Genomic DNA, 72,089 nt, shown 5'->3' with positions numbered 1-72,089 from the left:
AAGCAACGGTACGACAGTACTGCCAGACCCCTTTCTCATTTGAAAATGGGTAGTTATGTTGATGTTCAAGATCACAACACAAAACTTTGGAATCGTCCAGGTGTTGTTGTTGGCATTGGAGCCAGGCAAGATTATCTCATAAAGTTGGGCAGTGGACGTATTCTGTGGAGAAACCGGAAGTTCCTGAGACCACATCGACCTTTTCTACCAATATATGGATCAAGCATTGATGCAACTAATACTCCCAATAAACCAAAGGATGAGGAGAGGTCGCAAGATAATTCTACTGCTGAGGTTATTGAACAACCAGTTTCGCCTACACCAGCTCCACGTCGTAGTTTGCGCCATAAGAAAGAACCTGATCGTCTACGAGTAAAATGGAACAAAAATACATATGAATAAGAAGGATCTTCAGACGCTAGGAGTTATATATTACCCTAGACGTCTTAGGGGGAGGTGTGTGATATACCTCCAAATGTCTGTATTTATTTTGTTTACTAGTTATGTAATGGGTTGTTCGGAAATTATATTGTAATGGTAGTTGGTGTCTAATGTAAATAAACAAGTGAGAGTTTTGTAAATACCTTTCTTCTGTATGTATGTAACAAATATTGTTAGTCTCTGTTTAGCCATCAATTTGTATAGTAACCTCTTATTAAAGAGACCTATCATTGTTCGTGTTTCTTTGCCAGCCTATAAGAGATTAAACAGTCCCCAGACGTCTCCACGATCCCTGGCATTCCTGCTGTCAAACTGTACGTGCCCTCTTCTCCGTCATCGTCGTCGTCGTCGTCTTCTCCACCATCATCCTCAGAGGGGGCTATTTCCAGGGGAACCAGGTAGCTAACAGCTCGCAGTGACTCGACACCCTCGAACAACACTTTGGCCTAACGCACGACTCCTTCGTCGTCAGGATACGTCTCCACAACACGTCCAAGATGCCACGTAGCTCTTTTTTTATTCTCTTGTTTTACCAGCACGACGTCTCCAGGGTGCAGCTTGGAGGGTTCCTCAGACCGACAGTCGTGCCGGGCTCTCAAGGCACTCAAGTATTCCCTTCTCCACCTCTCTCGGAAGGCTTTCAAAGAGTCTGTCAGTTTTAGGTAGCGATCACATAGCCTCCAAGAGGTGAAGGTCGCGTTGAGGTGGTCGTCTGGCAAGATCGGTGCCATGAGGTGGACTGGGTGTCCTCTTAGCAAATGGGAGGGGGTGAGGACTTCATCCTCGCACTTGTCGCCGCTGTACATAAGCGGCCGATTATTCACCACTGCTTCTGCTTCTTTCACAAGGGTTAGTACGTGGGCGTCCGGTAAGTACTTCTTTCCAAGGGCTATCTGGAGGGTCCGTTTCGTTACCCCTATCAGACGCTCGAAGAACCCACCTTTCCAAGGTGCACGGGGCGTCTGAAATCGCCACTTTATGCCCGTTTTCCTCAAGAACTGCTGGACTTCATCTTCTTCGTAGAGTCCCTGAAGGAGGTGGCTGGCAGTTTTGAAAGTCTGATGGTTATCAGACATGATGAACCGCGGGGCACCGTGGGTGGCGCTAAACCACCTTAGGGCTAATATAAATTCTTCCGCTTCCAGGGAGGGGCAGAAATCAAGGTACACGGCTCTGCTAGCCATGCATGTCACGATCAGTATGTAGCCCGGCCGCGTTTCTGTCCGTATGGCTGCTGTGTGGTCCACTCCGACTGCTGTAAAGGGTTTTGTGAGAGTGATCCTCTCCTTCGGTAGAGGGGTTGGTGGTGGCTGTTTCAGCAGAGGTTGGAAGGCCTTTAAACATTCTGGACATTGTCGCACGGTTCGCTTCGCAATGAAACGTAAACCCATTTCTGTCGAAAGATACCCATTAGTGTAATCACCCCACAATGCAAGTGCAAACAGTGTAAATAACTTAAATAAATCCTGACTACTATGAGATTCGGGGCCTCTGTAACACGGTTTTTTGGACTTTGCTCCTTATCAAAGCATCGGATGTAGCTGAAAGTTGACATATGTATATTTTACAACCACACACAAATTTTGTCAGCATTATCAATAATCTAAACCCGATAGTTTTAATTTTTATAGAGTAAAAATGATCTAGCTGACACCATGGCCAGTGATAACGAGCCAAGAGTCGAAAACATTCATTACGTAAGCAATGTAAACACCTTTGGACAAAATTTTGCCCCGCCCATCCACCAGACACCTATTCAACTTCTTCCATCAGCTCTGAAACCCATAACAGTCAAGAATGGCTAACAGGATTTGGAATTGCCCCCGTGGTTGCAAAACTGCATTTGTCTTACGACTTGCAACTTTATACAGTCAAGAGAAAGCCCGTGGCCATATTTACTATAGCCTGAATAGGTAATTATTCAGTTTCTAGTTTAAATCCAATGTTTATGGTCTGATTTGTATTTGGCTTAACATGATTATAATACTTGTAATGTCATTCAGGCTTTTGAACATTTCCATTAACTATTCACTATGCCACCAAGAGAGAGAGAAAGAGAGAGATTGTATGTAAAGTCTTTATATAACTATTTTTGTTAAAATAAGATTTTTGTGCTAAAAATCTCCATCAGACCAACGGATCATCCGATATCATTTTTTTTTTCTTCTTTTTAGGCCGTATGACCGTGTTGGCTATGTTTTGGGCATGACTGCATTTTGTAAATAAATCATGAATAGTTTTAGGAGTTTTATTTGTACATCTAACGGGAATTTATAGAAGTAAAGTGAACATAATTAATTTATCCTTTAAAATAATTACTACATGTAGCCAAACAAATAGTAGTAAAGATGATAATGCAATGAAGGAATGATACCATACTTTATCTTTAGCTTCAACATCGGCAATAACATACCCAGTTGCCATAATTTGTCAACTTAATGAAATAACCTATCATCTAAAGTTAAACTTAATTTCTGAGGAGGCCATGGCTTATTGCACAGTGAAAAAATATGACAAAGACTTTATGAATGGCGGAACGATACATAAATGTGGGTGGGGTATCTGTGCTAGCGTAGTAATACTACTGTAGCAGTAGTGCCACAACAGTAGTATACATGAATTAAACGTTTAGGCCAACTGCTGGGATCCTTGAGGATCATTTAGCACTTCTTACAACTACTCGAGAATTGAGTTTTTATAGCCAGAATTTAAATTTTATAATCCAACAATGCCCATGATAGCCTTCAGTGTTATCCTGAATTATAACGAGGCCAAAGTGGGTGGAGCCTAATGAAGTCATCATTCTGACAATAAGTATTGGTGAAGGTTTAAAGCCTAAATACGGTACCGGCTTTTTTTTTTTCAGTAAATAGGTAGGTAGATAGACAATAAATAAAAATTGCTTGACATTGTATATAGCCGTTATCAAATCAAGCTTGTCTACTACGTTTTTGAAAATTACCAACTATTCCCTACACCTTGTCAATCTGATTGTGACCTATAAAGTAGACTGTAATTTCTTAGGAAACTTATTTTGGGAGTTAGACTAATAATCAAAGTGTTTTTGTATTTATCAACATATTTTGTTGGTTTGTTCATTATGGCAATTATCAGTGGAGAGGTTTCAGAGTTTATAAAGATGTACTGCTTTGCTTTTATTTAAACTTTTGTGTCATTGTTGGCAGAGGCATAGCCTTCGTTACGTATGGCCAATCATCGATCAAGAAAGAGGGAAGAAATGCCGTCATAGGTTACGTAACGAGTGTGTTCGAAACCTTTTCTCTGAGTAAGTTGGCCCGTCTTCAAAAAACGTCACTTTTACATTATAAGTACCAAATCTATTCAACCTACATAATGCAGAATATAGTCAAAATTTATGTGTAGATATAATGTGCATTCTGAATAAGCGTTATATTTATGAAATTCATAGATAAAAATTTATTGCGAAAAAACCGTGTTACAGAGGCCCTGAATCTCATAGTAAATGCCCTTTGGCTGGCAAGAGAAGTAACTGATTAGTTTCCTCTTCTTGGGGCACTCGTCCTCTAATGCAAATAAGACTATCTATTAAGACTAGAATTCAATTGTCTGACAAAATTAGCAACTTCTCGAGTGGGTCTGACTCCGCCCTCTAAGTAAGCATAAACTGTAGGCAAATAATGTTTTTGTTCTAGTTGGACAACAATACTGAATGGACCCGTTCTATTTTCGTAAACCTTTTGATTACTTCAACAACCCTCAACAAGAATTGGAATTCTACTTCCCTTTGCAGAATTTCCCATATCTCTCCTGGGGGGGCCAAAATTCATTTCCTCCCTTAGTTCCTGCACGCCGCGACTGTTGTTTTTCCCTGGGTTGGATCTTCCTCCTTACAAGGAACAGGCTTTCCCGTGGTCCTCAGGAATTCTGGACCGTTCCTCCAAAGGGAGTTATCTAGCAGTTGTTGCGTCGTTGCACCTCTGGACAGGATATCAGTAGGGTTCTGTTTACTGGGGACATGTATCAAACTGAATCGACAAACCTGCTGAAGAAAAACAATCTCCGCCACTCGGTTAGATATAAAGACGTTTTTGTGGTCCTTGGCCTCGGGAGATGCTACCCATGCCAACGTGACCTTACTGTCTGTCCATATGACTATCTCTCGTGGTTCTATCAGCTCTTTGAGGGTCTTTGCTAATCTGCTGCCTAACAACAATGCTAGCAGTTCTAGCTTGGGAATCGTCAATTTGTTCATTCCCTTCGGAGTGATCATCATTTTACTAGATATTAAGTTTACCTGATTGCAGTCGTCCCTGGTATATGCCACTGCGCCGTATGCCTTACTGCTGGCATCGGTGAATACATGGAGTTCTAAACCTTTCCTACCTATTGTTCTCGGAAAAGTGATTTCGCTCACCGCTTTCAAATCACTCAACAACTCACTCGCTTCTCTAGCCTTTTCTCCTTTCAACACATCATCCCAACCCACGTCATCCTCCCATAGTTGTTGGAGGAAAAGTTTTCCTCTTACAAACAATGGGCTTATCAAACCTATCGGATCGTAAATTGAGACCTACAGGGAAAGTACGCTACGCTTCGTAGGCACCCATCCCTCCCCCAACTCACAGATTCTCTTGCTTTCTTTCACACAAATTCTGTCTACGTCTCGGGCCCATCGCAACCCAAGCACGTTCACACTCATAGGCTCTCTCCACTCTTTCTCGCTATCAAAGGTCAAGTGATTGGACGCCCACCCTTCTAAAGGCATACCCGCCCCTGTTAAGATGTTATTAACAGACTCATGCTCTTGCCTCATACTCTCCAGATTTTCGAAAGTGGCCAGATAATTATCCACATAAAAAGACTTCACCAAATCTGGCCTACCATCCCCTTTGAAATGATAATTTAACACTTGTTGTAACAAAAAATGGACTTGCCGTGATGCCGAACACCACGACTCTAAAGGCGAAGGTAAGCACTCGACCTGCTGCCTCGCGCCACAGAAATCGTGTGTATTTGGCATCACGAGGATTCAAAAAGACACGATGGAAGGCTTTGCTGATGTCAGCTAACATAGCATATTTGTTCAACCTAAACCTTATGATTAAATGATACGCTAATTCTACTAAATTGGGGCCAGGCAAGAGGCATTCATTCAAGGACTTACCACCTTTCGATTTCGCGGAAGCATTGAACACAATTGTAAGGGGGGTGGTGCGACTATCTTTCCTGATTCCATAGTGTGGCATATAATAACCTTCCACGTTGGGTTCTTTCACTTCAGATATAAAACCCGCTTCAATACATTTATCTATCACTCCCTGGTATTGATCAAAATATTCCCTATCCTTCCTGAATTTAGTTTGCAACGACTCTAAGTGAGCTACAGCGTTTCTATAGTTCGTATCTGGCCTAGCATCCTGATATCCCTCAGGTTTTTTCACAACACTTTGCGACACCTTTCGCACGGCTTCCACCTGGCGAACAGTGTATTGCTCAGATGGGGCGATGCCAACACGGTCCAAACACCACCATTCATCTACATCAAACTGATATGGTTCGTTCATGATTTTCCACACTAAGCGTTCTTACCTGTTCAACCTTCTCCCCTTGAAATAGCCACTGCGGTACCTTCCCATATGGGGACATACCATTATGAGTCAGGAAAAGATTGATCCCATCCACTTTCTCTACGCCTATAATAAAATAGCTAAAATAATCAGCCCCTACTAATATGTGTACATTTTTCATTGTATCGGACTGGTTTGCTGAATCGGCTAACGTGCCTCCCTTGCTCAACAGAGGCTGTCTGACTTTTACATAACCAGAGTTATGTATTGGGACGTCTACATTTTCGTGTGCCACTAGCTTCATTCGCACAGTTCTTTTTCCCATCTCAACCCTACAACTCCCTACATTGTACTGTCCACTTATTTCCGCGGAGCCGGAGGGAGCTCTATTCAATGACACTCGTCCTATCACCGGTAGGCCTAATTGACTCGCGATTTTCGCTGATATGAAGCTCCTTTGGCTCCCGGAGTCGAGGAATAGGCGGACTCGCTTGCTACCTTGTTTCTGATATATTTCTGCCATCACGGTTGGCAAGAGGGTACATGGGAGGTCTACGTCAGATTTCTGTGCAATCTTTGCGCTTTTGCATGGTTTAGATTCTACTTTAACCTTGGATGGACGGGGGGCAGTTTTGTGCTGTGTAGGCGTCGCATTTACTACGGGGCGGGACATTGTTGATTCACTATTGCTACTATTGGGGTTAGATTGCAGTCGTCTTCCCGCATTGTAATCATCGCAAATTGTGGTGTGGTGGTTGGCATTACAAATTTTGCAAGAACTTGGGACGGGACATTTATCACTACGATGACCTGACTTTGTACAATTAAAGCAAAGGCCCCTTTTAAGCAAAATGCGACGTCTGGCAGCTATGTCAGTTACTTGGTGACATCCGTGAGGCGGGTGCCGTTCGCTACAAAATGGGCAAGAATTGTTGTGGACAGGTTTGGATTTCGGTCTTACACTGTTGTCTGTTCTTTTATCATATTCAAGTTTGTCGCCTCTTTGCAACGTATCATCTTTGAGCATTCTTATAATAAAGTCTATTGCGTCAAAGAACTCATCTAACATATAATCACATTTTCTTAAATGCTCGACCATTTTCCTACAGAGCTTTCCCTGTGATAATTTTTGATTTATGAGACTCATGACCATGCCTTGGAATATATCGTCTTTACTCAACCTTTTAATTTGTTCAATTATGATTGTTAACTCGAAACGGAACCTTTTGAGCTCTACGGGGTTTAGTGACGGCACAAATAACGGATTTTGAGAGAAGCGAAAAATCTATTTTTGGGTGAGATAGCCATGGCGTCCTGATGGAAGGTTCCTTATTGGTAGCTTCCTTGGGTATATTACTACTAAGATATTCCCAGAGAATTTAACCACAGGTTATCACAGAATTCTAACTTCTAGAGCGAGTATCCTAAAGGTTTCCCTTTAAGACATCGTATATCAACAGGGGACGCATGTATTAACGCTCCACATAGCTATCTGCACCCCATACAGAGTTAACACTTCGATATGGAGGGGCGGAGAATAGCTGGGGAGACGTTCAACAGCTATACTCGTCCGCGGCTACTTTTGGTACTCGAAACGTAAACAAATGGGCGCCATTGCTAAATGACGTCACGATTTTTGCATGTCCTTCTTCATTCACCTTCATGGACAGGGCTTAGCAGCCTACACGATTTCTACCTGCAAATCGGCCTTGACTAGACCACTAATCCCGTTGCCTGACCCACTTCAGATTCAGCAAGTGCAGAAATTGACTGTCTCAGCTTCATTAGTGAAAACCCAGAACCTTCATCTCATGATTTTCTCGCCTTAGCGGTCAAGAAACGGTTTGGGATTTCTAGGGACAGTATCAACTCCCTAGAAGAATACAAGTCAAAGTCAACAAGAAGACAATATGAGTCTTCCTAGAAGAAATGGGTGGCCTTTGTCAAGGCGAAGAAACCTAAGGAGATTTCTACGGACTTCTGTTTGTCCTTCTTCATTCATCTTCATGAACAAGGTTTAGCAGCCAATATGATACTACATGTAAATCCGCCCTGGCCACACCAATACTTTATGCCTTCCAGGTAGACTTTTCCAACGAAATCTTCTACAAGATCCCTAAAGCCTGCGCAAAACTTCGGGCCGCAGCTCCTCCTAAGCCCATTTCATGGTCTTTGGACAAAGTTCTTCATTTAGTATCAACCCTCAATAATGAGGATTGCTCGCTCAAAGACTTGACTCAGAAGGTGATATTCTTATTTGCACTAGCCTCGGGAGCCAGAGTTAGCAAAATAGTGGCCCTCTCGAGGGATGATGGCCACATTCAGTTCACAGACAATGGAAAACTGAACCTCTTTCCGGACCCGACGTTTCTCGCCAAGAACGAGCTGCCCACTAAAAGGTGGGGTCCCTGGAGAATCTGCCCTCTGAAGGAAGAAGCATCCCTCTCCCCAGTGGAATGCCTAAAGGTCTATCTTCGTAGAACTTCAGACTTTAAGGGAGGTCAGCTTTTCAGGGGAGAGACTTCCGGTTCAATGTTATCCTTGAAAAAGATTAGGGCGAAAATCACCTACTTCATTCGCAGAGCGGATCCAGACAGTACACCCGCAGGTCATGATCCGAGGAAGGTTGCCTCGTCTCTGAATTTCTTCCAAATGATGTCGTTTGAAAGTCTTCGTGCTTATATTGGATGGAAGTCCTCGAGGGTCTTCTTCAAGCACTACGCGAAGCAATTACAAGAAATTAAATTTCATGTGGTGGCGGCGGGCAGTGTGATAAAACCTGCTGCTTGATTACTGCGAAGAACAGTGCACTATTAGGGACCTATAGTGAAGGGTGTACACGATAGACTCGTAAGACATATCGTGTTGAATTTTGTGTTAAAGTGATAACACTATAGACTGTTCTCCCTACACAGGTGACATTAAGCATAATAAACTGACACAAGTGTTTCTAGTAACAACAGATTGAATAGCAAAACTTCATATTTCCCTTGAGTGGCTAATGTTTTCCCTTTCAGGCAAACCCTTTTTATCCTCTTATTACTATTTTTGGGCTCAAGCCATGTCGTCCTGATGGAAGGTTCCTTCAGTAGCTTCCTAGGGTATATTTAACTATAGTGGATATTCCCAGAGAATTAAACTAAAGGTTATCACAGAATTCTAACTTCTGGTGCGAGTACCCTAAAGGTTTCCCTCTAGGATATCGTATATCAACAGGGGACGCATGTATTAACACGCCACATAGCTATCTGCACCCCATATAGAGTTAACACTTCAATATGGAAAGGTGGCTGAGTAACTGAGGAGCCGTTCCAAAGTTACTCTCATCCGTGGTTACTTTTGGTACTCGAGACATAAACAAACGGGCGCCACTGCTAAATGACGTCATGTCCGTCCTAATCCTTTCGCTTGTAGCTCCTATGCTTAGTCGGATTTTTCCCAAGTGTCTTACTTATCTGCTTACATCACCGTTATGACTCAATCTCCAGCCTCGTCCTCTTCTGGAAAGATGAGTACCAGATCCTAGTTTTGTTTAAATAAGCTCTGATCGTAAAGTAACTTCTACTTTTCGTAATATTTGGTGTTTTGTGGCGGAGCTGTGCCAGAACCAGACGCGCCATTTACGGCGCCGCTGTTCATATTGCATACTTTTTTGGGCTCAAGCCATGACGTCCTGATGGAAGGTTCCTTCAGTAGCTTCCTTGGGTATATTTAACTACAGTGGATATTCCCAGAGAATTAAACTAAAGGTTATCACAGAATTCTAACTTCTGGTGAGAGTACCCTAAAGGTTTCCCTCTAGGATATCGTATATCAACAGGGGACGCATGTATTAACACGCCACATAGCTATCTGCACCCCCATATAGAGTTAACACTTCAATATGGAAAGGTGGCTGAGTAACTGAGGAGCCGTTCTACAGTTACACTCATCCGTGGCTGCTTTTGGTACTCGAGACGTAAACAAACAGGCGCCATTGCTAAATGACGTCACGTCCATCCTCATCCTTTCGCCTGTAGCTTCTTTGCTAAGTCGAATTTTTCCAAGTGCTTACTTTATCAGCTTACATCGCCGTTATGTCGCTACCTTCAGCCTCGCCTTCTTCTGGAAAGTTAAGTACCAGGTCCCAGTATTGTTTAAATAAGCTCTAGCCGTAAAGTAACTTCTACTTTTCATAAAATATTGTGTTTTGTGGCAGAGCTGAGCCGATACCGGACGCGCCATTTTATGGCGCCACTGTTCATGTTGCATGCTTTTTTTAGTTAGCCAGAACAGCCCTCTCCGGTCATTTAACTAATTAATATTATTAGTTATTTAGTGTTCATAGCTAGGGAATCTTTATATCGTGTTTTAGCGCTCATCAGACTCGGTCGCTGTTCGACCGCATACTAGATCGCTAGCTTAGCCCCTAGGCTGGACAGCCTAGTGCTTGTTTTCATGCATGATATATACCAGTGTTCCTAAGTTAAGTTATGATGATTGTGGCATTATTAAACATACTATTTACTGTGATGTAAGTGTTTTCGCCTTCGGGGACCATTTAAGGGACAGTGTTGATTGTGTATCATTCACTCCTAACCTAATGTAGGAACCCTTATATGCTCCCTATTCCCCCTGCCTGCGGGCATTCCCTCTGGGTAGTCTTGCTTTCCCTTCTATATAGAGGAATCTTGTCTACAACCAGAGTATTTATCGCTTCTCTGCCTACCCTAAGGGAATGACCCTCCCTTAGGGTCGTGCCTGAGAGATTAGGAAGGGCCCTGCCCTTCCTCAGTTGCACCTGGTTGGGTTACTCCTTCCTCCCTGCAACTAGCGATGTGTCTTTCAAGCTTTCCTAGCCTAGGAGTTAGTCTTCCTACTCTAGGTTAAGCTCTGGGGGTTGACTCTGCCTTATTATAGTTTGAGACGGTACATTAGTACCGTTCTCGATCTGGGCTACCTATCCTATGTTAGGGAGCGTTCTCCCTTACCTTGGTGGCCGTTCTCATGCAGAGTCTCCTCTTTGGAAAGACCTATTCTTCTCCCTCCCCACCTATCCCTTTGGTGTAGGCTTGCCTACACACCTCTGTCCTTAGCCCTACAACTCCCCCCTTGGGTGGAGTGGTAGGGCTAACTTGCTTCTCCTGCTGAGCTGGCCGCTCTGGTACACATACCCTTCATAGCGTTCTATGGGGGTGGTTGCCGGCGGGGGATTCCCCCCTCTTTGAGTGCCCTCTATCCCTCCCTTGGGTTACCACAGGCACCCAGCCACCTACCGGCTCCCTGCCGCCAGATGTTAGGAGTATCCACTCCTATCATGAGTGCACTCTCTCCGGAGGGATGCCGGAGGGGTATAGGATCTTACCCCTTCCATCCCTCCTTACCTTTCTCTCTTTCTATCCTGGTGCCGGTCCCTTGCCGTCTCTACTGCTGGCGATAACCGCCACTACCTCAGGTGACATTCTTTCATAAGATGCCTCCCCCCCTTTAAGACGTCAGCCTTCCGTGTGCCGGAGGCTGCCGCCTTCCGTCGGCTTACCGCCGACGTCCCCCCCTTCGTTTTACCTAGTAACAGCCGGCCGACTTTCGGAGCCGGCCTCCCGCATACCGGCATTGATTGCCGGCAATCTAGGTATACGACCATATACATATCTATCTTATTAATTGATCCTAGGTTCACCATGCCGTCAGCCTTCGGCTGCCGGAGCCGCCGCCCCCTGCCAACGACCCGCCGCTGTGCCGGCGGTCGCCACTATGGTATTATCCTTATAGATACTCAGTGTGTCTGTCTTGATGCCTTCCACCCTGCAGGACCGGCCTCCGGTGTCCCGTCGGTCTGCCGGCACCCTCATGAGACGTTAAGGGACATGCACCCCTTCCATAACTTCCGGCAACATGCCGACAATCAAAATACTGCACCCAGATGGCTTGGCCACTTGCATATAGGTATTGTCTTACCATCCAAGATTGTGGCTATGCTGTTTGTTTGCACATTACAATATTCCAGCATACTCTGTGTATCTTAGTGCAGTCGATTGCCGGAACCTATATTTAATAAGGGGTTTATCCTATACCCCTTCTCCCCCAGGGATCTGAGTGGTCTCAGACCCTACTACACTCTGCGGGCAATTTCTGTTAGAAGCCTAGCTTGGCTCATCCATATGGATTTCCCTCATTGTGACCTTCGGACACAAAGGAATTGTCTACAGATAAGGTTACGGTAACAGACGGGGCGGGATTCACAAGTATGTGTCTATCTACTTCCTTTCCCACTCATTAATCTGGAGCATTAAAATGCTTTATAATTAAATTAATTTTCATTTTAGATTAAGATATCTTAATTTTAGAGTAATGTAAGTCATTCTTATGCCTTCCATGTACTCATGATCTCTTTCTTTTACAGGAGGAGTATATGAAGTGTGAGAGCAACTTCTGCGGGGTGAAGCGCCCGGACTTCTACTGGCACAAGGCGTGCTGGACCCACGCCTCTGCGCCGCCAAGAAATGCGACTTGAAGTATGGGGACCCGCAGAATTGTACAGTCTGCAAAAGTCTTCTTGTCGAGGCGTTCGACGATCCTCTGTCTGCGGGTGCAAGGGACATGTCTAGGGAGAAGCTATGCAAATGGGTGCGTGGCTTCCAGAAGAACGCCATTGGACCGTATCTTCCCAACGAAGACTTGAGGGCCTTGCTTTTCCCAAAATCATCGAAAGACTCAGTGGTCCCCCGTGATCAAATCGCCACCGTCCGGATCGTGGTGGAACCTGACGTCGTCATGGCTCAGTCCATGCGTGAGTGCCATCTTGATTCCGACAACGTGGAACGTATGTCGGAAGTGTCGGAAGAGACGGAGAAGAACCTCATGGGCGAGGAACTCGACTATGAGGAAGATCAGGTGGAATACCCTGATTCGGAGACCGACGTCGCTCCTGCTCCCCCAGCAACTCCTGCACCGACCGAGGAACCTGTTCCTTCGACTTCTGCCACCCCGGACCCTCTTCCATCGGCCACTCAAGAGGTCTTCAAGATGCTTGAAGCCCTCATGGAAAAGAAGCTACGAGAAACTCAGGAACAATTCCGGACGACTCTCGTCAGCTTCAAGCAACCGAAAAGGATTTCGGTTAAGGACCTCCCCACCTGCTCGGAAACTAACCCATGGCGATACACCGAGCATATGCCAATTACAACTGGCAAGATTTACATTAGTGAAAGGGTTGGCTCTATCTTGCTGGAGGAAGTGGAGTTCTTCCCAAATTTCGAGGCTTATCCGGACTGTTACGTCCGGCTCAGGTCCGAACCAGCCTCAAAGGAGGAGACCGAACTGAAGGAGGTTATTGTGTTCGATCTCGCAAAGGACCAAGCTATGTTAGCTCAGGCGGTGAAGAGTAGGAGTTTCACCAACTCCAAGATGCCGGCGCTTAGTAAAAAGGATCCAACCTTCGTTGCGCCAAATGCTGCGACCTTCCCCTTCATCGAAATGGCCTTCAGAGCTGTCTTAAAGGCAGTGGAGGAAGGGAAACCTTGCCCTGCACTGGAGGAGTGCAGACCCTTCTCCATTACTCTTCCCCCCCTCCCCCCGATGATAGGCACTGGAAAGACATCCAGTCAACCTTCACGGTGGGGAAACTAGAGCCTGACGTAGCCGGTCGTCAATTTAATAAGGACCTCCCAAGACTGAACGATCACCTCCTTCGTAGGGAACAGGATACGAAGGAGAGACTTGCCGCGTTGCCATCCCACCAGGTACAGCTTGAGCTCATGGCCGGGGATACTAGAGTCCCGGACTTTTATATGGTCCTAGCCAAGTCGCACTTGGCGACTGTAACCAAGGACCTATATACCTTCACTAGGGCTCGCAGAGCCTGTCGTGAATTCGTGTTTGTTAACGCGACAGTGGAACACGAACCCCGGAGGCTGATTTCCTCCAATATCTGGGGCAAGTATCTCTTCCCATCTTCCTTGGTGAAAGAGATTGCGGACAAAGCTGCCACGGAGAATAGGAACCTTCTCCATAAGTGGGGCATGTCCCGAAAGAGGGAGTCCTCTCAGGATGATGGCCCTCAGCCTGAAAGGAAGACTTCGAAGCCGAAACCCCAGCAACATCAACAGGGACGATAGTTTCCGGGTCCCGCTACTCCCCAAGTGGCTACGCAGCCGCAACAGACCTTTCAGTTGGTCACCCAACCGGTGGTGTCGCAGTCACCGGTCTTCACCCCAGCATATGAGCAACACTCCGCTACCTTTCGTCCCAGAGGTAGGGGCTCAGGCAGAGGCTCCAGCAGAGATTCTTCTCGCCGTCCCTCCAAAGGCAGAGGAGGAAGGGGAGCTAGCATCCGAGGTGGCAAACCCTCGGGACACCAGAAGCAATGAAGTGCTTCCGGTTGGAGGAAGACTCCGCCAATTCCAGGATCATTGGACCTTCGATCCTTGGGCACACAGCATCGTCAAGAAAGGACTGGGCTGGAGCTGGACTCAACCACCCCCACCGTTCCAGCAATTCTTCCAACAGTCAACCCTCCTCCTGGAAGAATATGTCCTAGAACTCTTGAACAAGAAGGTGATCAAGAGGGTAAAGTCAACCAGGTTCCAAGGGAGACTATTTTGTGTTCCCAAGAAAGACTCAGACAAACTCAGAGTCATTCTAGACTTGTCCCCTCTCAACAAGTTCATTGCGAACAACGAATTCAAGATGCTGACTCTGCCTACTGGCACTGGCACATTCCAATGAATCACTGCGCTTCCTCCTACCTAGGATTTCGACTCCAAAGGAAAAGTTATGCCTTCAGGGCCATGCCCTTCGGGCTCAACGTGGCTCCATGAATCTTCACCAAGCTGGTAGACGCAATTGTCCAACAGCTACGTCTTCAGGGCGTCCAAGTGATGGCTTACCTAGACGGCTGGCTAGTCTGGTCGACATCGCCCGAAGATTGTCTGAGAGCCTGCAAAAAAGTCACTCAGTTCCTAGAGCATCTGGGCTTCAAGATAAACGCTGAGAAATCTCGCCCCTCTTCAGCTCAGAAGTTCCAATGGTTGGGAATCCATTGGGATCTTCAGTCACACCGCTTTTCCATTCCACCAAAGAATAGGAAGGAAATAGCAGGGTCTGTTAGAAGGCTTCTAAAATCCAAATGGACCTCAAGACGCCAACAGGAACAAGTTCTCGGCTCTCTACAGTTCACCTCAGTGACAAACCCAGTGCTTCGCGCACAGCTAAAGAATGCCGCGGGAGGCTGTAGACGATTCGCATCCATTGCTCAAAGAGACCTCAAGAGACGGCTCCAAAACAGACTTCGCTTACTTTTAAAGCCGTGGTCAGAAGCAAAGGCCCTGAAAAGGTCCATTCCTCTTCAACACCCGCCTCCATCGATCAACATTAACACAAACGCTTCTCTGGAGGGTTGGGGAGGTCACTCCCACCAACAGCAGGTTCAAGGAACATGTTCTCTCCTCTTCAAGACGTTTCACATCAACATCTTGGAGGCCATGGCAGTTCTTCTCACCCTGAAGAAACTCTCCACGCCTCCCTCGATTCACATCCGTCTGACTCTAGACAACTCGGTGGTAGTCAGATGTCTCAATCGTCAGGGCTGGAGATCGCCCCAGATAAATCAGGTGCTTCTCCCTATCTTTTGTTTGGCAGAAAAGAAGAAATGGCACCTGTCTGCCGTTCACCTACAAGGATTCCGCAACGTGACAGCGGACGCTCTATCGAGGACAAGCCCAATAGAGTCGGAATGGTCTCTAGACGCAAGGTCATTCTCCTTCATCTCTCACCAAATCCCAGAACTTCAGATCGATCTCTTCGCGACGAGCGACAACAATCAACTTCCTCGATATGTGGCCCCGTACGAGGACCCCAAGGCAGAAGCAGTGGATGCTATGTCACTGGATTGGAACAGATGGTCCAGGATATACCTGTTCCCCCCTCCCAACCGTCTGCTGAAAGTCCTCTCCAAACTGAGAACCTTCAAAGGGACAGCGGCCCTAGTGGCTCCCAAGTGGCCCCGGAGCAATTGGTACCCTCTGGTCCTGGAGCTGCAGCCCACGCTGATCCCCCTACCGGGCACAGTTCTCTCTCAACAAGTACAGAAGTCAACTGTCTTCACTTCATCACTGAAAGTCAGGGACCTTCATCTCATGATTTTCTCTCCTTAGCCGCAAAGAAAAGGTTTGGAATCTCGAAGAAAAGCTTAGACTTCCTCGAGGAATACAAGACTGAATCTACAAGACGGCAATACGAATCTTCCTGGAGAAAGTTGGTCTCTTTCGTCAAGGCAAAAAATCCTACGTAAATCATCATTGATTTTTGCATGTCCTTCTTCATTCACCTTCATGGACAAGGCTTAGCGGCCAACACGATTTCCACCTGCAAATCGACTTTGACTAGACCACTCCTCTACGCCTTCCAGATTGATTTGTCCAGTGATATCTTCAATAAACTGCCAAAGGCTTGCGCTAGACTACGCCCAGCACCTCCACCAAAACCTATCTCCTGGTCCCTGGAAAAGGTGCTCCATTTTGCCTCTAACCTGGACAACGATTCGTGCCCTCTGTAAGACTTGACTCAAAAAGTTATCTTCCTTTTTGCTCTCGCCTCGGGAGCCCGAGTCAGTGAAATAGTGGCATTATCAAGAGAAGAGGGTCATATTCTGTTCGCAGATACAGGAGAACTTACCCTCTTCCCTAATCCGACGTTTCTCGCAAAGAATGAACTACCCACCAAGAGATGGGGCCCTTGGAGAATCTGCCCCCTGAAGGAAGATGTCTCTCTATGCCCAGTGGAGAGTCTTAAGGTCTATCTTCGAAGAACTTCAGACTTCGGTGGAGGACAACTCTTCAAAGAAGAAACATCGGGTAGCGACCTGTCACTGAAATAACTAAGAGCGAAAATCACCTACTTCATTCGCAGAGCGGATCCTGACAGTACACCCGCAGGTCATGATCCTAGAAAAGTCGCGTCTTCTCTGAACTTCTTCCAGAGTAGGATTTCGAAAGCCTCCTATCCTTCACAGGCTGGAAATCACAGCGCGTTTTCTTCAAGCACTATGCAAAACAAGTGCACGAAGTTAAGCATTTCGTGGTAGCCGCAGGTAGTGTTATGAAACCTGCTGTTTGACTCTGCATAGAATAGTGAGTTACTTAGGACTTTATCTCTACGGGTGCCTGTGTTGACCCTTTTGTGATACATAGTGATTTAATGGACACTTAGTGTTTCTAATAGACTGTTCTTACCAAGGTGAAATGTCATAGACTTTACATGAGTGCCACATGCCCTAGGGCATGATGTGTTTTCTTTGAAAAAGACTGACGTTCCTCCGCAACTTATGTTTCTAAAAAGCAAAATTTCTTTTCAGATTAAAGATTGAAGTCTTTATTTTCTATGTACATTATTCTTTTATTATTGTAAATAAACTATATTCATTATTGTAATTACTACCATAATGATCTGCAATCTTTGAAATAAAATGCCTATATTATTCCATGTGCGTCTCTCTCCGCTCCTATTCTTTATTAAAAAATATACGATTGTTATAGTTTCATTTACCCCTTTTTTCTCTAGATAATGAGAAGAATAATATATGTAATTATGTTATATGCTCACTCATGCCTTGATAATATTCCTATTCGAATATTAACCTTTGTCCTGCCTCCTAGACAAGAGTGATCTCTCCTCCAGGGAGAGTAGTAAATGTTATTTACTTAACTATTCTTGATAATATTCCTACCTGAATATTAACCTTAGTCTTGTCTACGAGTCTGGCATGAACTCTCCGCAGGGTGAGTAGCTCTTCAATGATTGCTTCGAGATGTTCCTATTGTCCACCAGGACTTCCCTGCCAGGGGGGCAGAAAGCTAGTTCATCATAGAATCTCTGGTAAGGACATGTTCTATACTTCTGTTCGAAGCCCTTGGCACTTGCATAAAAATGGGAAAAATTCCACGATACATTAATTCTCTGGTACACTTCCATCAGGAAGTCATGGCTTGAGCCCAAAAAACGGATTTTGAGCGAAGTGAAAAATCTATTTTTTGGGCTCAAGCCATGACGTCCTGATGGAAGGTTCCTTCAGTGGCTTCCTAGGGTATATTTAACTACAGGGATATTCCCAGAGAATTAAACTAAAGGTTATCACAGAATTCTAACTTCTGGTGCGAGTACCCTAAAGGTTTCCCTCTAGGATATTGTATATCAACAGGGGATGCATGTATTAACACGCCACATAGCTATCTGCACCCCATATAGAGTTAAAACTTCGATATGAAAGGTAGGGAATAACTGGGGAGCCGTTCCAAAGTTACACTCGTCCGTGGCTACTTTTGGTACTCGAAACGTAAACAAATGGGCGCCATTGCTAAATGACGTCACGTCCGTCCTCATCCTGTAGCTCCTTGCTTTGATCGGATTTTCCTTGAGTGCGTTTTTCATCTGCTTACATCGCCGTTATGTCACTACCTTCAGCCTCGCCTTCTTCTGGAAAGTTGAGTACCAGGTCCCAGTATTGTTTAAATAAGCTCTAGCCGTAAAGTAACTTCTACTTTTCGTAAAATATTGAGTTTTGTGGCAGAGTTGTGCCGATCCCGTACGCGCCATTTTATGGCGTCGCTGTTCATATCGCATGCTTTATTTAATTAGCCAGAACAGCCTTCTCTGGTCACTTAACTAATTAATATTATTAGTTATTTAGTCTTCATAGCTAGGAATTACTTATATCATGTTTTAGCGCTCATCAGACTCGGTCGCCGTTCGACCGCATACTAGATCGCTAGCTTAGCCCCTAGGCTGGATAGCCTAGTGCTTGTTTTCATGCATGATATATACCAGTGTTCCTAGGTTAAGTTATAAAGATTGTGGCATTATTAAACATACTATTAACTGTGATGTAAGTGTTTTCGCCTTCGGGTACCATATAGGGGACCGGGTTGATTGCGTATCTTTCCACCATAACCTAATGTAGGAACCCCTATATGCTCCCTAATCCCCCTGCCTGCGGAATCTTGTCTACAAACAGAGTATTTATCGCTTCTCTGTCTACCTTAAGGGAATGATCCTCCCTTAGGGTCGTGACCGAGAAATAAGGAACGGCTCTGCCCTTCCTCAGTTGCACCTCCCTCCCTGCAACTTGCGATGTGTCTTTCAGCTTACCTAGCCTAGGAATTAGCCCTCCTTCTCTAGGTTAAGCTCTGGTGGTTGACTCTGCTCTATTATAGTTTGAGACGGTACTCCTGTACCATTCTCATTCTGGGTTACCTAACCTAGGTTAGGGAGCATTCTCCCTCTCCTTGGTGGCCGTTATCATACAGAGTCTCCCCTATAGAAAGACCCCTCATCTTCTCCCTCCCCACCTATCCCTTTGGTGTAGGCTTGCCTATACACATCTGTCCTTAGTCCTACAACTCCTCCCTTGGGTGGAGTGGTAGGGCTAACTTGTTCTCCTGCTGAGCTGGCCGCTCTGGTACACATAACCTTCATAGCGTTCTATGGGGGTAGATGCTGGCAGCGGTCCGGCTGGCGGGGGTATCCCCCTTCTTGAGTGCCTTTTGACCCTCCCTTGGGTTACCCCAGGCTCCCGGCCGACTGCTGGCTCCCTGCCGCCGGATGCTAGGAGTATCTATTCCTATCATGAGTGCACTCTCTCCGGAGGGATGCCGAAGGGGTATGAGATCTTACCCCTTCCATCCCTCCCTACCTTTCTCTCCGTCTATCCTGGTGCCGGTCCCTTGCCGCCTCCACCGCCGGCGATACCGCCTTTACCTCTGGTGACACTCTTTCATAAGATGCCCTCCCCCCTCTAAGATGTCAGCCTTCCGTGTGCCGGAGGCTGCCGCCTTCCGTCGACATACAGCCGACGTCCCACCCCTCATTTTACCTAGTAACAGCTGGCCAACCTTTGGTGCCGGCCACCGGCGTGCCAGCATTGATTTCCGGCGGTCTAGGTATACAACCATATACATATCCATCTTATGAATTTATCCAAGCTCACCAGGCCGTCAGCCTTCAGCTGCCGGAGCAGCCGCCTCCTGCCGACTACCCGCCGCTGTGCCGGCGGTCGCCACAATGGTATTATCTTTTAGATACTCAATGTGTCTGTCTTGATGCCTCCCACCCTGCAGGACCGGCCTCCGGCGTTCCGTCGGTCTGCCGGCACCCCCTGGAGATGTTAAAGGACATGCACCCCTTCTCATACCTGCCGACAGCATGCCGACAGCCTACATTCTGCAGCCAGATGGCTTAGCCACTTCCATGTATAGGTATTTTCTTACCATCTAAAATTGTGGCTATGCTGTCTGCTTGCACATTACAATATTCCAGCATACTCTGTGTGTTTTAGTGCAGCCGATTGCCGGGACCTATATCTAATAAGGGGTTCTTCTATTCCCCTTCTACCCAGGGATCTGAGTGGTCTCAGTCCCTGCTACACCTCGCGGGCAATTTCTGTTAGAGGCTTAGCTTCTACCCACCATGGCTTATCCATATGGATTTCCGTTTTGTGACCTTCGGCCACAAAAGAAATTGCCTACAGATAAGGTTACGGTAACCGACTGGGCGGGATTCACAAGTATGTGTCTATCTACTTCCTTTCCCGCTCACTACTCTCAGGCATTATAATACCTTATTAATTATTTTAATGCTTTAGAAATTTAGATTAAGTTATCTTAATTTTAGAGTAATGTAAGTCATTCTTATGCCTTCCATGTACTCATGATCTCTTTCTTTTACAGGAGGAGTTTATGAAGTGCGAAAGCAACTACTGTGGAGTGAAGCGCCCGGACTTCTACGGGCGCAAGGCGTGCCACACCCACGCCCCCTGCGCCGCCATTAGAGACGACCTGAAGTATGGGGACCCGCAGAACTGTACAGTCTGCAAGAGTCGTTTGGCCGAGGCGTTCGACGACCCTCCTTCAGCGGAGGCAAGGGACAACGCTCGAGAGAAGCTATGCAAGTGGGTGTGTGGCTTCCAGAAGAACGCCACCGGACCGTATCTCGCCAGCGAAGATTTGAGGGCCTTGCTTTTCCCAAAGGCATCCAAAGACTCTGTGATCCCCAGTGATCAGATCCCCACCGTCCAGCTCGTGATGGAACCTGATATTGTCATGGCCCAGTACATGCATGAGTGCCACTTGGATTCCGATAACGTGGAACGTATGTCGGAAGTGCCAGAAGAGACGAAGAAAAACCTCATGGGCGAGGAACTTGACTATGAGGAAGATCAGGTGGAATATCCTGATTCGGAGACCGAGGTCGCTTCCGCTCTTACTCCCGCAGCGACTCCTGCACCGTCCAACGAACCTGTTCCTTCAACTTCCGCCACCCCGGACCCTCTTCCATCGGGAACTCAAGAGGTCTTCAAGATGCTGGAAGCCCTCATGGAAAGAAAGCTACGAGAGACCCAGGAGCAATTCCGGTCTACTCTAGTTAACTTTAAACAACCGAAACGGATTTCGGTTAAGGACCTCCCCACTTGGTCGGAAACTAACCCATGGAGATATGCCGAGCATATGCCAATCACGACTGGTAAGATCTTCATCAGTGAGAAGGTTGGCTCTATCTTGTTGGAAGAAGTGGAATTCTTCTTGAACTTCGAGGCTTATCCAGACTGTTTTGTCTGGCTCAGGTCTGAACCAGCCTCAAAGGAGGAGACCGAACTGAAGGAGGTTATCGTGTTCAATCTCGCGAAGGCCCAGGCTATGCTAGCCCAGGCGGTGAAGAGTAGGGGTTTCACCTACTCCAGGATGCCGGCGCTCAGTAAGAAGTACCGAACCTTCGTTGCGCCGAATGCTGCGACTTTCCCCTTCATCAAAAAGGCCTTCACATCGGTCTTAAAGGCAGTGGAGGAAGGGAAACCTTGCCCTGCACTGGAGGAGTGCAGACCCTTCTCCCTTACCGTTCCTCCCGATGATAGGCACTGGAAAGACGTCCAGTCAACCTTCACTTTGGAGAAGTTAGAGCCTGACGTAGCCGGTCGTCGATTCAATGAGGACCTCCCAAGGCTAAATGATCACCTCCTTCGTAGGGATCAGGATACGAAGGAGAGGCTTGCCGCATCGCTGTCCCTCCAGGTACAGCTAGAACTTATGGCCGGGGATACTAGAGTCCCGGACTTTTACATGGTCCTAGCCAAAACACACTTGGCAACGGTAACTAAGGACCTGTATAGCTTCACTAAGGCTCGCAGAGCCTGTCGTGAATTCGTGTTCGCCAACGCGACGGTGAAACACGAACCCCGGAGGCTGATTTCCTTCAATATCTGGGGTAAATATCTCTTTCCCTCCTCCTTGGTGAAAGAGATTGCAGACAAGGCCACCATGGAGAATAGGAACCTTCTCCACAAGTGGGGCATGTCGAGAAAAAGGAAATCCTCTCAGGACGATGGCCCTCAACCTAAGAGGAAATCTCAGAAACCAAAACCCCAGCAACGTCAACAGAGACGGCAGTTTCCGGGTTCCGCTACTCCCAAAGTGGCCACACAGCCACAGCAGACCTTTCAGTTGGTGCCCCAACCGGTGGTGTCGCAGTCACCGGTCTTTACCCCTGCGTTTGAGCAACATGCTACTACCTTTCATCCCAGAGGTAGGGGCTCAAGCAGAGGTTCCGGCAGAGATTCGTCTCGCCGCCCCTAAAGAGGCAGAGGAGGAAGGGGAGCTAGCGGCCGAGGTAGCAAACCCTCGGGACACCAGAAGCAATGAAGTGCTTCTGGTTGGAGGAAGACTCCGCCAATTCCAGGATCGTTGGACCTTCAATCCCTGGGCACACAGCATCGTCAAGAAGGGACTAGGCTGGAGCTGGATGCAACCACCCGCAGCCTTCTAGCAATTCTTGCAACAGTCAACACCCCTTCCTGGAAGAATATGTCTTAGAACTTTTGAACAAGAAGGTGATAAGGAGGGTAAAGTCAACCAGGTTCCAAGGGAGACTATTTTGCGTTCCCAAGAAGGACTCCGACAAACTCGGAGTCATTCTAGACTTATCCCCCTCTCAACTAGTTCATTGCGAACAACAAGTTCAAGATGCTGACTCTGCAACAAATAAGGACCCTTCTTCCTCAAAGGGCCTATACGGTCTCTATAGACCTGGCGGATGCCTACTGGCACATTCCAATGAACCACCACGCTTCCTCCTACCTAGGATTTCGACTCCAAAGGAAAAGTTACGCCTTCAGGGCCATGCCCTTCGGGCTCAACGTGGCTCCATGGATCTTCACCAAACTGGCAGACGCCATCGTCCAACAACTCCGCCTTCAGGGCGTCCAAGTGATGGCCTACCTAGACGACTGGCTAGTCTGGGCGACATCGCCCGAAGATTGTGTAAGAGTCTGCAACAAAGTCACCTAGTTCCTAGAGCATCTGGGATTCAAAATAAACGCCGAGAAATCTCGCCTCTCTCCAGCTCAGAAGTTCCAATGGTTTGGAATCCATTGGGATCTTCAGTCACACCGCCTTTCCATCCCACAGAAGAAAAGGAAGGAAATAGCAGGGTCTGTCAAAAGACTTCTGAAATCCAAACGGATCTCAAGACGACAGCAGGAACAAGTTCTAGGCTCTCTACAGTTCGCCTCTGTGACAAACCCAGTGCTTCGCGCACAGCTAAAGGATGCTGAGGGAGTCTGGAGACGTTTCGCATCCATCGCTCGAAGAGACCTCAAGAGACGGCTTCCAAACAGACTTCGCTTACTATTGAAGCCGTGGTCGGAAGCAAAGGCCCTGAAAAGGTCCATCCCTCTTCAACACCAGCCTCCATCGATCAACATCCACACGGACGCTTCACTGGAGGGTTGGGGAGGTCACTCCCACCAACGACAGGTTCAGGGAACATGGTCTCCTCTATTCAAGACATTTCACATCAACATCTTAGAGGCCATGGCGGATCTTCTCACCCTGAAGAAACTCTCTCCGCCTCCCTCGATCCACATCCGTCTGACTCTGGACAACTCGGTGGTAGTCAGATGTCTCAATCGTCAGGGCTCGAGATCGCCCTAGATAAATCAGGTACTTCTTCCGATCTTTTGTCTGGCAGAAAAGAAGAAATGGCACCTGTCTGCAGTTCACCTACAAGGATTCCGCATCGTGACGGCGGACGCGTCAGAATGGTCTCTAGACGCAAGATCATTCTCCTTCAGCTCTCACCAAGTCCTAGAACTTCAGATCAATCTCTTCGCAACGAGTGACAACAATCAACTTCCTTGATATGTGGCCCTGTACGAGGACCCCAAGGCAGAAGCAGTGGATGCCATGTCACTGGATTGGAACAGATGGTCCAGGATATACCTGTTCCCTCCCCCCAACCTTCTGCTGAAAGTCCTCTCCAAACTGAGAACCTTCAAAGGGACAGCGGCCCTAGTGGCTCCCAAGTGGCCCCGGAGCAATTGGTACCCTCTGATCCTGGAGCTGCAGCCCACGCTGATCTCCCTACTGGGCCCAGTTCTCTCCCAACATGTACAGAAGTCGACTGTTTTCGCTTCATCACTGAAAGTCAGGGACCTTCATCTCATGATTTTCTCTCCTTAGCCGCAGAGAAAAGGTTTGGAAACTCGAAGAAAAGTCTAGACTTCCTCGAGGAATACAAGACTGAATCCACACGACGGCAATACGAATCTTCCTGTAGAAAGTGGGTCTCGTTCGTCAAAGCAAAAAATCCTACAGAAATCACCATTGATTTTTGCAGGTCCTTCATTCACCTTCATGGACAAGGCTTAGCAGCCAATACGATTTCCACCTGCAAATCGGCTTTGACTTGACCACTACTGTACGCCTTCCAGATTGATCTGTCCAGCGATATCTTCAATAAACTACCAAAGGCATGCGCTAGACTACGCCCAGCACCTCCACCAAAACCTATCTCCTGGTCCCTGGACAAGGTGCTCCATTTTGCCTCTAACCTGGACAACGATTCGTGCTCTCTAAAAGACTTGACTCAAAAAGTTGTCTTCCTTTTTGCTCTCGCCTCGGGAGCTCGAGTCAGTGAAATAGTGGCATTGTCAAGAGAAGAAGGTCATATCCTGTTCGCAGATACAAGAGAACTTACCCTCTTCCCTGATCCGACGTTTCTCTCAAAGAATGAACTACCCACCAAGAGATGGGGCCCTTGGAGAATCTGCCCCCTGAAGGAAGATGTCTCTCTATGCCCAGTGGAGAGTCTTAAGGTCTATCTTCGAAGAACTTCAGAATTCGTTGGAGGACAACTCTTCGAAGGAGAAACATCGGGTAGTGACTTGTCACTGAAACAACTAAGAGCGAAAATCACCTATTTCATTTGCAGAGCGGATCCTGACAGTACACCCGCAGGTCATGATCCTAGAAAAGTCGCGTCTTCTCTGAACTTCTTTCAGAGCATGGATCTCGAAAGCCTCAAGAGATTCACAGGGTGGAAATCGTTGCGCGTTTTCTTCAAGCACTACGCGAAGCAAGTGCATGAAGTTAAACATTTCGTGGTAGCCGCAGGTAGTGTTATGAAACCTGCCGTTTAACTCTGCATAGAACAGTGAGTTACTTGGGACTTTAACTCTACGGGTGCCTGTGTTGACCCTCTTGTGATACATAGTGATTTCATGGACACTTAGTGTTTCTAATAGACTGTTCTTACCAAGGTGAAATGTCATAGGCTTCACATGAGTGCCACAAGCTCTAGGACATTGATATGTTTTTTCCTTTTGAAAAAGACTGACGTTCCTCTGGAACTTGTGTTTCTAAAAGTGAAATTTCTTTCAGATTCAAGATTGAAGTCTTTTATTTTCTATGACATTATTCTTTATTCTTGTAAATTAACTTTACACTTATTATTGCAATTGTTATCACAATAATCTGCAATCTATGAAATAAAATGTCTATTTTATTATATGTGCGTCTCTCTCCGCTCCTATTATTTATTATGAAATATATGATTGTCATAATTTCATTTAACCCCTTCCTTTTGAAAGAGAAGAATAATATAAATATACTTGTATTATATACTCACTCATGCTGTGGTAATATTCCTACCTGAATACTTACCTTCGTCCTGCCTTCGAGACAAGATTGATCTCTCCTCCAAGGAGCGTAGTAATTATTTATCACTTACCTATGCTTGATAATATTCCTACCCGAATATTAACCTTATTTCTTGTCTCCGAGTCCTGCACGAACTCTCCGCAGGGTGAATAGCCCTTCAATGATCGCTTCGAGACATTGGTATGGTCCACCAGGACTTCTCTGCCAGGGGGGCAGGAGGCTGGATCCCCACGGAAACTCTAGCAAGGACATGTTACATACCTCTATTCGAAGCCCTTGGCACTTGCATAAAAAAGGGAAAATTTCCACGATACATTCATTTTCTGGTACACTTCCATCAGGACGTCATGGCTTGAGCCCAAAAAACGGTTTATGAGCGAAGCGAAAAATCTATTTTTGGGTGAGATAGCCATGATGTCCTGATGGACCCTCCCGTCTATTCTAGTCCAGCCTTTCAGGCCCCGCCCTGTCCTGCTGTATCATGGAGATTAGCAAGAAGCTGGCCTCAGGATGAGGACGGACGTGACGTCATTTAGCAATGGCGCCCGTTCGTTTACGTTTCGAGTACCAAAAGCAGCCACGGACGAGTGTAACTGTGGAACGGCTCCCCCTGTTATTCTCCACCTTTCATATCGAAGTGTTAACTCTATATGGGGTGCAGATAGCTATGTGGCGTGTTAATACATGCGTCCCCTGTTGATATACGATATCCTAGAGCGAAACCTTTAGGGTACTCGCACCAGAAGTTAGAATTCTGTGATAACCTTTAGTTTAATTCTCTGGGAATATCCCTGTAATTAAATATACCCTAGGAAGCTACTGAAGGAACCTTCCATCAGGACGTCATGGCTATCTCACTCAAAAATAGATTTTTCGCTTCGCTCAAAATCCGTTTTTGGGTGAGATAGCCATGAGGTCCTGATGGACTCTTCCGTCTATTCTAGTTCAGCCTTTCAGGCCCCGCCCTGACCTGCTGTATCATGGAGATTAGCAGAAGCTGAGCTCAGGATGAGGACGGACGTGACGTCATTTAGCAATGGCGCCCGTTTGTTTACGTCTCGAGTACCAAAAGCAGCCACGGATGAGTGTAACTGTGGAACGGCTCCTCAGTTACTCAGCCACCTTTCCATACCGAAGTATTAACTCTATATGGGGTGCAGATAGCTATGTGGCGTGTTAATACATGCATCCCCTGTTGATATACGATATCCTAGAGCAAAACCTTTAGGGTACTCGCACCAGAAGTTAGAATTCTGTGATAACCTTTAGTTTAATTCTCTGGGAATATCCACTGTATTTAAATATACCCAAGGAAGCTACTGAAGGAACCTTCCATCAGGACGTCATGGCTATCTCACCCAAAAATAGGTTTTTCGCTTCGCTCAAAATCCGTTTATTTAGTTAGCCAGAACACCCTCTTCCGGTCCCTTAACTGATTAATATTATTAGTTATTTAGTCTTCATAGCTAGGATGTAAATATAAGTGGGTTTGCGCTCGTTAGGCACGGTCTTTGGCCGACCCCATACCAGATCGCTAGCCTAGCCCCTAGGTTTGACAGCCTAGTGCTCATATTACTTCTTGATATAATAGTGTTCCTAAATTAAATAATGAAGATTTTCGCATTGTTAAACATACTAGTTACTGTGATGTAAGTGTTTTCGTCTTCGGGGACCATACAAGGGACTGTGTTGGTTCGTGTACCACCCTCTCCTAACCTATGTAGGAACCCTTGTATGCTTCCTATCCCCCTTACCTTTGGGTAATTCCCTCTGGGTTGCCTTGCTTCTCCCTTATTCTATATTGGGGAGAATCTTTCTTCACCCAGAGTATTATCGCTTTATGGGCTTAGGCCATGTCGTCCTGATGGAATTTCCTTCATTAGTAGCTTCCTAAGTAAATGTGACTACAGTGATATATCCCAGAGAATTTACCGAAGGTATCCAGAATTCTAACTCCTGGAGCGAGTATCTCTTAAATTTCTTCAAGGGATATCGCGTAAGGACGTAACTTGACACATCTCATAGCTATTTACACACCAAATAGCCTTTCACTTTGAGAGGAAAAGTAACAAGAAAATAAGAGTCTTTCAAGAGGTAAAACCGTTTGACTCTCCTAAAGTACTGTCAATAGTTCGGCCATCCGCCGCATCACGGCGCCACTAAACCATTCTTTCGTTCGTAGCTTTGCTGACCAGTTTTTCCCTGTGTTATCTCCCTATTTTCGAAGCTTTTCTGTTTGAATTATGGATTCCCCAGCTTCATCAGCTTCTGGAAAGTTAAGTAATATCTTTGAATTGTGTAAATGTAAGCTCTTGCCAGTTTTACTTTTCGATTGATGTCGTAATTAACGTAACAAGAGCTACTGCCAGCCGGATGGCGTCATGACGATATCGTTCTTTTGTTCATTTAGGTAGCAAGAACGATATTCCCGGCATCTTTGCTTTAATAACTTTAGCTATTTAGTATTTTAGCTAGGGATTTTTATATTATGTCATTGTTGTTGTGAATTTGGCGATAATTTCGAGCCTCACGAGTGCTAGGCTTCTAGCCTAGGCACTTTCACACTTCACGCGTTATATAACCTTCCTGGTAAAGTTGTATTGAAGCTCGGACAATATTTTATACAATTAATTAAGATATTACTATTTTCTTTTCTTCCATTATAGTATATCTGTGAAGCTCTTGAGGCTTTCGAAATCCATGCTTTGGAAAAAATTCAGAGATGATGCGACTTTTCTAGGATCGTGACCTGCGGGTGTACTGTCAGGATCCGCTCTGCGAATGAAGTAGGTGATTTTCGCTCTTAGTTGTTTCACTGACAGGTCGCTACCCGATGTTTCTCCTTTGAAGAGTTGGCCTCCACCAAAGTCTGAAGTTCTCTGAAGATACACCTTGAGGCTCTCTACCGGACATAGAGAGGCATCTTCTTTCAGGGGGCAGATTCTCCAGGGGCCCCATCTCTTGGTGGGTAATTCATTTTTCGCGTGAAACGTCGGATCGGGGAAGAGGGTAAGGTCTCCTGAGTCTCTAAACAGGATATGACCCTCTTCTCTTGATAATGCCACTATTTCCTGACTTGGGCTCATGAGGCAAGAGCAAAAAGAAATATAACTTTTTGAGTCAGATCCTTGAGAGGGCACGAATCATTGTCCAAGTTGGAGGCAAAATGGAGCACCTTGTCCAGGGACCAGGAGATAGGTTTTCGCGGAGGTGCTGGGCATAGACGAACGCATGCCTTTGGCAGTTTATTGAAGATATCGCTGGACAGATCAATCTGGAAGGCGTAGAGTAGTGGTCTAGTCAAAGCCGATTTGCAGGTGGAAATCGTGTTGGCTGCTAAGCCCTATCCATGAAGGTGAATGAAGAAGGACATGCAAAAATCAATGGTGATTTCCGTAGGATTTTTTGCTTCGACGAAAGAGACACACTTTCTCCAGGAAGATTCCTATTGCCGTCGTGTGGATTCGGTCTTGTATTCCTCGAGGAAGTCTAGACTTTTCTTCGAGATCCCAAACCTTTTCTTCGCGGCTAGGGAGAGAAAATCATGAGATGAAGGTCCCTGACTTTCAGTGATGAAGCGAAGACAGTCGACTTCTGTACTTGCTGGGAGAGAACTGGGCCCGGGAGAGAGATCAGCGTGGGCTGCAGCTCCAGGACCAGGGGGTACCAATTGCTCCGGGGCCACTTGGGAGCCACTAGGGCCGCTGTCCCTTTGAAGGTTCTCAGTTTGGAGAGGACTTTCAGCAGAAGGTTGGTGGGAGGGAACAGGTAGATCCTGGACCATCTGTTCCAATCCAGTGACATGGCATCCACTGCTTCTGCCTTGGGGTCCTCGTATGGGGCCACATAAGAGGAAGTTGATTGTTGTCGCTCGTTGCGAAGAGATCGATCTGAAAATCCGGGACTTGGTGAGAGATGAAGGAGAACGATCTTGCATCTAGAGACCATTCCGACTTTATCGGGCTTGTCCTTGATAGAGCGTCCGCCGTCACGTTGCGGAATCCTTGTAGGTGAACTGCAGACAGGTGCCATTTCTTCTTCTCTGCCAGGCGGAAGATTGGGAGAAGCACCTGATTTATCTGGGGCGATCTCAAGCGCTGACGATTGAGACATCTGACTACCACCGAGTTGTCCAGAGGTCAGACGAATGTGGATCGAGGGAGGTGGAGAGAGTTTCTTCAGGGTGAGAAGGACCGCCATGGCCTCTAAGATGTTGATGTGAAACGTCTTGAATATGGGACACCATGTACCTTGATCCTGTTGTTGGTGGGAGTGACCTCCCCAACCCTCCAGCGAAGCGTCCGTGTGGATGTTGAGTGATGGAGGTGGATGTTGAAGAGGAATGGACCTTTTCAGGGCTTTTGCTTCCGACCACGGCTTTAAGAGTAAGCGAAGTCTGTTTGGGAGCCGTCTCTTGAGGTCTCTTCGAGCGATATATGCAGAACGTCTCCAGACTCCCGCGGCATCCTTTAGCTGTGCAACCAGCACTGGGTTTGTCACTGAGGCGAACCGTAGAGAGCCTAGAACTTGTTCCTGCTGACGTCTTGAGATCCTCTTGGATTTCAGCAGTTTTTTGACAGACCCCGCTATTTCTTTCTTTTTCTTCTGGGGAATGGAAAGGCGGTTTGACTGAAGATTCCACTGGATTCCTAACCATTGGAACTTCTGAGCTGGAGAGGCGATATTTCTTGGTGTTTATCTTGAATCCCAGGTGTTCTAGAAACTGCGTGACCTTGTTGCAGGATCTTAGACAATCTTCGGGCGATGTCGCCCAGACCAGCCAATCGTCGAGGTAGGCCATCACCTGGACGCCGCGGAGGCGGAGTTGTTGAACGATGCCGTCTGTCAGCTTGGTGAAGATCCGTGGGGCCACGTTGAGCCCGAAGGGCATGGCCCTGAAAGCGTAGCTTTTCCTTTGGAGTCGAAATCCTAGGTAGGAGGAAGCGTGGTGGTTCATTGGAATGTGCCAGTAGGCATCTGCCAGGTCTATTGAGAACCTGGAGGCAGAAGGGTCCTTATCTGTTGAAGAGTCAGCATCTTGAACTTGTTGTTCGCTATGAACTTGTTGAGGGGGGATAAGTCTAGAATGACTCTGAGTTTGTCGGAGTCCTTCTTGGGGACGCAAAACTGTCTCCCTTGGAACCTGGTTGACTTTACCCTCCTTATCACCTTCTTGTTCAAGAGATCTAGGACATATTCTTCCAGGAGGGGGGTTGACTGTTGGAAGAATTGCTGGAAGGATGGGTGTGGTTGAGTACAGCTCCAGCCTAGACCTTTCTTGACGATGCTGTGTGCCCAGGGATCGAAGGTCCAACGATCCTGGAATTGGCGGAGTCTTCCTCCCACCGGAAGCACTTCATTGCTTCTGGCTTCCCGAGGGTTTGCTACCTCGGCCGCTAGCTCCCCTTCCTCTTCTGCCTTTGGAGGGACGGCGAGATGCATCTCTGCCTGCACCTCTGTTTGAGCCTCTACCTTTGGGACGAAAGGTAGTTGACTGCTGCTCAAATGTAGGGGTGAAGACCGGCGACTGTGACAAGACCGGTTGGGTGACCAATTGAAAGGTCTGTTGTGGCTCAGCTGCCACTTGGGGAGTAGCGGATCCCGGAAACTGCCGTCTCTGTTGACGTTACTGGGGTTTTGGTTTGGTGGGTCTCCTCTTAGGTTGAGGGCCGTCGTCCTGAGAGGATTTCCTTTTCTTTGACATGCCCCATTTGTGGAGAAGGTTCCTGTTCTCCGTGGCGGCTTTGTCAGTGATCTCTTTCACCAGGGAGGAGGGAAAGAAATGTTTTCCCCAGATGTTGGAGGAGATCAGCTTCCGGGATTCGTGTCGTACTGTCGCATTAGCAAACACGAATTCCCGACAGGCTCTACGAGCCTTCGTGAAGCTGGGGGTTTTGGTTTGGTGGGTCTCCTCTTAGGTTGAGGGCCGTCGTCCTGAGAGGATTTCCTTTTCTTTGACATGCCCCATTTGTGGAGAAGGTTCCTGTTCTCCGTGGCGGCTTTGTCAGTGATCTCTTTCACCAGGGAGGAGGGAAAGAAATGTTTTCCCCAGATGTTGGAGGAGATCAGCTTCCGGGGTTCGTGTCGTACTGTCGCATTAGCAAACACGAATTCCCGACAGGCTCTACGAGCCTTCGTGAAGCTGTACAGATCCTTTACTACCGTTGTCAGATGTGTCTTGGCAAGGACCATGTAGTAGTCAGGGACACTAGTGTCACCGGCCATGACTTCGAGCTGTACTTGGAGGGACATAGATGCGGCGAGCCTTTCCTTCGTATCATGTTCCCGATGAAGGAGATGATCGTTAAGTTTCGGGAGGTCCTCGTTAAACTGACGACCAGCGACGTCAGGTTCTAGTTTCCCCACCACGAAGGTTGACTGGACATCTTTCCAGTGTCTAACATCAGGGGGAGTGGTCAGGGAGAAGGGCCTGCACTCCTCTAGTACAGGGCAAGGTTTCCCTTCTTCCACTGCCTTATGTACCGCAGTGAAGGCCTTTTCTAGAAAGGGGAACGTCGCATCGTCTGGTGCGACGAAGGTCGGGTGCTTTTTGCTAAGCGCCGGCATTTTCAAGTTGGTGAAGCCCCTACTTTTCACCGCGTTGGCTAACATAGCCTGGCCCTTTGGGAGATCGAACACGATAACCTCCTTTGGTTCGGTCTCTTCTTTGGAGGCGGGTTCAGACCTGAGTCGGACGTAACAGTCCGGGTCAGCCTCAAATTTCGGGAAGAATTCCACTTCTTCCAACGCGATCGAGCCGACCTTCTCACTGATAAAGATCTTGCCCGTGGTGATCGGCATGTGCTCGGCATACCTCCATGGGTTAGTATCCGAGCATGCAGGGAGGTCCTTAACCGAAATCCTTTTCGGTTGCTTCGAACTTCCGAGGTTGGACCTGAATAACTCATGCGTCTTGCGAAGTTTCTTATCCATGAGAGCTTCAAGCATCTTGAAGATCTCCTGAGTGTTGGATGGTTGTAGGATCCGGGGTAGCGGATGTGGAAGGGAGTGATACATCCGTCGGTGTAGGAGTTGGTGCAGGGGTGGAAGCTGGAGCGACCTCATGCTCCGAATCAGGGTATTCCACCTGATCTTCCTCATAGTCGAGCTCGTTGCCCATGAGGTTCCTCTCCGTGGTCTCCGACACTTCCGACATACAGTCCACGTTGTTGGAATCTAAACGGCACTCATGCATGGACTGACCCATGACCACATCAGGTTCCACCACTATCTGGACGGTGGGAATCTGATCACTGGGGACCACTGAGTCTTTTGATGTGTTCAGGAATAGCAAGGCCCTCAAATCTTCGGTAGCGAGATACGGTCCGGTGGCGTTCATCTGGAAGCAATGCACCCACTTGCGTAGCTTCTCTCGAGCGTTGTCCCTTATCTCCGCTGAAGGAGGATCGTTGAACGCTTCGACCAGACGACTCTTGCAAACTGTACAGTGCTGCGGGTCCCAATACTTAAGGTCACCTTTCTTGGCGGCGCAGGGGGCATGGGTCCGACACGCCGTGTGCCCGTAGAAGTCCGGGCGCTTCACTCCACAGAAGTTGTGGTCACACTTGATATACTCCTCCTGTAATAGAAAGAGATCATGAGTATACGGAAGTCATAAGAGTGACTTACATTACTCTAAAGTTAAATTTTAAGTAGTTAAACTTTCACTTAACATTAAATAAATTAGGAATATTGTAATGTTAAAGAGAGGAGCGGGAAAGGAAGTAGATAGACACATACTTGTGCATCCCGCCCAGCTGGTTACTGTAACCTTATCAATAGGCAATTTCGTTTGTGACCAAGGACACAAAAGCGGAAATCTTCATGGACCACCGTAGAAGGTAGAAGATAATTCTAGCAGAGATTGCCTGCGAAGTGTATCAAGGACTGAGACCACTCAGACCCTTAGAGTAAAGGGGGGTAGCAGAAGACCCCATATAGATTTAGGCCCCGGCAACCAGCTGCGCTAAGACACACACAGTATGCTGGAAACTTGTAATATTGCGGTGTAGGGCTATCAGCATGTAGCCGATAGCTAGTAGAAGTGGTGCAAGTCCCTTGGTGCTTCCGGGGGGCACCAGCAGACCGGCGGTACGCCGGAGGTCGCTGCAGCAGGGTTTATGGCATTAAGGTAGACACATTGAGGATTCAGGTATAATGCCAGCTTGGCGGCCGCCGGCACAGCGGCGGCACGCTGGCGGGAGGCGGCAGCTATGGCAGCCGAAGGCCGGCCTGAAGGGCAGACAACCGAAACTAGGTAATGGATGGGTGGGCCATCGGCTGTACTCCGACGGAAGGCGGCAGCCCTCCGGCACACGGAAGGCTGTCGACTTAGGGGAGGGAGGGTATCTCAGGAATGTGTCACCAAGGGAAGGGCGGTATCGCCGGCAGTAGAGGCGGCAAGGGACCGACACCAGGATAGGTAGAGAGACAGGAGGAGGGTTAGGAGGGGTAAGATCACATACCCCTTTGGCATCCCACCTGAGTGAGTGTACCCATGATAGGAGTGGGTCCTATCACCCAAAGGCAGGGGGCCGGCAGTCGGCCGGGCGCCAGGGGAACCCAAGGGAGGGTTAGGGTACACCCAAGAGGGGGGGAACCCCTGTTGGACAAATCGCTTCCAGTGGCTAGCCCCATAGGACGCTATGACGGTATATGTACCAGAGCGGCCTGCTCAACAGGAGATCAAGATAGCCCTATCGCTCCACCCGAAGGAGGAGTTGTAGGACTAGGGACAGATGTGTATAGGCTAGCCTATGTATAGGCTAGACTATGCCAAGGGATAGGTGGGGAGGGAGAAGAAGAGGGGTCTTCCATAGGGGAGGCTCTGCACCAAGGAAGGGAGGACGCTCCCTAGCCTAGGGTAGGTAACCTGAATGAGAACGGTGCACGAGTACCGTCTCAAACTAAAATAGTACTGAACTAGGGCCCCCCCCCCAGGCCTAACCTAGATCAGGAGTGTTAAATCCCAAGCTAGGTAGGCTGAAATACACATCGCAAGTTGCATGGAAGGTTAAGTAACCTAACCAAAGCAACTGAGGAAGGACAGAGAAGCGATAAATATGATACGGACATGAGCCCTCTATATACCAGGGGGAGCATGGTCACACAGAGGGAACGCCCACAGGCAGGGGATGAAGGGAGCATATAGGGGTCCTACATTTAGGTTAGGTTAGAAAGGCACACAATCAAACCAGTCCCCTATATGGTCCCTGAAGGCGAAAAACACTTGCATCACAGTAAACAGTATGATAAATAATGCCACTATCTTCATAACTTAACCTAGGATCACTAGAATATATCATGCATGAACACTGGTGCTAGGCAATCTGGCCTAGGGGCTATGCTAGCAATCTAGTATGGGGTCAGGCAATGACCGGATAATAGAGCGTTAAAACACGATATATAAAGTTCCTAGCTATGAAGACTAAATAACTAACAATATCAATTAGTTAAGAGGCCGGAATAAGCTGTTCAGACTAGCTAAATAAGGCATGCAAGAGAACAGCGACGCCATAAAAAGGCGTGTCCGGTAGCAGCACAGCTCCGTCAGAAAACACGAAATATCTCGAAAAGTATAAGTTACTTTATGGTCAGAGCTTATTTAAACAATACTGGGACCTGGTACTCAACTTTCCAGAAGAAGGCGAGGCTGAAGGTAGCGACATTACAAAGATGCAAGCCGATAAAAATGCACAAGGGGAAATCCGTCTAAGCAAGGCAGCTAGGCTACTAGCAGAAGGATGAGGACGGACGTGACGTCATTTAGCAATGGCGCCCGTTTGTTTACGTTTCGAGTACCAAAAGTAGCCACGGACGAGTGTAACTGTGGAACGGCTCCCCAGTTATTCTCCGCCCCTCCATATCGAAGTGTTAACTCTATATGGGGTGCAGATAGATATGTGGCGTGTTAATACATGGGTCCCCTGTTGATATACGATGTCTTAAAGGGAAACCTTTAGGATACTCGCTCCAGAAGTAAGAATTCTGTGATAACCTGTGGTTTAATTCTCTGGGAATATCCTAGTAGTCAATATACCCAAGGAAACTACCAAAAAGGAACCTTCCATCAGGACGTCATGGCTTGAGCCCAAAAAAATATGATAAATTTTTCCAACCTACAAGTGGTTTTTATGTAGCCATTTGTGAGACCATCATAGAGAGATGATTCTCTCTTATTTTAATGGTTATATCCATTAAAATTATCCTCTGTTTTGAACATTTTAAGAGGTTGTGTCAAGTAGACACTATATATCTTGGATATTCCCTCTGTTATTTAATTCCTTGTGAATTTCATGGTTCAATACGGAAGGGGTCATAGCAAATGGCTGGATGGGAAACACATGTGGGTGTCTTTCCTACTATAGCTTACCCTATCCAAGTTGAATATAATAAATGTATTATGTTGAAATTTGGGAATTTCACAGAAAACTCATTTGCTTTTCTTTTCTTCACAGGAGGAGCATCCCGAGTGCGGGAACAACTTTTGTAGGGTCCGTAGCAAGGACTTCTACGGACATGGCGTGTGTAGGTCTCACGCCCGATGTTCTGTCACCAAAGGGGCTCTCAAGTACTGGGACCCAGAGGCTTGTACTGTGTGTGACAAGTTGGTTAAGGAGGCTTTTGATGATCAAAAGTCTGCGGAGTCTAGGATGCAGCTAGGATTATGCTGCGGAAATGGGTTAGAGGTTTTCAGAAGAATTCCTCGGGCCTGTCTCTTCCCCGGAGCTCGTGACGAGGCCGTCATTCCCCAGACTAAACCTGCAATCCCCTTGGGGCAACTCCCGGTTCAGAAACCTGGAGACCCTGACGTGGCGGATGCTTTGTAGAGCGTCCACCTGGACGACAATATGTCCTTCGTTTCCGAGGAGACTGAGAAGAATCTCCTCGTAGAAGAGTTAGAACAGGAGGCAGTTGTTCCTCCTTCTAACGAGGTTGAGAATTCTGAAGCGGTATCGGTTTCTCCAGCGGCTGTGGTGGAACCAGCTCCATCAACCTCTTCGCAACCGCCTCATCTGGAGGCACTTACGACCACCTTGCAATCTCTGATGTCGATGGTGTACGACTTGCAGAAGAAGTCGTCAGAGAAAGAGACTACTTTCCGATCAGAGATCAAGCAATTAGTTTCTTCACGCTTAGCCCCGAAGAAACTAAATGTGAAGGACCTCCCTGTGTTCTCCGATGTTAACCCGTGGAGGTACGCGGAGCACATGCCTATGTCAGCAGGCAAGATTTTCCTTTCGGAGAAACTGGGTACCGTCTCAGTGGAGGAGGTAGAGTTCTGGCCCAGCAGGGCATCCTACCCGGATTGCTATGTCCAGCTCAGAACTGAACTGGCATCCAAAGGAGAGATATAGCCCAAGGAAGTAATTGTCCTTGAGCTCGCTAAAGCACAGGCTTTGTTTTCCGCAAAGCTAAAGGAGAGGGCATTCACTTGCTCAAAGGTGCCGGCATTAAGCAAGAAACATCCATCATTTATTGCTGACCCTCAACGTGCTTTTCCCTTTATGGATAAAGGGTTTAAAGCAGCTCTGAAGGCTGTGAGGGCAGGAAAGCCCTGCCCCACACTGGAAGAAAGCAAGCCTTTCTCCCTCGCTTTTCCTTCAGATGACAAGGACTGGAAGGACGTTCATGTTACCTTCTCAGTCGGGAAGCTGGAGGCCGATATCGCTGGACGTCAGTTCAACGAGGACCTCCCTAAGCTGTCAGAGTTTCTCTTGAAGAGAGAACATGAGACAAAGGAGCGCTTGGCAGCGTCCATGTCTTTACAAAGGGGGCTAGAAACGATGGCTTGACATTGTAAAAACCTTCATAAATCTAATCTCTCAGGGGGCTTTCCTCTGTTAATCCTATTAGGAAGCACTTTAACATCATCTTGTACTGGTACATGAATTGGTTCTGAATCTACATTGGATGTTGGACTATCTTGGTTAATATTTGACTCATTTGATCTAACTACTTCTTTAAGTTTCTCATCTCTAACATTCACATGCTCTACTGTCTTTCTGTTTAACGGCTGTAATTGATCAACATGACGTTTTACAACATTATCACTAACACGAACATCATAATGTAAATTTCCTATCTCTCTTACAATCTCTCCTGGTACCCACTTCTCTGGAGTGTTGTACGATCTTACCATGACATCAGACAAAGGTAAAAAATGTCTTACATTAGGAAGCTTTGCTACTTGTTTATACCCTTTATCTTCTAAATCACTTTGCAAACTTGGATACAACAAACCTAACTTACACCTTATCCTCCTCCCCATCAACAAATTTGAGGATGCCACCCCTGTTGTGCTGTGCGGCGTTGTTCTATAAGACAATAAAAATTTTGACACATGCAAAAATATATTACCTGAATTTGCTTTTCTACACTTCATATTGTGTTTAAACGTTTGGACAAATCTTTCAGCCTCTCCATTAGTAGATGGATGATATGTAGCTGAAAATGTATGCTTTATACCATTGACATTACAAAATTCTTTAAACTCTTGTGAGGTAAACTGTGGACCATTATCTGTAACAATTCTTTCTGGAATACCATGCGTTGAAAAAAATTGCATTAACTCTTTTATTGTGGCGTAAGACGTTGTTGTCTTCATTGGGATAATTTCTGGCCACTTACTGTAAGCATCTACTACTATCAAAAACAAATAATTCAAAAAAGGACCTGCAAAATCTATATGCACTCTTTGCCATGGATACCTGGGTAACTCCCACGGGTGCATTCTAGCAAATTGAGGATTGTTCTGTTGCATAACACAATTCATACAATTCTTTATATAACATTCCACATCTTTATCTACACCTGGCCACCATACAAAAGTTCTCGCAATTGACTTTGATCTTACAATACCTTGGTGATCAGCATGTATTTCAGACAAAACCTTATTTCTCAGTGAATTAGGAATAACTACCCTGGAACCTCTCATCACTATTCCTTGTGTCACACTCAGTTCATACCATATATCCTTATACGGTTTACAATTTTCCTCCTTTCCACATAAGTCCCTACCTGTCATTAAACTCTCCAAAACCTTACTAAGTACTGGGTCTTGCTTGGTACTGTGTGCTACATCTTTCGCAGTTATTGGTACATCATATACAGAAATTAACAGAACACTGTTATCATACTCTTCTGGAGCTTTGTCTACAGGTAATCTGGATAAAGCATCTGCATTACCCATCTTTGATGTTGGACGGTATTCTATATCATAGTGGTACGCTGTTAACGTAACTGCCCAACGTTGTAGTCTTGCAGCCACCAACGTAGGTAAACTTGCTTTTGGACCCAATATTGCTAATAAAGGTTTATGATCTGTAAAAAGTGTGAACTTTTTCCTACCATAAAGATACATATGGAATTTTTTAACTCCATAAACTAATGCTAAACCTTCCTTTTCTATTTGAGAGTAATTCCTTTCTGCCTTGTTCAATACTCTAGAAGTGAATGCTATTGGTTTTTCTGTTCCATCTGGCATTACATGAGATAATACTGCACCTAGACCTATGTTTGATGCATCACATACTAATTTAACTGGTAAATCCATTTGATAATGTACTAAGAATGTAGGTGATGTTATTTCCTGCTTGATTCTTTCAAAAGATTCCTGACACTCTTTTGTCCACTTCCATTCTACACCCTTATTCAACAGATTATACAATGGATGTGCAATTGTAGACAAATTCTGAATGAAATTCCCATAAAATGTTACTAAACCTATAAATGACTGTAATTCCTTAACATTTTCTGGCACTTTTGTTGATTGTACAGCTTTAATCTTCTCTTTAGTTTTGTGAATACCCTTGCCATTTATTACAAAACCTACTGTATTAATTTTAGAATTTTCCATTCTATTGCTTGTAGAACTACCTATTATGTTACTTTGCCTATTTGATGTTTCTAAAGCTCTGCCTGTTATCAATACCTTTTCTAATGTTAAATCTTTATCTTGCAATAATTTCTTTCTTAGCTCTTCTGATGTGCAATGTGCAATTACTTTATCTATGATAACATTTTCTAACTCTAGAAATTCACATGAAACGGCTAAATTCTTTAGTCTAGTCACAAATGCATCTAAACTTTCATTTTCTTTCTGATAAGCCTGCGCTGAAAACTTTCAAAAAATTTATTGACCTGAGGAGCAAAATATGTGGTAAGAGCCTTAATTGCAGCTTCACTTGTGTCATCTGTAGGCTGCAAAGTCTTAAACGCTTCCCGAACTAGAATTCTGTGATAACCTTTAGTTTAATTCTCTGGGAATATCCACTGTAGTTAAATATACCCTAGGAAGCTACTGAAGGAACCTTCCATCAGGACGACATGGCTATCTCACCCAAAAATAGATTTTTCGCTTCGCTCAAAATCCGTTTTAGGCTTGTCTGCAGAATTATTCAGTATATATTGTAATTGTTTACAACCGTGATTTCTATTTTGTAATAAACAATAGAACGAATATTTGCGTCTCTTTTGCCCCAAATATTTCTTTAAATGTATATGTCAGAGCATCCTTGACTCTTTTGATATTTAAGTCAATACCAGAACTAAGATTCATGGTGTTCCAGGCAAACAGGTAAGATCTTGTTGTACTAGACTGTTCATTTTACTGTTTAAGGTGTTCATACACATATATAAACCTGTCTGTCTCTTCACGACAGACCCGGGAGGTACAGTAACCTGTCCAGACCAATACCATCCTAATACAGACTATGCTTTACGTATATGTTGACACTAATATACAAACTGTTTGCTAGATTGTTCCTTGAACTCACAATCCTCGGGTTTTTTCCTAAAATCTACCCAGACTCTTCCCTGTAGGGGGCAGGAAGCAATGACATATTTCATGATCAACTGATTGATGTATAACGGTAACATCAAGTGTCTCTAGGTCTAAAGACCGAAGAGGAAAGATTTAGCTCGAGATGAACGGCACTATTGGAAATCCACAGATACATTAATGCTCTGGTACACTTCCATCACGACGACATGGCCTGAGCCCAAAAAACGGATTTTGAGCATAGCGAAAAATCTATTTTTGGCTGAGGTAGCCATGTCGTCCTGATGGACCCACCCTCTTTTGGGACAAAAGAGTAATGAATCCCTCCCTATAGTACTGTATCTGCAACACCTATAAAGCTACAAAGAATGATGGTGGTGCCTCGCGGTGGTGGTCAGGCGCACTATTTGCAGAGCAGTAGTGATTCGTCGAGAGCGATGTCTGTGGAGCGACTCACCTTATTCTTGCCTCTCTTTACCCTCGTAGTGAAAGCTCTATTGGGGGTGTAGATAGCCATGAGACGTGTCAAGAATACGTCCTCTGATATTACGCGATATCCCTTCGTAAAATTTTAAGGGATATTCGCTCCAGGAGTTAGAATTCTGGATACCTTTTGTAAATTCTCCGGGATATATCACTGTAGTCAAATATACCTTAGAAGCTACCTATGAAGGAACTTCCATCAGGACGACATGACTACCTCATCCAAAAATAGATTTTTCGCTATACTCAAAATCCGTTATTTACGAATTACAAAAATTATATTGTACTGGTTTACCACGACAAAAATATCGATGCATATGTTTAGAGCCAAGGACTCTCTAGCTTGTTGGATTACGGCAAATTATGGCCTTCAGCCGAAGTATTAAGTTTACCCTTTGATCTGAAGTAAGACTTTAATTGTTTCTCTGTCTTGTGGTTGATAAAGGAGCTTTATCAAACCCCTTATTGAATAAATAACGTAAGAGTTCCCTCGCATCTCACAAGGACACTTTAGTAAGCTCGGGAGATCGTAGTTTTCCTCGGAGCTGTACAGCACGACGCTCGTGCATTCCTGCCTAAACCCCCACAGTAAGTTAAACTATATTGTTCGTCTCTCTGTCTCCGGCTCCAAGCCATCGTGATACCAGGTCGGTTCCTTTTCTTAGTTTTATATGTAACTTTCTATTGGTCTGTAAAATTGTCATCCCTGGGACTGGGGATTAGTTTTATGCATCAGAATACGCCTGTGGACCTTGGTATGTGATTTACCAAGGAATAATTGTTGTAATTGCGCAAACTTAGTCTTTTTTTAGTCCAACGTGGACTCTGTGTTTCATGAGCACATGTTGCAGACCCCCTAAGGGTGACAGTTCTATTTTTCAATTAGCTTAAAGTGTTATTGTGTGTTATTTCTTTATCAGACGATTATTTTTGGAATAAAATTAAAATTTGTGATCATATTTTATTGAATCCTGAATAGTTTTGGAAAGCAAACTTCATCAAGGTCTTGTCATCGGCCCATTCCATCGGGCCTAGAATCATTACTTTTAATAAGTCGGAGAAAAATTCACGACAAAGGAGATAAGAGGATTCTGTTTAAAATTTAAAAAATAATTTTCTTCAAGCTATTATTTGGAAATTTACTATTTCTCTATTTTTCCATATTTTCGTTTTTGACTTCTCTCGCAGGAGATTTTTCTGTTTAAGATTCTCATCCTAAAAAACCATGCGACACCGTACAAATAGGGAAACAAATTCTTTTTTTAGATTTACAAAAGGAATCATATAAGAAATGAGAGAGAGAGAGAGAGAGAGAGAGAGAGAGAGAGAGAGAGAGAGAGAGAGAGAGAGAGAGAGATTTTACATTTTGGTCTTCCTTTCCCTTTTGACTTGATCTGCAGCCATATACGGAACAAGTAGCTATGACTCCTCAGGACCCAGAGGATTAACGAGGATTTATCCACAGATTAACCAGGTGGATGAAGACCGCTTTGTTAAGAGAGCTTGAGTTCTTGTTGTTCTCCCGAGTAGAGTTAAATAGAGACTGATGACATTTCTTAATCTAAACCCTAACCAATGCAGCCACTCAGCGACATGTGCGAGATTGTTCTTATTTTGGTCAGAAGCGGGCTAGCCCGGTATTCTTTTAACCCCGATTCGTTCGGCCTTACTGTAAATTTGGCTCGTTGCATACAAGTAATATACTTAATACACAAAGTGGACCATTGCCTTTAGGTAATTATTATTTTGATAGTGTTAAGTGAAATTCATTATTGATACAATACATATATTTGAATGGCATTCCTGTGTTTAAATAATTTATTAGTAATTTCGATAGTTTAAATTATCATTTGAAGTGTAACTGATATTTGATATTTCATATTTATCTAGGGGTTCTTGAGAATAGTAATTGGAAGTTGGAGATGCTTGACCATCGCTTTGACCTCCATTTAAGGCGATCATCTTCGACAGCAGCAACAACAGCATTGGTTTTAATTTGAGCAGCAATACATGAAACCATTTTATTATATCTTATTCAATTTCTTAGCTGTTTATAATTTTATGAAGGTTTCATTAAAATAAGAAAATTACTCTTTGTATTAATTTCCCAATTATCTAGTAAATTTTTCGAGATGGCGCCCAACGTGGTCCTGTGGGGCCTAAGTAAGGTGCTGTTTTTGCTATCTGGTTAGCTTCCAGGTTGGGGTTTCGTTTGTTTGCGGTTCCATAGTCAGTCCTTTAAATTTTATTGAAATGAGTGTAGAATTAGACTCGTAAATATAGCCTATTCGTGGCCAAGTAAAGCGGTTGCTTAATGAACATGATAAATTCACGCGTATGAATAAAACTGAGTGCAAGGCTGTTCAAATTAAACTGGTTTCGTACAGTGATCAGTTGAACAGTCTTAATACTATAATCCAGACGTCTTTGTATGGAGACGGGACAAATGAAGAGGAGTTCTTATTAGAATTGCAGTCTTGTGATGATTACTCATATATATTAAATACCTGTTTTGCTGTTTTGCAATTGATGGATTCTAAGCCTGAGGCCAAGCTTGGATTCTGAGACTGCAAGAAGTCTCTTGAAGAGTCCTTTAGTTCCACTTCCGATTTACTCTGGCACCGAAAGTGAAAATGTTGAAAAATTTCTTGTTGAGTTTGAATCGGCTATTGTCACATATTCTTACACTGAGATGGATAAACTATTACTTCTCAAGCAACAGGTATCAGGCAGAGCCTTAATTTTGCTCTGAATCTTGAAATTTCAAAGCAGACTTATACTGATGCTAAGAAATTGCTTAAAGGAGCACTGGCTTCTCGTTCGCTGCAGAAATTCAATGTAATTAAGCAATTAAGTGAAATGAAGCTTGAGTATGGTACTGATCCTTTTTCCTATATTGGAAAAATTACTACTGTAACTGAAACTTTTTCTACATTGGAAATCAAAGTAGATGATATTTTGCAGTATTTCATTTGGCAAGGCATGAATGAGTCCTTTAAAGCTCAGCTTGTAAATGTGACTAATCATGTACGTCCATCACTTGAGGAGATATAGGAAAAAAATTTTGAAGCATCTAAACGTTATATGGACGTTACAAGAAAGTTTAATGAAAGGGGGAGACAAGGAGGAAAATCTTCTACATCACTTGCAGTTAATGTTAAATATAAGGATAATGAAACTAACAGAATTAGTACCGCTGACGCCGCTTCTCCGAGGAAAAGGTGCACTCTTTACCAGGAAAACCATGCAACACATGAGTGTATAAAATATAAAGAACCAGAGCATAAGCTGAGATGCTTAGAAGAACTTAATGGTTGAAAGGAATGTGCTAACATTGGACATACCACTGACAAACGCAAGTTTAAATTCTTTAAGAAATGCTATTTTTGTAAGGGTTGGCACTTTTCATTTTTGTGTGATCATCAAGGTGAAAAATCTCATGATGAAAAACTACAAGTGAATGGGAGAGGTGAGGTGGCAAGGGAGTAAAGGCAGGTAAATCAAAGCACAAAGCACATCAAGTGATGTGTTGATTATAACTAAGGCTTTGCATACCACTGATGGCGCCTCTGTTTTGCCAACCTTTAGCCTACCTGTGAAATGCTGAATGGACCCCATGTTAGAAGTTTGAAGGACTGTGGCTGTCAGACCAGTTTTGTAACTGAAAAACTTGCATGTGATAATAGGTTGAAAGTGTTAGAAGATAATATCTCCTTAACAGTCTATGGTTTTAATTCAAGTAAGAAGTATAAATCCAAGATAGTTGAATTAAAGTGCAACTTTGATGATAAGGCTTGTGTAATACATGCATTGTGTGTACCAAGGATAGATATAAATTTGTCATTGCCAGGAATTTCAGAAGTGGCCAGGGCCTTTGCTAAAAAGGGCTTCAAATTAGCTGATAAATATTTGACTGATGGTAGTGATAAAATAAAGGACATTGACTTGAGACTTGGTACAAATGACGCCCATTGTTTATTAGATTTTTCAGTAAAATTTGGCAATGATCACCCATCTATCTATTTGGGATCAGTGGCAGGAGTAATGTTAATGGGTAATGTCAAGATTATGCATCAGAATCTACCTTATCTTTCAAAGGATTTTCTTGTTCTCGGTGTTCAGAGCATTCTCGCTCTGTTGCCGATTATGGGGAAACGTGAGTTAAATGGAAACAAGTCCCCTTTATTTGATGGCATAGATGAATGCTGCAAGTATATTGGATTTGGTAGTTCTATGGGTGAGCCAAGTGACTTAAGTTTGGAATGCGAGGTGGAGGTTCAAGCTAACTTCGCTATGCTAAATGAAAAAGGTATGATTGAAGAATCAGTGCTGAGACGTGCAACTGATGAGATGCTGCGGTCTGTGTATGAGAAATCTATTTGTGAACTAGACCATGAAGATGGAAACTTGATGTCAGATTGTAATGGAAATTTGATTAAGTTTACCCTTGATAACGCAAGGAGAAACGAGGAAGGAAGGCTAGAGATGCCTCTTCTATGGAATGAAAAGAGCTGTCATTTGCTTGGACGGAATTACGACCTTGCAAAGGCAGTACTGAGATCCAACACGAGAAAATTACAAAGGAACAAGGCAGATTTGGAACTTATGAGTGAAAATTTTAAAGAATAAGAAAAACTTGGAATAATTGAAAGAATACCAAATCTAGAAAGGTTCATGGATGAGCATCCTGAGTGCAGTTTTTTAGCACATATGGAAGTTTTTAGACTGGATCGGGAAACAACAAAATGTAGAGTTGTTTTCCTGTCCAATGTTTGTGAACCTAGCAGGTCCAGTGTGATGACGGTCAATCACTCAATCAAAAGATAACGTCTGCAATGCTTCATTTGAGATTCGGATCTAAATTACTGATCTTCGATACTAAGAAAGCATTCAATCAAATAGCACTCAGTGAGCTTCATCAGCCGAAGTTACTCTTTTTGTGGTATAAGAATGTTAAGAAAGGTGATTTCTCTATAACTGCCAAAAAAATGTTAGGTCTTCCTATTAGACTTCGATGCAGTCCTACAATTTTGATGTTGGCTCTTTTCAAAATTTTAGTACTGGATAGCAAGAATGATAATCCTAGACTAAGAAATGCAAAATGGATAATGTATCAGCTCTTCTATATGGACAATAGTAGATTTACTTGTGAATCATCCGAAACCTTGAATTGGATATATGAGATTTTACAGGATATTTTTGGTCCTTACAAAATTGAGCTACAACAGATGTTTTCCAATGATTCTACACTACAAGATAAAATTGATGGAGAAAATATGCAATCGGATGTAGGATGCAAGAAATCTGAGATGGAGGTGAAATTACTTGGGATGATCTGGAATCGAAGGAGTGATACAATTTCAACCAAGAAATTGTGCCTTGATGAAAAGGTTACTACAAAGAGGGAAATTTTGCGATCCATTGCATCTAATTATGATGTTTTCAACATAAATGGTCCTCTTCTTAACAGAGCTAGCCTTTTTATGCAGGACTTACAATATGAGAGAATGCTCGGATGGGATGCACAACTTAGAGACTTTCAACAAAAGGAATGGAAAAATATTGCAAACCAAGGAAATTCTGCTCCTGTTTTTGAGCTTCAGTGATGTGTTGGTGAAAGGACAGATGAATATAAACGTGAGGGTTATGTTGATGCTAGCAAAAGAGTTTATGGAGCTGTTGTATATTTATGCAATATGAGAAGTGGTGAAAGAAGCTTTGTATTAGCGAAAAACAGACTCATTGGATCCAAATTGCATGAAAAGTCCATTCCTTCACTCGAATTACAGGCTATATGTTTGGGTACAGAGGTTTTGTTGGATACCTATAATGAACTGAGTGGCACACAGTGCCTAGTGCCCATCAAAATAATTGACTTGGGGCTATTCTCAGATAGTTTTGTTGCCCTGTCGTGACTTAAGTCCTTTTCTCATAAGTTTGATAAAATGCAGAAAAGGTCAGTATTCGTAATGAACAAACTGAATCATATAACAATGCTATGTGAGGGGAGAAGTGTTGGATTCTCATTCGTGAGTGGAAGGGACAACCCAGCTGACAAAATTACACGATGTCTGTCATTCAAAAGCTTGATGAAGTCTAATTACCATAAGGGTCCCAGTATATGTGATCTCGATCAAGCTAGTAAAAGTGACATTTTAGGTTTCAAGGTACCAATGGTCGAGAATTTAGAAACCATTGAGGCATATAGTGCATCAAGCAATATAAATAAAGCCAAACTGTAAAACTAGAGCACTTAATACCTCTAAATAGATACTCAAATATGGATAAGTTGATATCTATACTTGCGAAAGTTCTGGAATGCTGGGATTGATGGAAAGGGTTTATAAACAAGTGACATGGCTTTGATAAGAAGGACCTCCGCTCTAAGGCTTTGACTCAAATCATCTCTAGGGATCAACAAATAAATTTTACAGATGTTATTGACTATTTAAGTAGTAACTCTAAAGCCAAGATGGCTATGCCTAATTTGATATCACAGTTGAATTTGTATCCAGATACTCATAATCTAATAAGAGTGAATAGTAAATTTAATGGATGAACATTTGCTTTTGAAACACGCTGATTGCTATGCCCTTTTGACAGAATTACGTAGGAAATTCTGGATACGAAAATTCTTTTCTACAGTTAAAAGGATTCTAAAGGAATGTGTTGTAAGCCGGAGATATAACCAAAGACCTGTCAAACTTAATCAATCAGCCTATAGGGAATTTAGATTGAGTGCATCTGATAAACCTTTTGGTAATGTATACCTTAATTATTGTAGTCCATTTTATGTGAGACAAGGGAAAGATAAAGTAAAGGTTTGGATCCTTGTTATTTCATGCATGTTCACACGAGTAGATAGTCTTAAGATCTGTATGGATATGACAGTTGAAGAATTTTTGCGTGCTTTGTCGCTGCATTCTTTTAAATATGGAGTCCCTCAGTTTATAGTAAGTGATTTGGGTACGCAAATAGTAGCAGGAGCCCATATTGTTCAGGATTTCCTGAAGGATGATGAGACTGTTCAATATTTAACTGATAATAATGTTGAGAAAGTCCATTTTCAACATTACTATAAGGGTTGCAATCAGCTTGGAGGATTGGTTGAGAGCGTAGTCAAAATGACCAAGCATATGATACGGAAGTCAATCAGAAATAATGTCATTGAATTTAGGGATTTTGAGTATCTTGTTTGTCATGCTGTACATTTGATCAATAGAAGGCCTATTGCATTCAAAGAAACATTAAGAGATTGTTCTAATAATGTACCACCCCCTATAATGCCAGAGGAACTTATTCATGGATATTCATTGGTCTCTTTGAATATTATTCCTGCATTACAAGCAGACCCTGATTCTGATGAGGATTTTCAGGTTGATTTTGATGTTGTACATAAAATTAAAACATCTTATGAGAAGCTGAAACATATTAGAATTAACTTGCTGGAAATCTATCATCGGGAATTCATGAACACTTTAATTAAACAAGCTACTGATAAGAAGGATAGATACGCTCCTGTAAACCATAAACAAATCGGTATTGGCGATATTGTGCTGCTTAAGGATGATGGATATAAACCTGTTAATTATCCTATGGGAATTGTCAAAGAAGTTTTCAAGAATATCAACGGAAAGGTAACTGCTTCAAAAGTTTTGAAGGGTAAAACCAATTAAATAACTAAAAGGCATGTTACTTCTTTAATACCACTCTTGAGGAAGGAGTCTGATGAGGATGCTGTAGCATCAGATGATGATAATGAGGATGCTGTAGCATCGAAAGAAGAGATTTCAGGCATGGACGTTTCTAGAAAACGTCCACTGAGAAAAGCTGTTGAGATATCACGGCAAAAATTCAAAAGCATTCTGAATGATGATATTTCAGACTAATTGTATTTTTTTTTTCTTTATTTGATCAAATTTACATAATTCTTATGTAAAATTTGATTTCTTCCCCGGGAGTGTTGAAAAATAACACTTAGTTATTTTTTTGTTTCCTGTTTTTTTTTTTTTTTTTTTTTTTTTTTTTGATATGGTAATTTGGTAAGTTTGTAAATGATTGTTTTTATTTTAACTTGCCTTTTCGGTATTCAAATATTTTTTGTTTACATAAAATGATGACAATTCCTTAATAACCTGTTATAAATTAAGATGGTTTGGGTCGTTGAAGAGATTTGCTGCTCGTTATACATTTCTTACAGAATGTGGGAAATAATTCAGGGAAAGGCCTCCCCGTTTCTGATTTCCGGACCCGAGCCTGAAGGATAGAGCGCCAACACTTTCACACTTGACAAACTAGAGAACCACAACGAAGACGGCTTGCTTTCCCTACACACGTTTAAGTCCAAAGATTATTCTATGCCAGGACTGTCGGCACCGATATCACCTTGATGTTCAGACGCTACTCCAGGGAGCAGAATAGTAAATCCCAATCAAGTGTGGTTGGACTGAATCAGTTACGTTAACGACAGTTTCACAAAGAGTTAGGCGGAGCAGTACTGTAAAAGTCAAAACGTCCTAAGGACCACCGGGAGGTAATACCGTAGAACATTACAATAAAGAATTGACACCGATAGCTTTAGATTGACGTAAATATAAACTTACCCTTAAGTCATATCTCACCTCATGTGATAACTCATTTAGTCATTTCAAAATGTAAAGGCCAAGTTAAAAACACTTAATAATTTTAATCTAAAAATGGCGTTTATTTCCATAAAGTACAACAGGACTTTCACCTAACTGACACAGAAAAAAACAGCAAAACTACCTAATTGAAATTTGAATAAAGACCGCATGGCATATGAAAAATGAAAAATGCCAAGAAAATGGTCAAATCAATTAAATCGTAAATCAATAATCAAATAACTAATCAACCAATGAAAGTAAAAATAGTGACTGAAATAATACCAAAAGTTCTACGCACTACTTTGAACACATTCCTCTCGGACAATAAAATTTCAAACTTGATAGAGTGGAACGGGAACACAACTTATGTCAATGGACACGCCACGAATGATTAAACCAGACAGTTTGAACATGACTTCCTAGCTAAATGTGCACATCGTCAAATAAAGGCTAGAAAAAAAAGGGGGGGACAGTTCCTTGGCCAAGGTTGAGCACCGTTAATTAGTACTCAAGCTCTTGAGAGTTGATTGTAGATGTAATGGAGGCATCTTGTAAACTGTTAAGAACACGGTGCATCTTCAGTTCTGCACTGACGTGTTTTGTCTTCGTAAGTTTATCTTCTAAATAATGGCACAAAGTAAGGCATACTGTTGGTTAGTAAATGGTTGATCAACAGGTAGTTGAACCGACGCCTATGTTAAAACGACGTCTCAGATGAAGAGGCTATGCCTACGTCCATCTTCCACGCTTCCTGGTTTTCAAGTGGGCCGCTCGCACGCTTCTACCTCCCGCCGCTGCGCTGGTTCAAACCGGTCGACTCTTCTTCTTCAAATTTCCATGAGTACGTGGTTTTCTGAAGGGTGATTTTTATAAATACAAGGATCATTCTTGAAACTCCAGGGGAAAGTAATTATAAAGAAATCCTACTCTCTGGTTTATAAAAAATTAATATACATACAAAAAATATTAAGTGGCGTTTAGTGATGTTCAATAACACAGAAAACAATCCTAGCTAAACAGACTTATAAATAGGTACTGAGATGTAAATAGCAATAAGCTAAGATCAATGAGTTACGTAAATTAAAGAGTTACTTAAATACAAACAAATTGTGGTTAAACATCCAAAGCTTCTAGAGGATTTGGAACAGAACGCAACCAAGTGCTGTTTTTTTAAGAAAATGTCGACGGTCGGTTGCATCATCAAGCAATGTACTGTGAGCTCAGGAAATGAGATAAAATCATCTACAGAGGAATGGGGTGATGATGGACATGTTAGCAGCAATGAATATTTAAGGGTATAATAATGAAGGTTACAAAGGAAACAAAAGAAAAACGAGATGCGTAAAATCTAGAAACTAACAAACAAAATATAAAAATGGAATAACGGGGGCGACTAAAATAAAGCGTGGAAAGAATTTCCACACAGAAAGGAGAAGTGGACGGCTTTTAATGAAAATGAAGTTAGCTCTTAGCCATCTTCACCAGTGACAACATTGGATTTACTTACCTCTTTATCGTCATGGTGAAAAAATAAGTGATCGGTACCATAGATCAGCAGTCTTACATTGCCTTCTGCTTGGTAGCCTTATCAAGAGCCAGCACAGCAATTGTGATTTGTTACATTTACAAACAGCATACACGGACAGTATGGGTTGTGAGGTGCGTCATCATTTTTAAGGGTCATTTAAATTTTATGATTTATAATCCATAGTTCATTTCATAATGAAAGTCCCTTGCTTTGCTTTTTAGCCCCAACAAATAAATATACCCTTGGATAATATTTGTATCATTTACAATTTTTATGGGATTGCCATATTATAATTTCCCAGTCATAGTTAAGAGATTCATTTTATCTTCAGTTACTTTGTGCTGGTTAGATAATTTAAGTGTTGTATCATGATTTGGTATTTTCTCATTTGCCCCTTTTATGTTAATTAGTCGTTTATTTACATTCGTTGTTTTACTACTTAGGTGGTTATTTGTTCGGCCTTACTGTAAATATGGCTCGTTGTATACAAGTAATATACTTAATACGCAAAGTGGACCATTGCCTTTAGGTAATTATTATTTTGATAGTGTTAAGTGAAATTCATTATTGATACAATACATATATTTGAATGGCATTCCTGTGTTTAGATAATTTATTAGTGATTTTGATAGTTTAAATTACCATTTGAAGTGTAACTGATATTTGATATTTCATATTTATCTAGGGGTTCTTGAGAATAGTAATTGGAAGCTGGAGATGCTTGACCATTGCTTTGACCTCCATTTAAGGCGACCATCTTCAACAGCAGCAACAACAGCATTGGTTTTAATTTGAGCAGCAATACATGAAACCATTTTATCATATCTTATTCAATTTCTCAGTTGTTCATAATTTTATGAAGGTTTCATTAAAATAAGAAAATTACTCTTTGTATTAATTTCCCAATTACATAGTAAACTTTTCGAGAGATGATCCCGTAAAGGCCACGATAAGGTCTATTCAGGGGTTGGCGGTGAGCATCAACCCAGATTAAGACGTAGTTGTAGTCGTCTAGGTTCTTGGGCATGAAGTGTCTGGTCCTGTCCTCGTATGTTTTCAGGCATGGTCTGAATTTCCCGGCGATCTCTCTCAGGTTATCTAGCTTGGTGTCGTCGGTAGTTGCAGAGAAGAACTCGCCAGGGACTGTAAGTGCCTCGCCGTAGACCTTTTCTGCAGGAAAAGTTTCGCCGTAGACCTTTTCTGCAGGAAAAGTTTCGCCGTCTACCCTGGGAGTGGTGCGAAGGCCAAAGAGGATCCATGGGAGTTGCGCTTTCCAATGTTTGCCGTACATCTTGCCATCAGGGCTGCCTTGAGTGTGCGATGAGTTCTCTCGACTATGCCATTCGCTGCAGGCTTGTATGCCATGGTGCTCTGAAGTGTCGTTCCCATCAGGTTTGCCAGAGAGAGCGAGATCTCTGAAGAGAAAGCTAAACCCCGGTCCGTCGTGATATCGTCGGGGACACCGAAGCAGCTGATCCAACTCGACAGGAGAGCTTCGGCGCAGCATGGGTGGTTACTTCAGACATTAGAGCGGCTTCTAACTATCTAGTGGAGTGGTCGACGATCGTCAGGAGGTATTTTGCAGAACCTGAAGGCGGCAGATGTCCCAGGACGTCCATGTGGATGTGTCCGAATCGTCTCTTGGGTTGGGGAAAATCTCCGACTCCCGACTCAGTATTGCGGTTGACCTTACTCGTCTAGCAGTTAACGCAGGTTCTAACCCACTCACGAGCCTCTTTCTTGATTCCTGGTCAGATGAATTTCTCGGATAAACGACGGGCTGTAGTGCGACCTGAGGGGTGTGATAATCCCTGGATGACGTCGAAGATCTTCCTTCTACAGGAGGAGGCAATCCATGGGCTGGTGTCGCAGAGGATGGTTTCCCTGGCCAGTCCAAGGGGAATGTCCTTCATCTCTAGCGTTATGCTGTCATATGATAGTCTTGGGCCTCTTGAGTTGTTCTGCTGTTCTACTGCGAGGTTGGCGTAGTCGACCCCCAGGTTTGGAGAGGGCGTCAGCGACGGGGTTCTTCTTACCCGGTACGTAGCTGATAGTGAAGCCGAATTCTGCAATGGCTGCTAGGTGTCATTGGAGTCGAGAGGACCATACATCTGAAGACTTCATGAAAGCGTGGATCAGGGGCTGGTGGTCCGTTGCGATGGTGAAGGGGGTCCTTTCAAGCATGTATCTTAAGTGGCGGACGGCGAGGTAGACGGCAAAGAGCTCCTCCCTGTCAAACGTGCTGTACCTGGTTTCCGCAGGTTTGAGTTTTTTTGCTGAAGAAGGCCAAGGGCTGTGGGTAACCGTTGACGATCTGTTCAAGGACAGTACCGCAGGCAACGTTGCTGGCGCCGGTGGTCAACTTGAGGGGGGCACTGTCGTCATGGTACACCAGGGTGGTGGCTTCGGCGAGGGCTGCTTTCATCCTGCCGAAGGTGTGTTGCTGCAGGGGACCTCAGACAAGCTTCTTGGCTTTTCCCTTCAGGACGTCGTTAAGGGGAGTCTGGATGTGGGCGATGTTGGGGATGAAGCGACAGTAGTAGTTTAAAATCCCCAAAAACTCCTGAAGGTGCCGGATGGTTATTGGGGTTGGGAAGGTTTTCAAGGCATCCACCTTGGTCGATGTGGGCTTCACGCCCACTGTGGATATTTAATGTCCGAGGAAGTCCATCCTCTCGGCGCCAAATGTGCACTTGTTGAAGTGCACGATCAAACCGTTCTCCTGAAGGCATTTTAGCACGGCGCGGACGTGTCTCCAGTATTCCTCTTTCATCCTGGAGAAGATTAAGATGTCGTCCACATAGCAGACGCAGAACGGCAGGTCCCCCAGGATGCTATCCATCAGTCGTTGAAACGTGGCCCCTGCATTGCATAGGCTGAAGGTTGAACATGAGGTGTAGGAGCCAAACGATGTTAAGATGGCAGTCTTAGGCACATCCTCTGGAAACACAGGAACCTGAAAGTATGATTTGAGAAGGTCCATTTTAGTAAAAATGTTTGCCTTATGAAGGGTTCTGGTGAGGTCTTGCATATTTAGCAGAGGGTAGTGGTCTGGCGTTGTGATGAGGTTAAGGCACCGGTAGTCACCACAGGGCCTCCATGTCCTGTCCGGTTTCTTTACCATGTGGAGCAGAGACGCGCAAGTTCTGGACGCCTTCTTGCATATGCCCATCCGTTCCATGTCTTTGAAGGCACGTTTAGCATTTCTCAGTTTCTACGGAGGGAGGCGGCGGAACTTGGCATGCGTGGGAGGTCCCGTTGTGTTTATGTGGTGGTAGACCCCGTGCTTAGAGGGGGATCCCTGCGATTGTCGAAGTTCCGGCTTGAAAACGTCGGGGAATTCATGTAGAAGAGCAGCGTGGGGCTACGCTATGAAGGCAGAGATGGGTGTGATACCTGGACCAGTTCGTAGTGGGTGGGTTTGGCATGTCCCGGTGTGGAGGCATTTCTCGGCGACGTCGACAAGTAGGCCATGGTGATCCAGGAAGTCAATGCCGAGGAGGGGGTGTCTGACATCAGCGATGGCAAGGGGCCAAGAGTAAAATCAGCCCATGATTGAGATTTTAAGCACCTTAGTCCCATAACACTGTATGGGAGATCCGTTGGCGGCGATGAGCGAGGGGGCATCACTGTTAGGCACCTGGTTTAGGTCGGCCTGTGAGGGAGGGAATGTTGATTGCATACAGCCAGTATCAGCCATAAGCCTACGATTGGATACGGCTTGAGGATGTAGAATCCGATCTTGCCATGATCTGCTACTGCGGATATGGTTGATGTCGGCGATGGCTGGCGTCAGAATTTCTCCAGGAACCTGCAGGGGGGCCAGCACTTCATTGCATTGCTCCCAAACTTCTGGTGGTAGAAACACCAAGTTGGGGTCGGTCTATGGTTCTGCTGCATCAGCTGCGGAGGTTTCTTCTTCATCAGGACAAGGAGTTGAGGGATGAGCAGCTGAAGGAGGATGATGCGCCAAGGCAGGAGGTCTTGGAGGCTTCGTATAGTTTCTGTGCCCTTGATTGGAGGTTATTCTTCAACAGGGTGTTGGTATCGGTGAGCTGGGCTCTCACATCCTGCAGTAGGCGTCGGAGGAATATTTCGCGAGATAGGCTTATCTCTTGTCGTCGTCCATTGGCGTCGGTCTCTGGCAGCATGAGAAGTCCAACCAGTTCATCCCATGCTTCTATGGGAGAGGTGTCGCCCATAGGTCTGTTGCTGAGATCACAAATCTTTTGTGCCCTTGCCGAGATGGAAAGCGAGTGTATATTGATTAGTTTGGTTCGCAGCTCATCGTAGGATACCTGACCGGAGTGGGCATCGAGCCATGGGGAGATCTTGTCAAATACCTCCTCAGGGATGGAGGTCAGGACGATGTCAGCTTTGGCGCAAGGGTTGTTTAGCTTGGCCCCCCTGAAGAGTACGTTCGCCATCAGGAACCAGGAGGCGGTGTTGTGTTGTGAGAACGGTGGCAGCTTGACTTTGGGCGCAGCTGAGTGGTTGCTTGGCAGGATGGGCTGGGTGGTTTCATCAAGGTCAGTTGATGGATCGGGCCAAGGGCGTAAACTGGTTTTGTCAGAATTTATACTCATCGTTGCTGCCTCACGAAACCAAGTGGGATAAAGCCAAAAGACGTCGTTAAACGTCAATGGGAAAAGGAGTTATACGAAGGAAGCTCCGCTGTAATTAGTCAGTTAATGGCAAGCCAAAACTGCTATGTTCCCAACATCTCCGGGGTCACCAGTGTGAGGACAACAAGACGAGCAGAGAGAGACGGACAATTTAAGGAACATGCAATGGTCACTATATTACAGAGTGCGGAGGGATAAGTAGCCTGGGAGGGAAACATTTCCAACTGTCAAATCATTTGTTTTCATTCAAAATAAACTGACAAATACCAAGGCGGTAGCCTAATGAAATATACATTTTTGGGCTCAAGTTATGTCATCCTAATGGAAGTTCCTATTAAAAGCTTCCTAAGGGATATATGTACTACAGTGATATTCCCAGAAAATTTTACCTTTAGGTCTCCAGAATTCTAACTCCTGGCGCTATCCTTAAATTTTCTCTCAAGGATATCGCATGATATCAGAGGACGTATTCTTGACACGCCACATAGCAATCTGCACCCCTAATAGCGTTTACGCTTCAAGGGAGAAAGTGGCAGAATTAGAAGGGGAGCCATATCAAGGTTACTCTAGTTCCCATATTAGTATTGAGTATCACAACAGTGCCATATCCAAGATGGCGGACATTCCTAATTCTGTAGCAATTTCGCACGGTGGTGTTCCCTGTTGATCTGGCCATTTCAATTGGTTTTCAAGGATTATCATGCAATCTCCAGCGTCTTTCCCCTCTGGAAAGTTGACTATTGAATATTTACAATGTGTGTAAATTAGAGTAATTTATTGTGTTTAGGAGCTAGGCCTGTTACCGGAGGCATCATGGGCGCTGTCGTTCGTTAGGCATGAGTTATTTAGTTAGTAGAATGACATTCCCGGTTTAAATAGCACCAATAATTTAATTATGGAAGCTATTTAGGCAATTTATACTTGTAAAGATATTATATGCATAATTTTCCTTTTTCTATGTCAATCGTATATGTCATAATATCGGTGATTTAGGTAACCGAGATCTCTTCTTGCCTAGGTAACCTAACCTAGGCAACATAGTATACTTTCGACATTTCCCAGGTTACCCTCGTGCATTGGTTATCTATTCATCGGAAATAGATATCTCTTAGAATTATTATATAAACGATACTCGTCTCTAGTAGAGATTTGAGGGTAATCTCTCTTCCCTCTGAGTGTAGCCTTAGGCTACAACCCTAGTGGGTCATGCCTCGAGTTTTTATTCAGGAATGACTAGCCCAAGGTTTTCTGTCTCTTCCCTTAACTGCATATGGCAGGTTTTGGGATTCGGTCAGAACTTCAGGGTATTTAGTCTTATGCAAACGGTCCGCCGGCAGGGTGAATAGTCGTTCCCCTGCCGGCTAGGCTGCTGACATAGGAGGCTAGCCCTCCCTAGGCCGCACCTGAAGTGGTTGTATGATGCCGCCACCTTCTCCCTGTGGCCTAGTAGACTAGTCCTGTGCTCGCAGACCCTAGGCTGAAGAATAGTTACACTCCTAAGGCCTAGGATGACGCCAGCACTGGAACTCTGTTTCTCCCCTGCTGAGAGGCGGCGGCACTGCTGCCGTCCCCTTAACTGTATTGGCAGACCCTAGGCTGGAGAATAGATGATTCTCCTGCCGCCTAGGATAGCACCGATACTGAAAGAGAGTTTCTTAAGGGTGTGCAGGACCGGCACTTGGTGGCTCCTTCCACACCTCATCCAGGACCCTTTTCCCTCCCCCTCTGTTCTTTTATGATGGCAGAGCCATTGCCTTTCTTTGAGCTGGTATCCTGCAACCTCACCATTGCCAGTGGGTTGCGGGGGCTGGCGAGACTCCCTCTCTGCAGCTGTTGTCCGGCTGTCTGCGGCTATGCCAGTTGTAAGCAGCCATGACAACTGCCGGCGGCCATGTTGGCTGCCGGCGACCATGTGTTTTAAACACTGTTGGCGGCTATGATGGCTGCCGGTGGCTATACAAGCTCCTCGTAGTCATGCCATCTGTCGGCAGCCATGACGGCTGCCGGAGGCTGGCGGCTGCCAGCAGCCATGATGGCTGTGGGTGGGAAGTCCCTTCTGTCACTAGGTTCTTCAGTTCTCCCTTAGACTGCTGGCCACAAGTTCTGATGTCGGGCCAGCAGGCCGGCACAGATAGGTGGTGACTCAGTCGGCAGCATGCCGACTGTACTAGCGCTGCCGGGGGCTAGCCTGCCGGTTAGGTGCCGGCTGGATTCTTCTTGGCGATAGTACTGTGGCTGGATGAAAGCCTGAATGTTATATTCTCTCCTTCCATTTGAACCTTCTTTCTTGAGAAAGGTAGTAAATTATACTTTTTGGGCTCAAGCCATGACGTCCTGATGGAAGGTTCCTTCAGTAGCTTCCTAGGGTAAATTTAACTACAGTGGATATTCCCAGAGAATTAAACTAAAGGTTATCACAGAATTCTAACTTCTGGTGTGAGTACCCTAAAGGTTTCCCTCTAGGATGTCGTATATCAACAGGGGACGCATGTATTAACATCCACATAGCTATCTACACCCTATATAGAGTTAACGCTTCCATATGGAAAGATGGCTGAGTAACTGAGGAGCTGTTCCACAGTTACACTCATCCGTGGCTGCTTTTGGTACTCGAGACGTAAACAAACGGGCGCCATTGCTAAATGACGTCACGTCCGTCCTCATCCTTTCGCCTGTAGCTTCTTTGCTAAGTCGGATTTTTCCCAAGTGCTTACTTTATCAGCTTACATCGCCGTTATGTCGCTACCTTCAGCGACGCCTTCTTCTGGAAAGTTGAGTACCAGGTCCTAGTATTGTTTAAATAAGCTCTAGCCGTAAAGTAACTTCTACTTTTCGTAAAATATTGTGTTTTGTGGCAGAGCTGTGCCGATACCGGACGCGCCATTTTATGGCGCCGCTGTACATGTTGCATGCTTTATTTAGTTAGCCAGAACAGCCCTCTCCGGTCATTTAACTAATTAATATTATTAGTTATTTAGTCTTCATAGCTAGGGAATTTTTATATTGTGTTTTAGCGCTCATCAGACTCAGTCGCTGTTCGACCCCATACTAGATCGCTAGCTTAGCCCCACGCACCCTGCGCCGCCAAGAAAGGCGACTTGAAGTATTGGGACCCGCAGAGCTGTACAGTCTGCAAAAGTCTTCTTGTCGAGGCATTCGACGATCCTCCGTCTGCGGAGGCAAGGGACATTGCTATGGAGAAGCTACGCAAATGGGTGCATGGCTTCCAGAAGAACGCCATTGGACCGTATCTTCCCAACGAAGACTTGAGGGCGTTGCTTTTCCCAAAAGCATCAAAAGATTCAGTGGTCCCCCGTGATCAGATCCCCGCTGTCCAGATCGTGGTGGAACCTGATGTAGTCATGGCACAGTCCATGCGTGAGTGCCATCTTGATTCCAACAATGTGGAACGTATGTCAGAAGTGTCAGAAGAGAGGAAGAAGAACCTCATGGGCGAGGAACTCGACTATGAGGAAGATCAGGTGGAATACCCTGATTCGGAGACCGAGGTCGCTCCTGCTCCCCCAGCAACTCCTGCACCGTCCGAGAAACCTGTTCCTTTGACTTCTGCCACCCCGGACCCTCTTCCATCGGCCACTCAAGAGGTCTTCAAGATGCTTGAAGCCCTCATGGAAAAGAAGCTACGAGAAACTCAGGAACAATTCCGGACGACTCTCGTCAGCTTCAAACAACCGAAAAGGATTTCCGTTAAGGACCTCCCCACCTGCTCGGAAGCTAACCCATGGAGATACACCGAGCATATGCCAATTAAAACTGGCAAGATTTACATCAGTGAAAGGGTTGGTTCTATCTTGCTGGAAGAAGTGGAGTTCTTCCCAAATTTCGAGGCTTATCCGGACTGTTACGTCCGGCTCAGGTCCGAACCAGCCTCAAAGGAGGAGACCGAACCAAAGGAAGTTATTGTGTTCGATCTCGCGAAGGCCCAAGCTATGTTAGCTCAGGCGGTGAAGAGTAGGGGTTTCACTAACTCCAAGATGCCGGCGCTTAGCAAGAAGCATCCAACCTTCGTTGCGCCAAATTCTGCGACCTTCCCCTTCATCGAAAAGGCGTTCACAGCAGTCATAACGGCAGTGGAGGAAGGGAAAATTTTGCCCTGCACTGAAGGAGTGCAGACCCTTCTCCATTATTCTTCCCCCCGATGATAGGCACTGGAAAGACATCCAGTCGACCTTCACGGTAGGGAAACTAAAGCCTGATGTAGCCGGTCGTCAATTCAATGAGGACCTCCCAAGGCTAAACGATCACCTCCTTCGTAGGAAACAGGATACGAAGGAGAGACTCGCCGCGTCGCTGTCCCACCAGGTACAGCTTGAACTCATGGCTGGGGATACTAGAGTCCCGGACTTTTATATGGTCCTAGCTAAGTCGCACATGGCGACTGTAACCAAGGACCTATATAACTTCACTAGGGCTCACAGAGCCTGTCGTGAATTCGTGTTTGCTAACGCGACAGTGAAACACGAACCCCGGAGGCTGATTTCCTCCAATATCTGGGGTAAGTATCTCTTCCCATCTACCTTGGTGAAAGAGATAGTGGACAAAGCTGCCACGGAGAATAGGAACCTTCTCCATAAGTGGGGCATGTCCCGCAAGAGGAAGTCCTCTCAGGATGATGGCTCTCAGCCTAAGAGGAAAGCTTCAAAGCCCAAACCCCAGCAACGTCAACAGAGACAACAGTTTCCGGGTCCCGCTACTCCCCAAGTGGCTACGCAGCCGCAACAGACCTTTCAGTTGGTCCCCCAACCGGTGGTGTCGCAGTCGCCGGTCTTCACCCCTGCATACAAGCAACACTCCACTACCTTTCGTCCCAGAGGTAGAGGCTCCGGCAGAGATTCTTCTCGCCGTCCCTCCAGAGGCAGAGGAGGAAGGGGAGCTAGCGGCCGAGGTGGCAAACCCTCGGGACACCAGAAGCAATGATGTGCTTCTGGTGGGAGGAAGACTCCGACAATTCCAGGATCGTTGGACCTTCGATCCCTGGGCACACAGCATCATCAAGAAGGGACTGGGCTGGAGCTGGACTCAACTACCCCTAGCCTTCTAGCAATTCTTCCAACAGTCAACCCCCCTCCTGGAAGAATATGTCCTGGAACTCTTGAACAAGAAGGTGATCAGGAGGGTAAAGTCAACCAGGTTCTAAGGGAGACTCTTTTGCGTTCCCAAGAAAGACTCCGACAAACTCAGAGTCATTCTAGACTTATCCCCTCTCAACAAGTTCATTGCGAACAACAAATTCAAGTTCATTGAGAACAACAAATAAGGACCCTTCTGCCTCAAAGGGCCTACACGGTCTCCATAGGCCTGGCAGATGCCTACTGGCACATCCCAATAAATCATTACGCTTCCTCCTACCTAGGATTTCGACTCCAAAGGAAAAGTTACGCCTTCAGGGCCATGCCCTTCGGGCTCGACGTGGCTCCGAGAATCTTCACCAAGTTGGCAGACGCAATCATCCAACAGCTCCGTCTTCAGGGCGTCCAAGTGATGGCCTACCTAGACGACTGGTTAGTCTGGTCGACATCGCCCGAAGATTGTCTGAGAGCCTGCAACAAGGTCACCCAGTTCCTAGAGCATCTGGGATTCAAGATAAACACTGAGAAATCTCGCCTCTCTCCAGCTCAGAAGTTCCAATGGTTGGGAATCCATTGGGATCTTCAGTCACACCGCCTTTCCATCCCACAGAAGAAAAGGAAGCAAATAGCAGGGTCTGTCAGAAGGCTTCTAAAATCCAAACGGATCTCAAGACGACAGCAGGAACAATTCCTCGGCTCTCTACAGTTCGCCTCTGTGACAAACCCAGTGCTTTGTGCACAACTAAAGGATGCCGCGGGAGTCTGGAGACGTTTCGCATCCGTCGCTCGAAGAGACCTCAAGAGACGGCTTCCAAACAGACTCCGCTTACTCTTAAAGCCGTGGTCAGAAGCAAAGGCCCTGAAAAGGTCCATTCCTCTTCAACACCCGCCTCCATCGATCAACATCCATATAGACGCTTCACTGGAGGGTTTGGGAGGTCCCTCCCACTAACGACAGGTTCAAGGAACATGGTCTCCCCTATTCAAGCCGTTTCACATCAACATCTTAGAGGCCATGGCGGTTCTTCTCACCCTAAAGAAATTCTCCCCGCCTCCCTTGATCCACATTCGTCTGACTCTGGACAACTCGGTGGTAGTCCGATGTCTCAATCGTCAGGGCTCGAGATCGCCCCAGATAAATCAGGTACTTCTTCCGATCTTTCGTTTGGCAGAAAAGAAGAAATGGCACCTGTCTGCAGTTCACCTACAAGGATTCCGCAACGTGACGGCGGACGCTCTATCAAGGACAAGCCCGATAGAGTCGGAATGGTCTTTAGACGCAAGGTCATTCTCCTTCATCTCTTACCAAGTCCCGGAACTTTAGATCGATCTCTTCGCGACGAGCGACAACAATCAACTTCCTCGATATGTGGCCCCGTACGAGGACCCCAAGGCAGAAGCAGTGGATGCCATGTCACTGGATTGGAACAGATGGTCCAGGATCTACCTGTTCCCTCCCACCAACCTTCTGCTGAAAGTCCTCTCCAAACTGAGAACCTTCAAAGGGACAGCGGCCCTAGTGGCTCCCAAGTGGCCCCGGAGCAATTGGTACCCCCTGGTCCTGGAGCTGCAGCCCACGCTGATTCCCCTACCGGGTCCAGTTCTCTCTCAGCAAGTACAGAAGTCGACTGTCTTCGCTTCATCACTGAAAGTCAGGGACCTTCATCTCATGATTTACTCTCCTTAGCCGCAAAGAAAAGGTTTGGGATATCGAAGAAAAGCTTAGACTTCCTCGAGGAGTACAAGACTGAGTCTACCAGACGGCAATACGAATCTTCCTGGAGAAAGTGGGTCTCCTTCGTCAAGGCAAAAAATCCTACGGAAATCACCATTGATTTTTGCATGTCCTTCTTCATTCACCTTCATGGACAAGGCTTAGCGGCCAACACGATTTCCACCTGTAAATCGGCCTTGACTAGACCACTCCTATACGCCTTCCAGATTGATCTGTCCAGCGACATCTTCAATAAACTGCCAAAGGCATGCGCTAGACTACGCCCAGCACCCCCACCAAAACCTATCTCCTGGTCCCTGGACAAGGTGCTCCATTTTGATTCTAGCCTGGACAACGATTCGTGCCCTCTGAAAGACTTGACTCAAAAAGTTATCTTCCTTTTTGCTCTCGCCTCGGGAGCCCAAGTCAGTGAAATAGTGGCATTATTAAGAGAAGAGGGTCATATCCTGTTCGCAGAGACAGGAGAGCTTACCCTCTTCCCCATTCCAATGTTTCTCGCTAAGAATGAACTACCCACCAAGAGATGGGGCCCTTGGAGAATCGGCCCCTGAAGGAAGATGTCTCTCTACACCCAGTGGAGAGTCTTAAGGTCTATCTTCGAAGAACTTCAGACTTAGGTGGAGGACAACTCTTCAAAGTAGAAACATCGGGTAGCGACCTGTCACTGAAACAACTAAGAGCGAAAATCACCTACTTCATTCGCAGAGCGGATCCTGATAGTACACCTGCAGGTCACGATCCTAGAAAAGTCGCTTCTTCTCTGAAATTCTTCCAGAGTATGGATTTCGAAAGCCTCAAGAGCTTTACAGGCTGGAAATCATCGCTCATTTTCTTCAAGCACCACGCAAAACAAGTGCACGAAGTTAAGCATTTCATGGTAGCCGCAGGTAGTGTTATGAAACCTGCTGTTTAAATCTGCATAGAACAGTGAGTTACTTGGGACTTTAACTCTACGGGTGCCTGTGTTGACCCTTTTTTGATACATAGTGATTTAATGGACACTTAGTGTTTCTAATAGACTGTTCTTACCAAGGTGAAATGTCATAGACTTTACATGAGTGCCACATGCCCTAGGGCATGATGAGTTTTCTTTGAAAAAGACTGACGTTCCTCTGGAACTTGTGTGAAATTCTATAAAGTAAATTTTCTTTTCAGAATCAAGATTAAAGTCTTTATTTTCTATGTACATTATTCTTTTATTATTGTAAATAAACTCTATATTTAATATTGTAATTACTACCATAATGATCTGCAATCTTAGAAATAAAATGTCTATTTTATTCCATGTGCATCTCTCTCCGCTCCTATTCTTTATCATGATATATACGATTGTTATAGTTTCATTTACCCCTTTTTTCCCTGAAAAATGAGAAGAATAATATTTGTAATTATGTTATATGCTCACTCATGCCTTGATAATATTCATATTCGAATATTAACCTTTGTCCTGTCTCCGAGACCAGATCGATCTCTCCTCCAGGGGAGTAGTAAATAATATTCCTACCCGAATATTAACCTTAGTCTTGTCTCCGAGTCCGGCATGAACTCTCCGCAGGGTGAGTAGCTCTTCAATGATCGCTTCGAGATGTTCCTATTGTCCACCAGGCCTTCCCTGCCAGGGGGCAGGAAGCTAGTTCATCATAGAATCTCTGGTAAGGACATGTTATATAATACTTTTCGAAGTCCTTGGCACTTGGATTAAAAAGGGGAAAAATTCCATGATACATTAATTCTCTGGTACACTTCCATCAGGACGCCATGGCTTGAGCCCAAAAAATGGATTTTGAGCGAAGCAAAAAATCTATTTTTGGGTGAGATAGCCATGAAGGTCCTAATGGACCCTCCCGTCTATTCTAGTTCAGCCTTTCAGGCACCTCCCTAACCTGCTGTATCATGGAGATTAGCAGAAGCTGAGCTCAGGATGAGGACGGACGTGACGTCATTTAACAATGGTGCCCGTTTGTTTACGTCTCGAGTACCAAAAGCAGCCACGGATGAGTGTAACTGTGGAACGGCTCCTCAGTTACTCAGCCATCTTTCCATATCGAAGAGTTAACTCTATATAGGGTGTAGATAGCTATGTGGCATGTTAATACATGCGTCCCCTGTTGATATACGATATCCTAGAGGGAAACCTTTAGGGTACTCGCACCAGAAGTTAGAATTCTGCGATAACCTTTAGTTTAATTCTCTGGGAATATCCACTGTAGTTAGATATACCCTAGGAAGCTACTGAAGGAACCTTCCATCAGGACGTCATGGCTATCTCACCCAAAAATAGATTTTTCGCTTCGCTCAAAATCCGTTTTTACATCCTTAATTACTGTATACATACACAGTAATAAAGCAGCCTTCACACCATGCTATCTCTCTCTCTTTAGCTAGAATGCTGGCTGTGCCGGCAGAGACTAGCTGTGCCGGCTATATGCTGGCTGAATTACAGTATATGTTTATACAGGTAGTCAGTATATTTGCAGTATAGGATATACTGCAGATAGAAAACTTTTGTATATATTATACTAGTAGTTATTTTCTAATATATTTTGGGAATCCTTGCCCGGGTGTTTACTGAGACCATTCCTATATTGAAAGAATAGAATTTTTGGGCTCAAGCCATGTCGTCCTGATGGAAGTTCCTTAAAGGCAGCTTCCTAGGGTATATTACAACTACAGCGATATTCCCAGAGAATTTACCTTCAGGTACCCAGAATTCTAACTCCTGGAGCGAGTATCCCTAAAAAAGACCTTAGGGATATCGTAAATATCAGTGGACGTATTCTTGACACGCCTCATAGCAATCTATACCCCGAATAGAGTTAACACTTCGTAGGGGTAAAATGGCAAGAAAACGAAAACGATAAGAAAGGGGGGAGCCGTTCATAAGGCATCCCTCCTCACCGCTTCGAAAGCGTGCCCTGCGCCGCTCACGGCGCCATCTGTATTCCTTTTTGCGTAGCTCTACGACTCGGTGTATTTTCCCTGTTTACTACCTAATCTTGGAATTTTCTCGTTTATAATGCTTTCTCCAACTTCTTCTGCCTCGGATAAGTTGAGTATTATTTCTTTTATGTATAAATGTAGGCTCTTGGTTAAAATTAAAGTTATTAAAAGAGTTATCTTTGATACAAGAGCTGTTGCCTGCTGGAGGCATCATGGATGCTGTCGCTCGCTAGAATAGGATTTATTTGTTAGCAAGAGCGACGTTCCCAGCCCCTTTTGCGCTTAAATATTAGCTACTTAGCTTATTTAGGAATTCTGTTATGATGCGATAGTAATGTGCCTGGCGAAATTACCAAGGCTACCAACACTAGTCTTCGTAGGCTAGTTGTTGGCCTATGTACTTCCTGCATGATAATTAGTCTTCCAAATGTGAATTTATTGCTTTAAGCGTTAGGCAACGTTATACATATTAGTCCTTTTCGAGTACCTTCCAAGATAGTATTGATATGAGTTTCGGTGAATTAGGTAATCGATTCTCTTAGTGCCTAGGCTAGGTTGTCTTAGGTCATTATAATATTATCTGTTCCCCGTTGCTCCCTTCTCTTAGGGGAAGGGGCAAACCCTTTCCCTCTGTTTAAGCCTTAGGCTTAACTCTAGTGGTTTATTTGAATTAATCTTCAAATATATCTATGCTGGGGTAGTACTGTACCTTCCCGTTCCAACAGTATTGGTTCAGAGGGTGACAGTACAACAGTGTTTAGTCTGAGCCCGGTTTGTCTGGCATGGGGCAGAGTCTCCCTTGCCGATTGACTCGGGCACTAAGGGTTCCCCCCTTAGTCCACCTTGTTGGGTTCCAGTAGTGATCCCTTTACTCGGTGACTCATCAGACTGTCCTTGCCGTTCCGGTCTCGGGATATGTTCCCTTTTCTGGAAAGGCAATTCCTTCCTTGCCGTGGTTCGTGGGAGGCAGCCAGTAGTGCCGGCCTCCCTCTCGGGTCTTTCTCTACTGAGATGAACTGTCTTAGTTTGGAATGACCCTTAACCAAGGTAAGGTTGGATAGGACCCTCTGTCCTTCCCTTCTCTTTTTCCGTTCATTGTGTCAGTCGTCTTCATCCTTGCCTAGCCTAGGTTGGGATGAGGAACTGACGTGGTCTCCTGTCGGCCGGCAAAGTGTGCCGACCGGCAGAGACCATTACTGTGAGTGCTGCCCGGTCCTTTCTTGGTCCCTCTATCGCTGCCGTCTGAAAATTCAGTAAGCAGCGGTTAGGAAGCTTGACATAGTGTCTCCCCTTCCTTTCGGCACTCTTTCGGGTGCCGGGCTCAGAGACTTATAGTCTCTTAACCCGGCACTCACTCTTTTGTCTTAGTATGTGTTGTCCTTGCCGGCTGCCGGCCTACAGGCCGGCTGTCGGTGGGGAGGGGTGTTCTCCAGTTCTCTTGCTGTCGGTCGGCGTTGGGTGTATACCTTTGCCGGCCGGTCTATTGCTCATCTGCCGGCCACTACAAGTGGGGCCGGCAGCCGAGTGCTGCCTAGTGTGTGGGGGCTAGCCGGCAGGGTTTGTTTACTGCTGCCGGCCGGCCCGCGACACTGCCCAGTCAGCCGGCCACTAAGTATGATGGCCGGCAACTCTGTGCAAACCGGGTGGCTACGGTCTGGCAACCACTGCCGGCCGGTTCAGGCATGGGTTCTGGAGTTCTCCCCAATAAAGGTGATCTGAGGTTGTGTACTTGAGATCTGCCTTTCCAAAACAAGGGGGGGGGGGGTGCTGAGCGGCAGTAGCCGGCTGGCATACCACCCTCAGGTACTGTATCAGTCCTCTCTTGGTGGTATATTCAACCAAAGGAGTTCATGATGTAGTAGGTTACAACACTGTCTTTTCTATCTTACTTGTGTTACTGGTATGATCACCTGGTGTCGCCTTACAAGGATAAAAGATAATTCTTTTATTCCTGGCCGAATGGTATTATTTTACCTTAGGTGTGAGCTACACCTAATTTCCTTCGGAAATACGTTCTCTGGTTATTCTAGTAAAGACTAACTATGTGACTTGGCCGGTGGGCTTCCACAGGTGTTTGTGTGGGTTTCACAAGTAGGTGTCTTTCCCTTATTCTTTTGTTGAATACTCATTTGTTACATGTGAATTAAAATTCACTTGATATTCATGGAAATTTTTCTTCTTTTACAGGAGGAGCATCCGAAGTGTGATAGTGTCTTCTGCAATGTCCGCAGTAAGAACTTTTGCGGACATACCTCGTGTAGGAGGCACGCAGCTTGTGCAGCCTCCAATGATGAACATCGTTACTGGGATCCGCAGGTATGTGCTGTATGTACTAACCTGCTATCAGAGGCTTTTGAATCCCCTAGGTCGGCGGAGTCAAGAGATGCAGCGAGGGAGAGGCTTCGTGTTTGGGTAAGGGGTTTTCAGAAAAACACCACTGGACCTTATCTTCCTAACGAGAAGATGAGGGCATACCTTTTCCCCAAGGCTTCCCCTGATGCTGTTGTTCCCCAGCCTCGGCCGGAGATCCCTCTGATCCAGATCCCAGTGGAGGAGGATGTCGCTGACGCCTTGCAGGACATCCAGTTGGACGACAAGATGTCCGACTTGTCTGATCGTGCGGAGCAGGATCTCCTCGCAGAGGGCGAGGAGCAAGATCGAGATCCTATTGCTGTGGAGGAAGAGGTTCCCGTTTCATCAGACGTGCCGGTTCAGGTCCCTGAACCTATCCCCTCTACCTCGTCCGCTCTTCCAGCAGAGCTTGGACAGGCTCTCTCTTCCATCGTTGGTATGATCCAACAGATGCAGAAGGAGAATAATCAGAAGGCCGCTACTTTGGAGCTCCAGATGCAGAAGATCACAGCATCACGTGGACCTCCAAAGAAGCTCAACGTTAAGGACCTTCCTCTGTGCTCGGATGCCAACCCGTGGAGATATGCCGAGCACATGCCGATGACGATTGGGAAGATCGTCATGTCGGAGAAACTGGGTTCAGTTCCCCTTGAGGAGGTGGAATTCTGGCCCAGTAGAGGGGCCTACCCGGACTGCTATGTCCGTTTGAAGAAGGAGCCGGTTTCGAAGGAGGAGACGGAACCAAAGGAAGTGATTATCCTAGATCACTCCAAGGCTCAAGCCACCTTGACAGCTGCTTTAAAGGAGAGGGGGTTCTCAAACTCGAAGGTTGCCGCCTTGAGCAAGAAACACCCCTCCTTTGTATCCTCCCCAGCTAGGGCCTTCCCCTTTATGCAAAAGGGGTTTGCGGCCATCATCAAGGCAGTTGAAGCTGGCAAGCCGTGCCCGTCCTTGGAGGAATGTAAACCTCTATCGCTGGCATTGCCAATGGATAACAAGGACTGGAAGGAGGTGCACCTTACTTTCTCGGTTGGGAAGTTAGACGCCGACATTGCAGGTCAGCAGTTCGGCAAAAACCTTCCCAAGTTGTCGGAATTCCTTCTTCGGAGGGAATTGGACACAAAGGAGCGCCTGGCAGCCTCGATGTCTCTCCAGACCAACATGGAGACGATGGCTAGCGACCCCAAGATGCCAGAGATGTTCATGGTTATGGCCAAAATCCATCTGGCCACAGTAACCAAGGACCTCTATTGCTTTGTGAAAGCAAGGAGAGCCTGTAGGGAGTTTGTGTTTGCCTCGGCCACAGTGAGGCACGAACCCAAGAGGCTAATTTCATCTAACATCTGGGGTAAGGATCTCTTTCCCAAGGACGTGGTCAAAGAGATCGTGGACAAGGCCGCCACTGAGAACCGCAATCTTCTCCTGAAGTGGGGCCTGTCCCTTAAGAGGAAGTCTTCTCCGGATGAGGGCCCTCAGCCGAAAGGAAAGGCGAAGAAGTCAAGGTTTTCCTCCCGTCCAGCCAAGTCCTTCAAACAGCAAAGACCACAGCAGCAACAGCCAGCTTTGCCCCCGGTTCCACAACTGGTAGCCCAGACCCCGACCACCTTCCAATGGGTTCCCCAAGCAATGTCATCAGCTTCCCCTGCATTCAATCCCGTGTTCGAGGGACAGTCGACCACGTTTCGTGCAAGACCCAGAGGAGCAGCTAGAGGGTCATCAAGACGCCCCTCTAGGGGACGAGGATTCAGAGGTGGTCGCGGCCAGGGAGGCAAGACTGCAGGACAGTCAAAGTGAAGTGTCGCCGGTAGGTGGGAGACTTCAGTATTTCCGGGATCGCTGGACCTTCGATCCCTGGGCCCACAGCCTTCTCAAAAATGGACTGGGTTGGAGTTGGTACAGTACTCCGCCCCTGTGCCCTCAATTTTTCCAACACTCCACCCCCGTTTTGGAGGAGTACATCCAAGATCTGTTGGAGAAAAAGGTGATCAGGAGGGTAAAGTCCATCAAGTTCCAAGGGAGGCTGTTTTGTGTTCCCAAGAAAGACTCGGGGAAACTCAGAGTCATTCTGGACTTGTCACCACTCAACAAGTTCATAGTGAACCACAAGTTCAAAATGCTAACGTTACAACACATAAGGGCCTTACTGCCCAAGAGGGCATATACCGTCTCCATCGACTTGTCAGACGCATATTGGCACGTTCCAATAAGTCGTCGTCTCTCCCCCTACCTAGGATTCAAGCTACAACAAAAACTTTACGCTTTCAGGGCGATGCCCTTCGGACTAAACATAGCCCCAAGGATCTTTACGAAGCTTGCGAGCGCAGCTCTCAAACAGTTACGCCTAAAAAGGTTCCAGGTAGTAGCCTACCTGGACGATTGGTTGGTGTGGGCAGCATCCAGAGCAGAATGCTTGCAAGCTTCCCTACAAGTGATTCAGTTCCTGGAATATCTAGGCTTCATGATCAACAGAAAGAAGTCTCGTCTTTCTCCAGCTCAGAGGTTCCAGTGGTTGGGAATTCACTGGGATCTAGTGTCACACCGTCTTTCCATCCCGATGTCAAAGAGGAAGGAAATAGCAGGGTCTGTCAGGAGACTTCTAGGTTCCGAGAGGATATCAAGACGCGAACAAGAGAGGGTTTTGGGCTCTCTTCAGTTTGCATCAGTAACAGACCCTGTGCTAAGAGCACAGCTAAAAGATGCAGCGGGAGTATGGAGAACCTTTGCATCGAAAGAGCGAAGGGACGTAAAGAGACCGGTCCCACTTCGGCTACGTTCTCTTCTCAGACCGTGGTCTCAAGCCAGTCGTCTAAAGAGGTCTCTACCTCTTCAGCCACCCCCCCCATCAGTGACAATCCACACAGACGCCTCAAAGGTAGGGTGGGGGGGTCACTCCCATCGGAAAAAAGTGCAAGGAATCTGGTCCAAGCTATTTGGGACCTTTCACATAAACTTTCTAGAAGCTATGGCAGTACTTCTGACCCTGAAGAAAGTATCCCCACGTCACTCGATCCACGTAAGGTTGGTACTGGACAGCGAGGTGGTTGTGAAATGTCTGAATCGGCGGGGATCGAGATCCCCACCTCTCAACCAGGTGATGTTAGCCATATTCCGACTGGCGGAGAAGAAGAAGTGGCACCTGTCAGCAGTTCACCTTCAAGGAGTCCGGAATGTGACCGCGGACGCTCTATCCAGGATAACACCGATAGAGACAGAATGGTCCCTAGACGCAGGATCATTCTCTTTCATCTTGAGTCAAGTCCCAGAACTGCAGATAGACCTCTTCGCGACGAAGGACAACAAGAAGCTGCCGAAATATGTGTCCCCATATGTGGACCCCGCGGCAGAAGCAATAGATGCGATGTCCCTCGATTGGAACAGATGGTCCAGGATCTACCTGTTTCCCCCTCACAATCTGATGTTGAGGGTCCTCAACAAACTGAGATCCTTCAAGGGAGTAGCAGCAATAGTGGCCCACAAGTGGCCGAACAGTGTATGGTTCCCTCTGGCTCTGGAACTACGACTGAAGTTCCTACCGCTCCCGGACCCAGTTCTGTCCCAGCAAGTCCAGAAGTCGACTGTCTTCGCTTCATTACAGAAGACCCGAACCCTGCAGCTCATGATTTTCTCTCCCTAGCGGTGAAGAAACGGTTCGGAATCTCGAAAGATAGTATCGACTTCCTGGAAGAATACAAGTGTAAGTCTACTAGGAGGCAGTACGAATCTGCATGGAAGAAATGGGTAGCCTTTGTCAAAGATAAGAACCCGCACGAGATCTCTACGGAGTTCTGCCTATCCTTCTTCATTCACCTCCACGAACAGGGGCTGGCGGCGAACACAATTTCTACATGTAAGTCAGCTCTAACAAGACCCATTCTATATGCCTTCCAGGTAGACCTCGCTAACGAAATGTTTAATAAGATCCCAAAGGCCTGTGCTAGGCTTAGACCATCAGCTCCTCCAAAGCCTATTTCATGGTCAT

The 72,089-nt window shown here is 45.5% G+C and overlaps 3 protein-coding genes across 3 annotated transcripts in view; all 3 read left to right on the top strand.

Moving 5' to 3' along the window:
* Window positions 1-402, top strand: part of LOC137620973 (uncharacterized) — a 1,848-nt gene extending 1,446 nt beyond the window's left edge. Inside the window, exon 2 of the mRNA XM_068351415.1 lies at window positions 1-402. This exon is cut by the window's left edge and continues 372 nt beyond it. Within this exon, the coding sequence (XP_068207516.1) occupies window positions 1-402 (402 nt within the window).
* Window positions 403-46,051: 45,649 nt separating this feature from the next.
* On the top strand, window positions 46,052-46,822 carry LOC137620972 (uncharacterized). Its single transcript, XM_068351413.1, has one exon. The coding sequence runs from the start codon at window positions 46,052-46,054 to the stop codon at window positions 46,820-46,822; it is 771 nt and encodes a 256-aa protein (XP_068207514.1).
* Window positions 46,823-47,767: 945 nt separating this feature from the next.
* LOC137620971 (uncharacterized) lies at window positions 47,768-48,892 on the top strand. The gene has a single exon (XM_068351412.1). It carries the CDS (start codon window positions 47,768-47,770, stop codon window positions 48,890-48,892), a length of 1,125 nt encoding a protein of 374 aa, XP_068207513.1.
* Window positions 48,893-72,089: the final 23,197 nt, after the last annotated feature.

Source organism: Palaemon carinicauda, chromosome 27, assembly GCF_036898095.1.
Source record: "Palaemon carinicauda isolate YSFRI2023 chromosome 27, ASM3689809v2, whole genome shotgun sequence".
NCBI lineage: Eukaryota > Metazoa > Arthropoda > Malacostraca > Decapoda > Palaemonidae > Palaemon > Palaemon carinicauda.
Note: the sequence above shows the minus strand (reverse complement) of the source record. Positions and strands in the feature narration are given on the sequence as shown.

What these genes read in the sequence shown, in the direction of transcription:
- LOC137620971 (XM_068351412.1), top strand. Translation starts at nt 47,768, where the DNA reads ATGGATGAACATTTGCTTTTGAAACACGCTGATTGCTATGCCCTTTTG.
- LOC137620972 (XM_068351413.1), top strand. Translation starts at nt 46,052, where the DNA reads ATGCTTCATTTGAGATTCGGATCTAAATTACTGATCTTCGATACTAAG.